A 71,856-nucleotide genomic window follows, 5' to 3' on the forward strand; every position below is an offset into this window, starting at 1 on the left:
TCATAGGCAACCCTGTATACATAGTAGTATTCATGGCTACTATGTTGATGACTCTATCTTGACCTCTGATTGGCTAGGTGGTTTCCACCATATTGTTAGAATCCATTCAGTTTTGGGATTGTTTTGGGTCTTGGCTTATGTGGAGTTTTTTTGGACTACATCAAGGATCAGGTCCCCGTCTTAAGTGAACGGAGGGTCCTGCAGTACCACATGTGAACACAGAGCGTCGGTATAGCGCCACTGTCGAGGCTTTCACAGAGGAGAGGTTTCCCTGAATGTGACACCAACGTCCATCATGAGTGCAGTGTGGGGACTTTGTCACCAGAGTAAAAGGGCCGATGGTTCTAATGTAAATGAGCCTAAACAAAGAAGCTAATAATAACAGCGATTCAGCACAACTGAAGCGGAAAGAGGCAGAATCAGAGTTACGAAGTTCACTAAATTTAGCACCACCAAACAGTGGACATGGACGGTCACAGGTGCAGCGTCTAGGGCTGCGTTTAGACAGGCAACCCAATTCTTATCTTTATGTCACTCATTTATATTTTGACTAATTACATCAGATATTTTCACATCTGATCTTTTTCAGTGCTGATCTGATCGTTCAAAGGACCAATTAGTTAAAAAAAATATAGGATTGGGCTGCCTGTCTAAACGCAGCCTATTAGGCCTAGGCCTATACTGTCGATTGTTAGCATATTTATTACCTAACAAACAGGAAATTAAGTGAAATTAAAGAAGACAGACTAGACTACACAAACACAAACAAACCACTCGGATGATGATACATTCATTCTCCAGCGGTTATTATTCATAGACTGACTACCTATCTATAAAGTGCCCGTTCATGTCTCTCCGCGCTCTGCTATTGGTCCGCTCGCGCGGTTTCCTGTGGTTCAACAGTTTTGTATCAACAGCCCCCCTACCCCAACCCCCACCCCCACAAAAACACCGTATTTATAACAGCCACCCTCGGGGACGCGCACGGGACACTGGCTTTCACTGATGCATATTCTTTTCTGGGACAATGTTCTGCGTAATTTGTGCGTTTGGTTGAGTGATTATCTGATTTCCAGTTGACTTATGATTTGAGGTGCATGTTAATACAGAAGATTGTTGTGCCGTTCTGGGTTTCGGGAAAGGGTTTATTCAGAGGGACTCTGCCCGAAGCGCGATTCTGAGGATTTATTTTATTGACGATTTTCTGAGAGAAGGTTTTGATTGTAATATACAACTGTGCACACTTGCATGTGAGAGACTATTATGTATAGTTGTCTACCATTGTAAGGAAAGGGAAGATAGTCTACTGCAACTGATTTTCGAGAGAGGAGGAGGAGGAGGAGGAGGTGGATTGTTAGATAAGAGGGATTTTTAAGAGGGCTTTTGTAAGGGGCTCAGCTAGGACATGCGAGAAGAACAAAACTATGCCCCTCACTGACTGACGAGAGCGGACACCGGATACACGCACCTGTCTGTCCACTGTCACACCGTGGCACATGGTGGTGTGTTGTTGTCTGGTTTTCTAGGAGACGTGATTTACAGCCTTTTGCAGGCTATAGTGATTTGGTTTATTTTTGTCCAACCTATAGCCTAGTACAATGGGATACAATAGGAGATACTTGGACCCAAATATATTCGTTTTTTAAATTTGTATTTATCCAGATCACTTTAATCTCAGATAAAATCTACTTTGCAAAAGAGACCTGGTCAAATAGCAGCAATAGACCTAATGTGTCATTGAGATTTAAATAATTCCTTCTTCAAAAGAGCATTGAATTGATTGAAAATGAATTTCGACCAGATTCTAACAGCTGTAGGAGGGTTTGGAAAGTACCAGAAGATTCTGTATGTGTGGATCTGTCTGCCTCAGATACTACTGGGTTTTCACATGATGGCCAGCATCTTTACCGGGGCTACACCAGGACATCGCTGCCGGGACAGCCCGAGCTCAGGCCCCGGTAATAACGTTCATAATGGTAGCCTGGCCTTGACTTCATCCGTTACTGTTCCTGCAAAGCTGAACGTCAGCATCCCGGTGGATCCACAGGTGGACGACTCCTGCGTCCTCATGGACATTCTAACAGAGAACGGGACTGTGCGCGCGCCTTGCGAGCACGGATGGGTGTACAGCCAGGAGATTTATCAAAGCACTACCATCACCGAGGTAAATAATGCCTTTCCCTTATGTTGTGTTCAGATTAATGGGGTTACTAGGAAAATGTTAGTCTCATCTGTTCACTTCCCTACTACAGCGCCATGGTCAACAGGGTACCATGGATGGAGACTAGGTGGAACCTCACCTGTGCCCTGTGCCAGGGGAAGATGTTATGAACAGTTCTCTCATCAGACCTGTTCCCTGTCTCACCACACTCACTCACACACTCTTTCTCTCCTACAGTGGGACTTGGTGTGTGACAAGGCATGGCTCAACAGTCTGGGTTCTTCTGTCTACATGTTGGGTCTGCTGGTGGGAGCAGTCATCTTTGGAGCTATGGCAGACAGGTACATAACATAACCCTCTCTACATGTTGGGTTTGCTGGAGGAAACTGTCGTCTTTGAAGCTATGACAGACAGGTATAGCTGTAGGTTCTTAATTTGAGACAGTTTACTACAGCAGGAAAAAAAATCCTACAGCAACAGGAATTTGAATTATTATGTGGATTATAATTAATTGACATTTTTGTAGGGGTTGATACATTTTTTGTGAAAATACAAACTTCAGAATCATTTTTAAACATCAAATGCACTACAAGTGTTTCTTCATTGCAGGAATGTTCTCTGGCAACAGGGTGATCAGATTAAGATCCTACATCTGTAGAATATTCAATAACCCTTGACCCCTACCACCAGACCCTAAACCAGCCATACTCCCAGAATGGGGTCAATACGGACCACAGGTCCAACTTAAAGGAACTCAGTCGGACTTTCAATTTAATGCTGTTATGAGTTGTAATAGTAAAATGCACAAGGTGCAAATTCAAAATTTGGTAATGCATGGGCGGTTTTCCTCTTGTTATGTCATTCATTGACAGACCTTAGAGAGAGCTATTTATAACCTGTCAGGAATTTACAGTTTATTAAGTACCAGTCCATGTTAGCTAGGTAGGATGTTAGCTAGGTAGGTAAGTTAGGCTAACTAAGCAGCTATCTAAATCTTGTAGTTACCATGGCCAGATTATGTGCCCATGGGGGCCTCCATGCCTGCAATTATGTGTATAATTGCAGGAACTTATCTTTAAAACTGCAAAATGTTCTCTCAACCAAAAAGAGGGGTGTGGACAGTTTGGGGTCGCATGGGTCGCGAGGTGGGGGTTTGTTACTATGCCGATAAATGACAATATCCATCCGGACCTTAGCCACCTAGGAAATTGGCTCTGACCCCTACTTAAAACCTAACCCATGGTCAATAGGTACAATACTGAATTTATAACTTCAATGTCATACATTTTGATAAATACTCACAGTCTCCCTCCCTCCCTTCCCTCTCTCCCTCTCTCTGTAGGATTGGTAGGAGGTATGCCCTGCTCCTCTCCCTAGCACTACAGACAGTGTTTGGAGTGGCTGCGGCTTTCGCTCCAAACTTCCCTGTGTATGTCCTGCTGCGATTTATTCTAGGGACTACTATCTCTGGAGTCATCATCAACGCCTTTGTACTGGGTACACACACACATGTATACCCCCCCCCCCCCCCCCCAAAAAAATGTTAACTGTAATCGATATGACCGCTATTTACACAGGACTGTAATTTACATGACACCATTCTGCCAAACATTCAATCCATTATTAGAATTTAAACAGTACCACAATGACATCACCTATATTCCTTCTTTCCAACCCCAGAACACACATTATTCCTAACCCCTGACCCCTAGCTCCATTCTCAGAAACCTAAACCCCTTAGTTCCACACCACCCCATCCACTCAAACCTTAATCTCCCCTTCCCCTTAACCTAACCCTTATTATACTTCTCCGTCCTTTCTCCTCTGCTTTCCTTCCACCCTCTCCTCCCCGGCTCCTTCCATCCCTCCTCTCCACAGGTACAGAGTGGACGTGTACCCAGCGTCGTATGTTAGCTGGTGTATTCACTGACTACTTCTTTGGCCTGGGCTACATGCTAATAGCTGGACTAGCCTACCTCATACGAGACTGGAGAAAACTACAGCTGGCTATATCTGTTCCTGGCTTTCTGTTCATCTTCTATATATGGTGAGGACACACACACACTTATGCTTGGCCGGTTGCTCTTCACTATTCATGTCTTTTTCTCTCTCCCAGAAGAAAAAAGTAATGTCCGCAACTCTGGTATTCTCCCATGGTGATTTAATCAGACGCACAATAAAGACAAAGTTTCGATCCGAGTTGGATCTTCGTCAGGTCATCATACACCGCTGTGAAACACACCTACCTAAAAACCTCTAGATGCATTAACATCTGGTCACTTGAATACATATAATACTTTAACCTCACAATAAATATTACACAGTAGACATGATGGAAAAACATAAATACATTTTGTTTCGTATCCATGTAAATATACAGTGCCTTCAGAAAGTATTTAGACCCTGTCACGTCCTGACCATAGTAAGAGGTTATTTTCTATGGTAAAGTACGTCAGGGCGTGACAGGGGGTGTTTTTCTATGTTTTGTATTTCTATGTTTAAGTTCTAGTTTTTCTATTTCTATGTTTTTTTGGGGGGGGTTGATCTCCAATTGGAGGCAGCTGGTCCTCATTGTCTCTAATTGGAGATCATATTTAAGTAGGGGTTTTTCTTCCTGGGTTTTGTGGGTTATTATCTTTTGAGTAGTGTTTGTTTCTCTCTGCGTCACGGTTTGTTGTTTTGTCGATTCAGTTATTTATGTTTTGCAAAGTTTCACAGATTTAACAAAAATGTGGAACTACAACCACGCTGCACTTTGGTCCGCTCCTTTGAACAGCCGTGACAGACCCCTTGACTTTTTCCACATTTTGTTACTTTACAGGCTTATTCTAAAATTGATTAAATAAAAAAAATCCTCAGCAATCTACACACAATGCGCCATATTGACAAAGAAAAAACAGGTTTTTCGAAATAAAAACAGAAATACCTTATTTACATAAGTATTGAGCACCTTTGCTATGAGACTCGAAATTGAGCTCAGCTGCATCCTGTTTCCATTGATCATCCTTGAGATGTTTCTACAACTTGATTGGAGTCCACCTGTTGTAAATTCAATTGATTGGACATGATTTGGAAAGGCACACACCTGTCTATATAAGGTCCCGCAGTTTGACCATGCATGTCAGAGCAAAAACCAAGCCATGCAGTCAAAGGAATTGTCCGTAGAGCTCCGAGACAGGATTGTGTCGAGGCACAGATCTGGGGAAGGGTACCGAAACATTTCTGCAGCATTGAAGGTCCCCAAAGAACACAGTGGCCTCCATCATTCTTAAATGGAAGATTTTTGGAACCACCAAGAAGGCACGACACCCCACTTGGAGTTTGCCAAAAGGCAACTAAAGATTCTCAGACCATGAGAAACAAGATTCTCTGGTCTGATGAAACCAAGATTGGCCTGAATACCAAGCGTCATGTATGGAGGAAACCTGGCACCATCCCTACGGTGAAGCATGGTGGTGGCAGCATTATGCTGTGGGGATGTTTTTCAGTGGCAGGGACTGGGAGACGAGTCAGGATCGAGGTAAAGATGAGCAGAGCAAAGAACAGAGAGAAACTTGATGAAAACCTGCTCCAGAGCACTCGGGACCTCAGACTGGTGCAAAGGTTCACCTTCCAATAGGACAATGACCCTAAGTACACAGCCAAGACAATGCAGGAGTGGCTTCGGGACAAGTCTCTGAATGTCCTTGAGTGACCCAGCCAGAGCCCGGACTTGAACCCAATCAAACATCTCTGGAGAGACCTGAAAATAGCTGTGCAGCGACGCTCCCCATCTAACCTGACAGAGCTTGAGAGGATCTGCAAATACAGGTGTGCTAAGCTTGTAGCGTAATACCCAAGAAGACTCAATGCTGTAATCGCTGCCAAAGGTGCTTCAACAAGGTACTGAGTAAGGGGTCTGAATACTTATGTAAATGTGATATTTCTGTTTTTTTAAATAAAAACCTATTTTTGCTTTGTCATTATGGGGTATTTTGTGAAGATTGATGAGGGATTTGTTTAAAAAAAAAATACATTTTAGCATAAGGCTGGAAAAAGTCGAGGGGTCTGAATACTTTCTGAAGGCACTGTAGGTGTGCAATAGATAAAAAAAAATGGGTGAGACAAATGCATCAATCATTTTGTATACAATATGATATACTCTCTCTCTACCCTCAGGGTGCTTCCTCAGTCAGCTAGGTGGTTGCTAGCCAATGACAGGAGAGAGGAGGCCATTGTTCTACTACGCAAAGCTGCTACAGTCAACGGACGTGTATTACCACCTACTATACAGGTACCACACAGACACATCTTATGTTTTTCAGTGTTTGAGCATGCAAATAAAACATTTTATGTGCGTGTATGTTTAGGTGGACAGGTGTGATATGGAAGGTAGAAGGAGTCACTCAGCTGCAGATCTCGTCAGAACACCCCAGATGAGGAAAAGAGCTCTTATCCTTTTTTATGTCTGGTAACTAAGAAGTGTGTGTGTGTGGACGTGTTTAACTATACAGTGGATATAAAAAGTCTACACACCCCTGTTAAAATGCCAGGTTTTTGTGATGTAAAAGAATGAGAGAAAGATAAATCATGTCAGAACTTTTTCTACTGTTAATGTGACCTATAATGTGAACAATTCAATTGAAAAACAAACTGAAATCTTCGAGGGGGAACATTTTTAAATAAAAACCTTACAATAACCTGGTTGCATAAGTGTGCACACCCTCTTATAACTGGGGATGTGGCTGTGTTCAGAATTAACCAATCACATTCAAACTCATGTTAAATAGAAGTCATTACACACCTGCCATCATTTAAAGTGACTCTGATTAATCACAAATAAAGTTCAGCTGTTCTAGTAGGATTTTCCTGACATTTTCTTAGTTGCATCTCAGAGCAAAAGCCATGGTCTGCAGAGAGCTTCCAAAGCATCAGAGGGATCTCATTGTTGAAAGATATCAGTCAGGAGAAGGGTACAAAAGAATTTCCAAAGCATTACATATACCATGGAACACAGTGAAGACAGTCATCATCAAGTGGAGAAAATATGGCACCACAGAAACATTACCAAGAACTGGACGTCCCTCCAAAATTTATGAAAAGACGACGAGAAAACTGGTCAGGGAGGCTTCCAAGAGGCCTACAGCAACATTAAAGGAACTGCTGTGTGCTACATGTGACAACAGTCTCCCGTATTCTTCATATGAATGGGCTATGGGGTAGGGTGGCAAGACGGAAGCCTTTTCTTACAATGAAAAACATCCAAGCCCGGCTGAAGTTTGCAAAAACAAACATCAAGTCCCCCAAAAGCACGTGGGAAAATGTGTTATGGTCTGATGAAACCAAGGTTGAACTTTTTGGCCATAATTCCAAAAGGTATGTTTGGTGCAAAAACAGTGAAGCATGGTGGTGGCAGCATCATGCTTTGGGGCTGTTTTTCTTCAGCTGGAACCGGGGCCTTAGGGTGGAGGGAATTATGAACAGTTCCAAATACCAGGCAATTTTGGCACAAAACCTTCAGGCGTCCGTTAGAAAGATGAAGAGGAAGTTCACCTTTCAGCACGACAACAACCCAAAGCACACATCCAAATCCACGAAAAGCATGGCTTCACCAGAAGAAGATTAACGTTTTGGAATGGCCCAGCCAGAGCCCAGACCTGAATCCAATTGAACATCTCTGGGGTGATCTGAAGAGGGCTGTGTACAGGAGATGTCCTCGCAATCTAACAGATTTGGAGCGCTTTTGCAAAGAAGAGTGGGCAAATATTGCCACATCAAGATGTGCCATGCTAATAGACTCCTACCCCAAAAGACTGAGTGCTGTAATAAAATCAAAAGGTGCTTCAACAAAGTATTAGTTTAAGGGTGTGCACACTTATGCAACCAGGTTATTGTGAGTTTTTAATTTTTTACCCTCAAAGATTTCAGTTTGTTTTTCAATTGAATTGTTCACGTTATAGATCACATTAAAGGTGGAAAAAGTTCTTACATGATTTATCTTTGTCTCATTATTTTACATCACAAAAACCTGGCATTTTAACAGGGGTGTGTAGACTTTTAAAATCCACTGTACATGTGGGGACCAGAAGTCCCCACAAGAATAGTAAACAAACAAAAAATTGACCAACTGTGGACATTTTGTTAGTCCCCACAAGGGCAAATGCTATTTCTAGGGGGTTTCGGGTTAAGATTAGAATTAGTGTTAGGGTTATAATTAGGTTTAGGGTTAGGAGCTAGGAGCTAGGAGCTAGGGTTAGTTTTTTGGGTTACAGGCTGACTTCACAGCTCGTGTCGCGTGCGCGGGCGTTGCAAAATACATTTTGAAATCTATACTATTCAATTATTGCACCCACACTGCTCGCGCGCGCCAACGAGCGTCTGTGTTGCCAAGGGCTAAAATAGAAGTCAGTTCTATTTCTGATGCAGATCGATCTGCAAGTCCTGCCTCTCCCATCTCCTCATTGGTTTATAGAAGCAGATACCCACGTGCCATCTCCTCATTGGTTATACCCACGTGGGTGACTGGAAGACGAATGAGGTCGGCGGCGGTAATGCACATAATTTATGAAAGTTGCCAATCGCAATATAAAATCAAGAGAAGAAAAAGCCTAGAAGAAGGAGAGTTGACTAGAAACAATTCGTTTGACCGTTTTATGTGTGGATTAATTGTCGGAGTAGAGGACCTTGTGCGTTTCAGGTAAAATAACTCAATATTTATATCCCAGGACAAATTAGCTAGCAACAGCAAGCTAGCTAAATAGGACAAATTAGTTAGCCGGTTTGGGTTACGCAGCCGGTTTGGGTTACGTGTTAGGGTTTGAGTAAGGGTATAGGTTAGGGTTAGGGAAAATAGGATTTTGAATGGGACTGAATTGTGTGTCCCCAGAAGGTTAGTTATACAAGACTGTGTGTATGTGTGTGTCTAACCATGCTCTTTCTCTCTCTAGGTTTGTGAATGTATTGGTATATTATGGACTGTCTCTAGGTGTATCTAAACTGGGCTCAGACCTCTACCTGACTCAGTTCATCTTTGGATTGGTGGAGATCCCTGCCAGGTCATTGGTCCTCCTGTTCCTCCCTTGGAGCAGACGCCTATCCCAGAGTGGCTTTCTGGCCCTGGGGGGCGTGGCCTGTCTGCTCACTCTAACTGTACCTACAGGTGTGTGTGTGTGTGTGTGTGTGTGTGTGTGTGTGTGTGTGTGTGTGTGTGTGTGTGTGTGTGTGTGTGTGTGTGTGTGTGTGTCAGTGGAGACTCCTCTGAGGAGGAAGGTTATCCTTTTTAGATAAAACTATACTAAATATAATCACGTCACCAAATAATTGATTAAAACACACTATTTTGCAAAGAAGGTCTACTGTAGCCTCAACAGCACTCTGTGGGGTAGCACCATGGTGTAGCCGGAGGACAGCTAGCTTCTGTCCTCCTCTGAGTACAATGATTTCAATACAAAACCTAAGAGGCTCATGGTTCTCACCCCCTTCCATAGACTTTCACAGTAATTATGACAACTTCCCGGAGGACTTCCTCCAACATATCAGAGCTCTTGCAGCATGAACTGATATGTTGTCCATCCAATCAAAGGATCAGAGAATTAACCTAGCATTGAAAGCTTAAGCTACAGCTACCTAGCACTGCAGTGCATAAAATGTGGTGAGTAGTTGACTCAAAGCAAGAGAAAGAAAATAGTCTAACATTTATTCATAAATGAAGGAGAAGCAAGAGAAATAGAGAGATTATCATTTTTTTCAGTTTCACTTATTTAGCTAGTAAATGCAGCTAGCTAGTTTAGCCTACCGAAACACCCTGCTCAAACAAAGGGATGCTATGTTAGTTAGCTGGCTATGACTATCCAACACAACACTGAAACTCCTAAAGTCAAGGTAAGCTTTTGGTTTTACTAATTTATTGCCACTGGGGCCCGGTGGTGTAACTGCTTACTGGCTGTACACTGTAACGTTACTGCATGATTGTAGCAGATTTACTAATGCATTAAACCATGATGTTACTTTAGCTAATAAGGTGACAACGATGTACATTTTTTACATTTTTAGTCATTTAGCAGACGCTCTTATCCAGAGCGACTTACAGTAGCAAAGGTATACATTTCATACATGTTTTTTTCTTTTTTTCCCCCCCGTACTGGTCCCCCGTGGGAATCAAACCCACAACCCTGGCGTTGCAAACACCATGCTCTACCAACTGAGCCACACAGGACCTCCGTGTGTAGGCTGTGTGTAGCGGTTTGGCTTGGAAAGGTTTTTTCAGCTGATGTGTTGTGCATTGAAGTCCACAAGCGAAGGGAAGAGGTGAAAGGAGGAGAGCGCATAACCTAGATGCGAGAAGGAATACAACATGGCTGATATGAAACTGTGTACTGTGTTTATTCGTGATCAGGGGTGTATTCATTCCACATATTCTGTTGAAAAACGTTTCTTAAACAGAAGCAAACTGAACAAAACGGGGATTAACATACCTGAATTTGTCCAATAGAAACTCTCATTTGTAACTGTTAGACTTATGATTACACCCAATATCAGCTAGATGCAGATGCGTGCAAGGTGGTATTGAATTTCACTGTCTGTCACATCAAATTAGTCTCTCAACCTGTGTGCACCTATGTTGTAAACTTTCATTCATAGGCTAGGTTGTAACAACCTCATGATGGGGATAGAGAAAATTCTAGTATCATGTAGTAGCCTAAACCTATCAATGTTACATTGAACTGTAATAGAAATAAGGCCATGCTCATGAAAAATGGTCCTCCCTGAAACGGCACTGACTGCCACTGGTGTGTGTGTGTGTGGGGGGGTTGTAACATATTGGGTCCACAAAACAGCTGTTAGTCTGTCTACAAAACACCCCGGCAGGTAGCCTAGCGGTTAAGAGCGTTGTGCTAAATGACAAAATCATGTAATAAACATTCTCTCTCTCTATCCCTCTCTCTCAGACCATCCCAACCTGATAACAGGTCTAGCCATGGTAGGAAAGTTTGGTATCACTGCTTCCTTCGCTGTTATCTATGTTTATACTGCTGAGATCTTCCCTACTGTACTACGGTAAGTGTGTGTGTGTGTGTGTGTGTGTGTGTGTGTGTGTGTGTGTGTGTGTGTGTGTGTGTGTGTGTGCGGCGCACATTAATTTGTGTGATTGCTAACTTCTATTACCAGTGTGTGTGTCTACAGGCAGACAGGGATAGGTGTGTCCAGTATGTTTGCCCGTGTAGGGGGTGTGTTAGCCCCCCTTATCAACATGCTCCATACCAGAAGCCCCTCTCTACCCATGCTCATCTTTGGCTGCGCCCCCCTGCTTGGCGCAGTTCTCGCCCTGGCACTGCCAGAGACTGCCAACAGACCACTACCGGATACCGTGGAAGACGCAGAGAACTGGGATACTAGGTACTATATATACTGACAGACAGACACACAAACACACCAGGGTTGGGGTCAATTCTGTTGTGTATTGATATTCTAGTTTTGTCCCTTTAGGGCACCTGTAACCCCCCCTACGTTAAAAACGCTTGAAATGTTCCTAAACAATGCCCACGTTAATTTCTACTCCAGTCTCATGTCCTGTCCTTATATTAGTTATATAAGTAATACAGTGTGCTATACAACAAAACTGGCGACGAGGAAGAAACGTTCTCACGTTTGTACTCATCATCTTCGGCAGAAAGTCTGAAACTGCTGACATACTACGCAAAGTTTGTGCCAAACCTAGCTAACATGTTGAAGCCACTGCATGAACTTTTGAACAAAACCAAACAGTGGAAGTGGACAGACAGATGTGAGGAGGCATTCAAGAAAGCGAAAACAGCCTTAGCTCAGTCAGAGGCCCTAACCCACTTCAACTCCAACTTGCCATTACAGTTGGCATGTGATGCATCGCCTTATGGCGTTGGTGCAGTTGTCTCACACATCATGCCATCAGGTGAAGAAAGGCCAATTGCTTTCGCATCACGGACCTTAACCTGTTTGGGATAGGGGGCAGTATTTTCACGGCCGGATAAAAAACGTACCCGATTTAAGCTGGTTATTACTCCTGCCCAGAAACTAGAATATGCATATAATTAGTGGATTTGGATAGAAAACACCCTACAGTTTCTAAAACTGTTTGAATGGTGTCTGTGAGTATAACAGAACTCATATGGCAGGCCAAAACCTGAGAAGATTCTATATGGGAAGTGCCCTGTCTGACCATTTCTTGGCCTTCTGTAGCCTCTTTATCGAAAATACAGGATCTCTGCTGTAACGTGACATTTTCTAAGGCTTTAATTGGCTCTCAGAAGGCGCCAGAACGTGGAATGATAACTCTGCAGTCTCTGGGCGAAAAACAGTAGGGGTTTTGGAGAGTGGTACCTCTGAGAACAATGACACTGGTGCGCGCGTGCATGTGACGACTCCATTTTTCTTCTTTCAGTGTTTGAACGGATACAACATCTCCCGGTTGGAATATTATCGCTATTTTACGAGAAAAATCGCATAAAAATTGATTTTATACAGCGTTTGACATGCTTCGAAGTACGGTAATGGAATATTTTGCATTTTTTTGTCACAAAACGCGCCGGCGCGTAACCTTTCGGATAGTGATTTGAACGCACGAACAAAACGCAGCTATTTGGATATAACTATGGATTATTTGGAACCAAAACAACATTGGGTGTTGAAGTAGAAGTCCTGGGAGTGCATTCTGACGAAGAACAGCAAAGGTAATCCAATTTTTCTTATAGTAAATCTAAGTTTGGTGAGTGCCAAACTTGGTGGGTGTCAAAATAGCTAGCCATGATGGCCGGGCTATCTACTCAGAATATTGCAAAATGGTGCTTTCACCGAAAAGCTATTTTAAAATCGGACACCGCGATTGCATAAAGGAGTTCTGTATCTATAATTCTTAAAATAATTGTTATGTTTTTTGTCAACGTTTATTTAGTAAATTCACCGGAAGTTTTCGGTGGGTATGCTAGTTCTGAACAAAACATGCTAATATAAAAAGCTGGTATTTGATATAAATATGAACTTGATTGAACAAAACATGCATGTATTGTATAACATAATGTCCTAGGAGTGTCATCTGATGAAGATCATCAAAGGTTAGTGCTGCATTTAGCTGTGGTTTTGGTTTTTGTGACATATATGCTTGCTTGAAAAATGGGTGTGTGATTATTTCTGGCTGGGTACTCTCCTGACATAATCTAATGTTTTGCTTTCGTTGTAAAGCCTTTTTGAAATCGGACAATGTGGTTAGATAAAGGAGAGTCTTGTCTTTAAAATGGTGTAAAATAGTCATATGTTTGAAAAATTGAAGTTTTTGCATTTTTGAGGTATTTGTAATTCGCGCCACGCTATACCATTGGATATTGGTGAGGCGTTCCGCTAGCGGAACATCTGTCCCTAACAGGTTTTAAGTAAAGCCGAGAGCAATTATGCACAGATAGAGCGTGAAGCACTCGCCATTGTGTTTGGAGTTAAGAAATTTCATCAGTTTCTGTTTGGCCGACGATTCACACTGCTGACGGACCATAGACCCCTCACCTCCATCTTTGGTCCCCACACCGGAATTCCGTCGCTTGCAGCCAGCTGCATGCAGCGATGGGCGTTATTGTTATCTGCTCACCTGTACGATATCAAGTACAGAAGGTCTGAGCAGCACTGCAATGCAGATGGCCTCTCAAGGCTTCCCTTACCTGTCGCACACACTGAGCACTCCCAGGCTGAAATCTTCTACTTCAAGGAAGTGACGAACGCCCCAGTTACATCTGTCCAAGTGAAAAAGTTCACCCACACTGATCCAGTGATGTCTGAGGTCGTGGACATTGTCACTCGTGGAAAAGGAGAGATGTCGGACAGCCTACAACCTTACCTAGTGAGGAGAAACGAGCTCACAGTTCAGTTTGGATGCTTGCTATGGGGTTTTCGAGTCATCATACCGCCGCCACTGAGAAGGCAGGTGCTTGAAGAACTCCATTCAGGGCACTGTGGCATGGTGCGAATGAAGGAGATTGCACGCAGCTACTTTTGGTGGCCAGGTCTGGACGCAGCTATCGAAGACCAGGTCAAGTCATGTTCTGCATGTCAAAAGATGAGGAACATGCCTCAGCTAGCGCCACTACACCCATGGGACTTCCCAGAGGAGCCTTGGCAGCGAGTTCACATAGACTATGCAGGCCCACTGGAGGATCGTATGTTCTTAGTTGTAGTTGACGCACACAGCAAATGGCCTGAGGTCACAGTGATGAAGAGCACCTCAGCGGAGAGTACCATCGAAGAGCTACGGTCAATCTTCAGTCGCTTCGGCTTGCCAACGCAACTCGTTAGTGATAATGGCCCCCAACTGGTGTCTGAAGAGTTCCGGTCATTCATGGAAGCAAATGGAATTCAGCACATCAAGTCAGCGCCGTATCACCCTGCAACGAACGGCCTCGCTGAAAGGTTTGTCCAAACAATGAAGCAAGCTTTAAAATCATCACAAGGGAACGGCTCCCTCAATAGGCGTCTAAACACCTTCCTGTTAACCTACAGAAACACTCCCCACGCTACAACCAAAGTGGCACCCGCGTCAGCCATGATGAAAAGACAGCGTCGCACGCGACTCGACCTCCTGAGACCTCCAAAGACGAAACAGGTTATACAGACACAACAGAGAGCACAGGTGGAGTGACGCAGCAAAGCAAAAGACAGAAGCTTCATAGCTGGAGAGAGAGTTCTTGCTCGGAACTACTGCTAAGGTCCAAAGTGGATACCAGCCACAGTGGTTGCACAAAGAGGGCCTGTGTCCTACACAGTTCACACACCGGAAAACATCATCTGGAGGAGACACGTGGATCAACTGTTGCCAGGAACCAACCTCAGAGAGGACTCATGTCAAGTGACAAACCAAGATCAGCTACTGGAGACCTACCATGACTACGAGCTATCACCTGAACATCCACAGCAGCAACCTACAAATGTGGAAAGTGCTCCAGACTCACCTGAACCAGCCAGAGTGCCTACTCAAGGGTACTGTTGCACCCCAGTCTGGGCATACACCATCACCACTCAGACTCAGAGATAATGTGACTGTAGACTCACCTGTACGTCGTCATTACCCTGCAAGAGAAAGACGACCCCCTGACAGGTTGACTATTTAGTTCAGACTAACCTCCGACATTGGGGCAGAATACACCCCAGGGTTAAGTCTGGGGACTGAGGCAGTCTACCCTCTATCCCTAGTTTAGAAAGGGTTATTCTGAAATATTATATTAAAAAAATAAAACAATAGGCAAAACAGTGAATATTTACTTTTTCCTTATGAGTCATCAAAGGTAAAGGGGGCGGAATATGTTGTGTATTGATATTCTAGTTTTGTCCCTTTAGGGCACCTGTAACCCCCCCCCCCCTTGCTTACCTACGTTAAAAACGCTTGGAATGTTCTTCCTGTGAAACGCATTAAACAATGCCCACGTTAATTTCTACTCCCGTCTCATGTCCTGTCCTTATATTAGTTGTATAAGTAATACAGTGTGCTATACAACAAATTCCATTTCAATTCCAGTCAATTCAGGAAGTACAATGAAATTTAAACTCCAATTCCAATTATGTTCCAATGCTTTTCAATGAGGAAAATGTGGAATTGGAATTTGGTTAACATTCTGAATTAACTGGAATTGACCCCAACCCTGACACACACACACACACAATCAAGTCCACAAACTGAACCCTATTGCCAACCATAACCTGTGTGTTTGTTGACTGTTTTTGTTTAAAACATTTTATGAGTTTGTTTTCTACTTCAGGTTTCCTCCAAAGAAGGGCCAAGGAGAGGACATTATCCAATCAGCAAGCAGCACAGAGGGGCAGGAACTACAGCGCCTAGCAACGGAGTCTTGACCACTCACACACATGCACACATCCCAGCAACCCACACACAAACACACATACAGTTGAAGTCGGAAGTTGACATACACCTTAGCCAAATACACTTAAACTCACTTTTTCACAATTCCTGACATTTAATCCTAGTAAAAATTCCCTGTCTTAGGTCAGTTAGGATCACCACTTTATTTTAAGAATGTGAAATGTCAGAATAATAGTAGAGAGAATTATTTATTTCAGCTTTTATTTCTTTCATCACATTCTCAGTGGGTCAGAAGTTTACATACACTGAATTAGTATTTGGTAGCATTGCCTTTAATTTGTTTAACTTGGGTCAAACGTTTCGGGTAGCCTTCCACAAGCTTCCCACAATAAGTTGGGGAATTTTGGCCCATTCCTCCTGATAGAGCTGGTGTAACTGAGTCAGGTTTGTAGGCCTCCTTGTTCACACACACTTTATCAGTTCTGCCCACAAATGTTATATGTGATTGAGGTCAGGGCTTTGTGATGGCCACTCCAATACCTTGACTTTGTGGTCCTTATGCAATTTTGCCACAACTTTGGAAGTATGCTTGGGGTCATTGTCCATTTGAAAGACCCATTTGCAACCAAGCTTTAACTTCGTGACTGATGTCTTGAGATGTTGTTTCAATATATCCACATCATTTTCCTGCCTCATTTTGTGAAGTGCACCAGTCCCTCCTGCAGAAAGCACCCCCACAACATGATGCTGCCACCCCTATGCTTCACGGTTGGGATGGTGTTCTTCGGCTTGCAAGCATCGCCCTTTTTCCTCCAAACATAACGATGGTCATTATGGCCACCAATTCTATTTTTGTTTCATCAGACCAGAGGACATTTCTCCGAAAAGTACAATCTTTGTCCCCATGTGCAGTTGCAAACCATAGTCTGGCTTTTTTATGGCAGTTTTGGCGCAGTGGCTTCTTCCTTGCTGAACGGCCATTCAGGTTATGTCGATATAGGACTCGTTTTACTGTGGATATATATAATTTTCTACCGGTTTCCTCCAGCAACTTCACAAGGTCTTTTGCTGTTGTTCTGGGATTGATTTGCACTTTTCGCACCAATGTACGTTCATCTCTAGGAGACAGAACCTGTCTCCTTCCTGAGTGGTATGACAGCTGCGTGGTCCCATGGTGTTTATACTTGCATACTATTGTTTGTACAGACGAACACAGTACATTCAGGCATTTGGAAATTACTCCCAAGGATGAACCAGACTTGTGGAGGTCTACAATGTTTTTTCTGAGGTCTTGGCTGAATTCTTTTTATTTTTCCCTTGATGTCAAGCAAAGAGGCACTGAGTTTGAAGGTAGGCCTTGAAATACATCCACAGGTACACCTCCAATTGACTCAAATGATGTCAATTAGCCTATCAGAAGCTTCTAAAGCCAGGACATCATTTTCCCAAGCTGTTTAAAGGGCACAGTCAACTCAGTGTATGTAAACTTCTGACCCACTGGAATTGTGATACAGTGAATTAGAAGTGAAATAATCTGTCTGTAAACAATTGTTGGAAAAATTACTTGTGTCATGCACAAAGTAGATGTCCTAACCGACTTGCCAAAACTATAGTTTGTTAACAAGAAATGTGTGGAGTGGTTGAAAAACGAGTTTTAATGACTTCAACCTAAGTGTATGTAAACTTCCGACTTCAACTGTAGTAGAATCCACGAGGCAACCTCTCACTTGTTACAAGATTCAAAACCACATACCATACAGAAGGTCTGTATAGAAGTACTATGCAATGCAAGTAGCAGACCAACATGTCCACATGTTTATTCCTCTTGAACATAGAGGAACTGTTTTCTCCTATACACATGCGCACATACAATAAGGGGGTCATTCATAAATCCTACAGTAAATGAATCGCCCAGGTTTTCCTATACATAAAAAACTCAACTTTTTAGCGCTCTTCATTCAAACATGTAACATTGGTTTTGGTTTTCAGAAATTTGATAACATTACTGGGGTGGTAAAAACAAATGAATAACCCCAAAACACACACAAAACGTGCCAACAACATTTTAGGTGTTTGGTGAAACATGCTCATGTGATGAGTAACCTTGTCTGAGACCTGAAGATTTGCATTAACTCCCTGAGCAAATGCCTAGGCTTTAGTTCAGTAGGCTATAGCTTTTATTGTGCACTGATGACCTGTCAACCTTCTTTCTAAAACATTTTTATTGAGAACCAATTAACTATTTTCTTGGTACTGTATATCTATGTCATTACATATCTAAATAGTATGTGGTATATCTATGCAATGTCTATCTATGCCGTTTTGGTACTTACTATCTTACTGCCTTATCTTCTTTTCCAGATAACTATTACTCGAGAATGCTAGCTTGAGAGTACATCGGAATATTGTTCATAAATGTGAACACATGCACTAGCTTTTTACAATACTCATTATGTAGCTCTTAAAAGTATATTATGGAGGTATAATTCAGAGGTTTGCAAGGGTTTGGTTGAGTGTAGTAATATGTGTTGGTGAAATGGAGTACATCTAACTGCTATAGCTTTTTTTGGCTGATGTGTATTTTGTTCTGAGGGCATCATTGACAATTGGCAAAGGTTAGATTTGATCCATAGCCATATACACTACATCACCAAAAATATGTAGACACCTGCTTGTCGAACATACATTCCAAAATCACGGGCATTAATATGGAGTTGGTCCCCCCTTTGCAGTTGCCACAAAGTTGGACGCAGAGAATCATCTAGAATGTCATTGTATGCTGTAGCGTCAAGATTTCCCTTCACTGGAACGTCCAGAGGCAATTTGTAACTCGGTGAGTTTTGCAACCGAGAACAGGATTTTTAATATATTTTTTTAAACACGCTACAGCGGTGCCATTCTGTAAGACGTGTGTGTACGGCTGAGCCGTTGTTGCTCCTAGGATGTTTCCACTTCACAATAACAGCACTTACAGTTGACCGGGGCAGCTCTAGCATAGCATAAATTTGACAAACTGACTTGTTGGAAAGGTGGCATCCTATGATGGTGCCATGTTGAAAGTCACTGAGCGCTTCAGTGAGACCATTCTACTGCCAATGTTTGTCTACGGAGATTGCATGGCCGTTTGCTCGATTTTATACACCCGTCAGCAAGGTGTGGCTAAAATAGAATCCACTAATTTGAAGGGGTGTCCACATACATGTACACACACATATATAAAAAAGTGGTGCTACTGCTAGCAGCAGCAGCAAGGCATACGTGTATTCATCATGTGTTTAGAACGACTGAGTGTGTTGGGAAGAGTAAGGTCTTATTTTTGCATGAGTTAGCAAAACACTTGAGTCACAGCATGATGCACCCATGTCATGAACAAAAAGAGCAGCAAGTACAAAAACATTCCACATTTATTGAGATGATTCCACGATTCCAGAGCACAAGTCGGTGTATAGCATGATTCAGTGGGTGTGCGCACGTTTGTGTGACAAAGTGTGTATATGACAGGGAGAGGAAGGCACTGTGCGCCGACCAGCAATAAAACACATCTAAAAACCTCACTGCCTAAACGACATTACTTCCTCCCATGCACAACACACTTCCGATATTATTCCACAATTTCAAATACCCCCTCCTATCATCATTTAAAAAGGAGTGGTAACACCTGTGCGTGCGTTTCGTGTTTCTCCCTCGCTCTATGCCAGCGTAACATATGTAGCGTCAGTGGTAACACCACAGTTGTTATCCTTCATAGACATCAGTATGTACCCGTCATTGCCCCAGTAGGTTGACCAGGAGTTCTTCACCAGCCAGTAAGGCTCCGCCTCCATGACACCATAACCCACTGCAAGCACCGCGTGGTCCAGGGAGTCAGTGGTGTTTCCTAGGAGTGAGGGAGAAGAAAGGGATCACAAGAGAGAACAAGAGCCCTGGGGAACACCTCAAACAGATTTGAAGAATAGCTGTGTATGTGTACCCTATAGCAGGCGTATTCAACTCTCACGCTACGAAGTCTGGACCCTGCTGGTTCTGGTCTACCTCATAATTAATTAATCAGTCCCTGATTAGAGGGGAACAATGAACAACCGCAGTGGAACTGGCGTCGAGGTCCAGAGTTGAGTTTGAGGGCACTATAGTATAACTCACCACATTTGGGTTCATAGTAGACCCCGTGGCTGTAGAAGACAAAGGATCTATGTCCTGCGTCAATACTGACGGCCACTGGGCCGTGTTTAAACAGCGCCACCTTCAGGGCCTCGGCATCACCTGACGTCACATTGGTGTAGCTCTGGATACGAGCTGTCAGCTGGGAAGTGTTGAAGTGGCACAGGCCGTTCTGTTAGGAGAGTAATATACTAGGTTCAAGTACAGTATATTGTGAAGACTTACATGTCCTGTTTGTCAGAGTATATGAGTTTATAAACAAGTGTGTGTAAGACGTGAAAAGCAGCAGGCAAAGCATAGAGCCCTGGGGATTACCTCTAGACAAGCTCTCCTCTCGCTCTCTGTGTTTGTGTGTGTCTCACCATGCCCATGTAGGAACCATAGGTCTCCGTAGTGGCGATGCCGCCGTGTTTCATGATCCACTCGTAGGCCCTCCACTCCTCTCCTCCGTCACATCCGTTATTACCAAAGCCCCAGCTACAATCTACCAACATCTGCTGGGACAAGACCTGGAGAGACCCTGACTACAGGGAGAAAAAAGAAGAATTGACAATTATAACTGGGTGAGAAACATTCTACTTCTCCGGGGCAATAAATAAACCTGCTAACAGAAGACTGGAAATGAAGAGTTGAAAGGGGGGACTGAGAGACCAATTACTGTTTTTTCACAGCAACTTCCACAGCTGCATCTGTGGGTTGCTAGGAGTTCACAGTGGGGAGGAATCTGATTGGCCCCCTGGGAAGTAGTATGTTTATGAACCTGCCAATGCGGCAGGACACAGCACCTCCCGGTCACTTCCTACTGAGAGGACAAGCTCATTTCCTTAGAGCTGGCAGAGGTACAAAGGAGGACCACTGTGACAAGACTAACAACCATCCCCTCAACTCACACCGCTCAACTCTCCCAAATAAGTCCCAACTTCACCTTAAATTGCCTCCTATGTAAGTTCAACAAACTCCTTGAACCACCACACACACGTGGCTCATTAAATCTCCTGAACGGCCATCAGCTACTACTGCTAATGAGTGTGTGTTGTTCAAGGGAAATGGTGAATCCTCAGCGCGACAGCCCATAATAAACCTGTCTTGAACATTTCTAGAGTTGCTAGGTAACACCAGTGAGGAAGGAACACCTGTGGATATGGATTATGGGGTGCAGGGAGACCAGAGATGGTGGTGATACATGCAAGTATATTACAGCTAGAGATCTTACAACACCTCAACCACATAATTATCAACTGACAAACTTCAAGTCATTAACATAATGTGTAAGAATATAAGATAAATATACAAAGCAGAGGACTAGAGGTCAAGAGGGAATTACCAGTCAATGGAAATAGTGTCAGTTCAACATCTGAGTATGGGGTTCCAGTCAGGGACTCATAGGTACATGTGGCAAATTCTCATTGGTACAAACTGTCTATACATTGAGCCTGGGATACTTGGTATTTGGCCAATTTTACTGCAAGAAATTCTAAATTGGTCAACCACAGGCTAGGCTTGAGGATAAACTACATCCGGTCTCTTTGTTAAGTGGAGAAACAATGAGGACATGGAAGAATAAACATCTACTTTCCAGCATAACTGATTTGTTCTTGGAATATATTTCTCTCCCTGATTTGCTTTGATGTTCTTCAATAACAGACCCCAACTGCTAACAAATGCAAATACGTGAGAGGAAAAATAGTGTTCACAAGCTACAGCTAATTGTGAACAAGTTGACATTCTATTTATTTTCATCCATTTTACCTTCTGAATAAATAGACGATATTAATTATCATCCTCCTTAGGGATGAGCAACAGCTCTGACTGTTGATATTATGGGTAGAAAATCCAATTCATTCCATCATTCACTAAGTTGTTGGGTAATTTATAACAACCTTTCAGTGCAGCCTAAGATGTTATTGAAAAAAAACAACTTGCTATGGCTTTAATTCACCTGTTCTGAAGATGGAAGGGGTGTTATAAAAATATGATTTTTGTGTAGAACACAGATCAACTGTACTTGACCATATTACCGGACAGCAATATGGTCAAGTGCAGCAAAGAAAGACCTAGCAAAACAGAGCAGCATGCCTTGCCCTTAACAGCACTAACAACATGCATGATAGTCTTTCCTGGTTGAGGTTGACGAGACATGAAATGCGTTGCTTCTAGATATGAGCCTGTGATGAAAATTCCAGATTGTCTGCACAAGGAAATAACATTCAGCTCAGACATCCATACCCAAGTCCGAAAAAAATTAACAGCAACGCACAGGATTCAGGAGAAATTACTCAAGCAAACAGCAAAATTCCCTTGAAAGAAACTGATTAAAACATGAGACACAAACAGGGTTTTCTAATTTACTGGAATTAAATTGGCCTGTGTGCATTTTACTCAAACAACTATTCCAAGCACACAGCATACAGAGCCTACTTTGAATGAGATTTCTCCTGCAGCTTCTCTGCTGGAGTAAAACATGTGCTTTTATGAGCCCCTTCATTGCACATTTCTAAAATGTAATAATGTGTTAAAAACAGTTATGGTGCATGATTTAAAAAAAATAGCTACTATTGTATCTCAACTGGTAATTGAATCAAGTGCAGGCAACCTGTCCGTCTATCAGTGTGTTTTTGTGGACCCCAGTTAGAATAGTTGCTGCAAAAGCTAATAGGGATCCAAATGAACAGCTATAACACCACTCCAACTGAAGTTATTCTAAAAATCACTGTGTGAGAGATATTACTGTCAGGAAGAGAGCGCCCTCTACTGCTCCAGTGGTGGCAAAGCTCCAACATGAACCACAGATGGCCTGGTCCTTCACCGGAGTCACAGCACCTAGAAAATACACACAATGTTGTCACACATGCATGCACACGCACATGGAAGCTGGTGGGCGGAACTATAGTACGGGCTGAGTAGTCGCTGGAACAGAATAAATGGAACGATATCAAACAAACATATGGAAACCACGTTTGACTCCATTCCATTCAGTTCATTCCAGCAATTACAATGAGCTCATCCTCCTATAGCTCCTTCCACCAGCCTTCTCTGCTCCACACACACCATAGAGCCTCCAGTCCAGCTGATCAGGGACCTGTACTCCAGTGTATAGGTGCATGGGGAACGGTAAGCCGTTGTTGGGCCTCTTCCCTCTGTTTCTGCCCCTCATAGCAGACAGCTCCGACATCGAGAGGTCAGACAGAGAGTTAACCGCCAGGGAGAACGACAGGCCAGCACGGTTCATAGAGTGGACATACCTGGGAGAGGGAGTGATGAGGGAAGAGCGAGAGGGGAATAAAGGAAGACAGAATTTGTAACCTTCAAATTATATTCACCTAAATCTCTTTCAATCACTCATTTGTTTCTCTTGTCCTCTCCTGCTTTCCCCAGCACTCACCGGAGGTTGTGAACAAATGCGTGCTCTCTCTTCTCGTGCTCCCTCTCATCACCATAATGACGCCCAAACTGCTCCTTGAAGTGGCCGAACAACCGCTGGGCGTGGCCTAACGAGGAAGTGTGAATCAGATCTTTCATCGGATTGGCCAGCAGGTGGTGCTCCACCCCCAGACCAGGAAATGAACCACAGCTCATCCCTGAAGAGAGAAAGAGAGATGTGACCTACAAGGACAAGAAAGTGATTAAGATTGTTTGCTAATTGTAACATGGCATGAGAGCCGTGTCTGTGTGTGCACATGCGAACCGTCAGGCAGGGAGAAGACTTTGGGGTCAAACTTTGAGCTGAACTCCTTGTAGTCGACCAGATATTTATCATAATGTGACCCCAGCAGGGTGTTGTAGCCCATCATCTCGTAGTGTAGGGGCGTGGTCACCTCAGCTCCTCCCATAACCCCTCCTTCAGGGCGTGTCACCCAGAGTGTGTAGGTATTCTTCTTGTGTCCAACTACTGTCACATTCTGCCAGACCTCACACAGCACACCTCCATAGTACTCCATCCTGAGGAACTACACACAAAGACCATTTATTACAAATAACTCTTCAAAACTACCTGTATTAATTGAAAAACTCAATGAACTACCACACACCATGAACCCCTGGAGGTCAGGTAGGGATCCTTGAGGTGTGACTGGCTCTTCTTTTGTTCCATTGACCTGGAAACACTTCATAATGTTTAGCTCCACCTCTGTGGTCTCAGGAGTGATCTTATAGGATGATCCCCAAGGAAGCTCCATCCCCATCTGGTACGTTGACACCTGGCCTGCGGGTCACCATGACAACACAGAAAATAAGAACTGAGGTTGACTGCGTGTTAGTGCTGGACTGTAACAAAAGTCTGCACACCCTAGAATAGAGTTAGAGATCCCTGGTCTTAGTGGCCCGCTCCTCATCTCCAGGATTTTATAGCATGATTTAAAAGAAGCTGTAGTTCACTGCTTAGTTGACAAGTTTCACTGTCTAGAAGTGCTGAGGTTTCAGTCTACTGACCTTGACTCAGAACAAAGGCCTCTCAGTTCCACACGTGATTCACTGACAGTGTGTCTCAAATGACATCCACAACAACCCTGCTGCTAACATGCACTACTTCTGATCAAAGCTGCAGCACAGGGGTCTGCTCAAAAGGATGTCATTGGAGACCAAAAAAATGTAATAAAAATCACAGGTCCTGTCCACCCAAGAACAACCCCTAGCCACTTGCTTAAATCTGCAAGGATTTTATAGACATAAGCAATATGGTGGACATTCAGCTTACCTGAGAGAACATAGAACATGGAGCCATATTGCTTGAATATTGTACAGCTGGTGTGTAAATAGTTACCGTGGTAATAGTCGATGCGGCTGGTCCTCCCCTTCAGGTCGAACCAGGCCTCAAATGGTTCCTTTATCTCAGCATAGGGCAGGTAGATCACACCTGATACACAAACGTAATTAAACTAACTAAGTCACTCTGGATAAGAGTGTCTGTTAAATTATTAAAATGTAAATGGGTAGTCTTGTAGTTACTGACAAGTCATGCAAAAGTACAGGATATATATTATTACCATACATTAAGTGACCACTCAGTTCAATAACAATAGGTCTCACTCACCTTTGACATGGTATGCCTTCCCAAAGTCTGGGACTGAAGGGAGGGCTTTTCCCTCTGTGGCTGTGGAGAAAGATCATGTCAATGCCAGAGGTGTATGAAGAGGTCATATCCCAGAGTCTACCCTTAACCCTTCTCATACTATTACTGCTAACATTACCCCGCCACTGTGACCTAAGAGAAGAAAGTGGGTTACAGATGTGGAGTGGGGTATGTGCTTGTTGCAGGACTACAAAGTAAACAACACATATGATAACAGTAGAGACCAGGCATGTGACCACCACTGGCCAAAGTCTAACGCTGGTGGTGTGGTTGGCTGGATGACCTTTGAGGACTTATCACAGACTGGGCAGACAGACTAAGATATGAGGTTTGCTTTTTTCACTCATTATTGTTGAAAAATAATAATTTGTTGCCTACTCTAGTCAGAAGTAACGCGAGTCAACAGTCGAGGCCCACACATGGTATATATTTATCCATCCTTTTATTTAACTAGGCAAGTCCGTAAATAACAAATTCTTATTTACAATGACGGGCTACCCCGGTCAACGCGACTCCCAATCACAGCCGGATGTGATAAAGCCTGGAATCGAAACAGGGATTGTAGTGACGCCTCTTGCACTGAGATGCAGTGTCTTAGACCGCTGCGCCACTCGGGATACACGAATCCAGTTTAGAGATATGTCATTTGGCATAAAATTAACACTGCCAGTTTAGTGACACACAGATACTCTTAAAAAAAAAAAAATTACAAATGTTTATCACGATGTTATACCTAAATCAGTTTGACATAGTAAACTACTTAGGTTACTAGCGTTAGCTGACTAAACTCCAGTCTGGGTTCATTCACCATGGATTGGAGTTCAGTCAGCTCCAATATAGCACTATCCTACCCGTGAGTCACAGTCAACAACATTTGTTTACCAGTGCAACATGCAGGGTCTTGTCACAGAAATTGGTATAATTTGAACCCGCTCATTCCAAGATATTTGACTGGGAGTTTTAGCAGTGCGGTAGGGTCGCACCGGTGTCACGAGATCTGTACTGGCCCGGCAACAGTTATGTTCCCAATTAGCATTTTATCCAAAACACCTAAATACAATTCAGTTCATACAGTAACACTACAAATAATTGTATAGTTGGCCTACATTTGGTTGAGTAAAGAGAGGACGCATCGAATACGCAAAACATAAACAACCAGAATCTATCAACTTTTAATAAACTGTCTTAACAAAAACATCGAGATCTTACCTAGTACGGTCCACAATAGCACAGTTACAATGTACCAGTCCCTCATAGCTTCTGGTCGTAGGTTGTTCTGTGCGTATATGAGAGCAGTCAGAAAGACGTAAACATACCGTATTTAGTTCTGCAACAGCTACTGATTTAAAATGTATCGAATTTAAGTCCATGCTGTAAATGATTGGCATCTATGTTGGCCAATCAGAGGAAAGTCCTGATAGATGCCCTCCAATCACAGGACAGGGGTGGGTGATTTGGGCAAGTCATGTGATTTCGGTCATATGAGGATTTTTGGTATTTATTGTGCATTTCTACAGATATTTTGGCATTATTCGGCATCTTTAGAGTCTGTTAGAGAGAAACGGACATAATCATGTGTATTTACTGTCAGAGCTTTTTTCGCATTTGATAACATTCCCCAGGTCTTCTATGGCTGTATTCCGCAGTGTGGCAGAATGCCATTGCCTCAAAAAACGACAAATACAATTGCGAACCAGTGACACTATGTGGATCCATGTTCTTACTGTCAGTGATTATATGTGAGATGGACACTATTTCGGAAACACAACTAAAATGGTGCGTAATTGAGTCCGATAAATGAGTAGTGTACTCTGTCCACGAGATTACAAAATTGTAGTTTAATCTAGGTATTGATATTTAATTGATCATGTACAATACCATTATTACACAGAAACATTCATAAAGGTTGATTCGTACAGTAAATTGAACTTCACAACAGAGAACCAGAACTGCGTCATAATATATTAGTCAAATACCTGAGTTGGGCTTGAAGTCTAAACGGTGGAGGTGTCAGAATACCCACAAAACCCAAACAGGGAATTGGTTTCAATGGTATTTCCACCATTCATTTTTCCCATAGGGGATTTGAGACACACTTAAAATAAGGGCTGTGTTTCGTGTAGGCTTACCGTGGCATGATGTTTTGATAACCATGTAAATCTCTCCTGGCCAAATTGACTTGTCAATATATTCTACTCAGATACGAAAATGCATATTAGCATAAAAGTAAACATCATGCAAGACTACAAATCCCTACAAGCTCCTGCATTTTATCCCTAGCTGACACCTTTGCTAACAGGTATTGTGCCATTAAAAACTTGCACGAGACAGTTCACAGAATATGTCAATTTAAAGAAATGTAGCCAATTTATTCATTACTACATTTAGCTAACATTTGATAGTTAATCCAGAGATTCTTATCATTGCCTGATTCCGCAGTCTCGTCCAGATCATCATGGCATTTGTAGTGCTTTGTGATAGCCACATTAGCATTTCATTTTTGGGGGGGTAAATTCAAGAAAATATATTGATAAAAGTCACCTTGTCCTAAAGAGATTTAGATGGTTATCAAAACGTTACGCCAGGTTAAATCTACACAAAACACAGCCCTTATTTTAAGTGTTTCTAAAATCCCCTATGGGAAAAAATAAATGGTGGAAAAACGATTGGAACCATTTCCTTGTTAGACAGCTAGGTTATCGCTATTATGACTTATACTGTGGAATAGTCCAAAAAGTACCAACTCCAAGCTAAATTAAGTGCGCCTCAAATACTCTAAATTGTTTACTTGACATATGTATGACACAAGTCTTTAGATTACACATTTTATACAGCAGTTTTAACAGAACATGATTAAGAGTTAATGTCTTTGTTAACTAACACACTGTCATATGCATTTCCTCTCCCTAGTTTCTTCTTTCTAGTTCCTTATTATTGTGCAATGCAATCGTTTGGGCATTTATAAACCACAAGCTAGGCTTGAGGAAGTATAGCTGACCCTATCCTAATTTAAAACAATAGCTCTACACTGCCCTAACTGAAATGTATTTGATTGATCTGGGTCTGTAAAACTAGCCCTACAGGTAGGCTAAAACTATACCCATACGTATCCTACTGTAGGCAACAAAACCCAACACATACTACCAGCAGCACTACCTTTTATATGTACAGATTCTGGTGGGAAGTGTAGTGTGTGTGTGTTATTCTGGGCGGTCAGCCAGGTTAGTTCTGATAGGTAGTGTAGTATCCATCCACTGGTTGGGGTTCAGGATCATGGAGTTCCACACAGATGCTTCTTCCTCTGTTGAATCCATCCAACACACTGCCCCTCCGTAGCTCAGACCTGTAACACACACCTTATTACAATGTCATCTGTGCATACACAGTGTGTATCTATCTGTGTGTATCTCACCTGTCCCACGGCTGAGTCGGACCCCTCCTAGCAGGTGTGTTTTTAACCCTTCACGGTGCCAGACGGTCAGCTCGGCACAGGCCTCTCTCAGGTCAGCAGGCTGGAACCCGTCATACACCATGGTGTGGTTGTAGGTCGGACTGACCGACCGCTTAACCACGCGTGTCTTCTGACCGCTCGACCGGCTGGTGTCCGGCAGCACGTAACTTGGATTAAAGTCAAAGTAGGGTTAAAGAACAGTTATTATACACGTTCCACTATACTGTAAACACAGTCTTATCCCACTAACTCTAGACCCCCGTTCCACAAATCCAGACCTTAAGAACAGCCACACTGCGGGTTTTCTTCCTAGTCCTGACCTCTGAGCTCTAACCCACCTCTTGATGAAGGAGTCGACGGCACCCCCTTTGGTGGAGAGAAGACCCTGCGCTTCCCGCAGCCAGATGTGTAGCTCCCCTGTTAGAGGTAGACCTCCACCTACACAGAATACATTCAGAGTAAGTTCAGACAGAGAGAAGGAGAGAAAGTGAAAGAAAGTGCTGGGTGTGTGTGATGAGCGTAGTGAGCTCAGTTTACCCTCGGACCCTGCTGGGATGAACTTGATAGAGAGCAGGATGTTTCCTCGACTACAGATAGACTCTGGACTACACTGGACCTGAGAGAGAGAGAACAGACAAAGAGGAGAGCGGGAGATTGAAGAGAAGAGAGATTAGGTTAGAAGGGTTACATAAGAGTTCATTGAAATTCTCCGCACCTTCTCTTCTCCTGGCCAGTTAAGACCACATACAATGTAAGACTTACTGCATGGTGTGGTATGTGTGTATACCAGCTCTTACCCGTGGCTGTAGCTGGTACCAGTCAGAGCGTGTGTGTTTCCAGTCCCAGTGAGCCAGCTCAAGCTCCACCTCTCCTAGGAACAGGTTTCTGCCCAGGGGGGCAGCGTGCCACACAGACAGGTTCAGAGTCCTGCCACGCACCTCTGACACACTCATCTTATACTGAAACAAACACAATTATACTGAGACACAAGTGATTCATATATTCACATGTATCAGACAGGACAAGACAGAAGACAGACCGGCAAGTAGACAGAGAGAGGTAACAAACAAGACAGATGCTGAGGAAAAGGAGTCGAGAAAGAGAGTGTGTGTGCTCTCACTTTCAGTGTCTGGTCAAAGACTGGGTTGAGAGTCTTTTTCTTCACTGATGTTTTCTTCTTACTGTGAGATGACTTATCAGGCAGGAGATATGCCTTCACATACCTACAAAACACACACCCACACACACACACTTCTTAACACAAAACAAGTGCTTCTCAAAAGGATAGTTTTACATTTACATTTACGTCATTTAGCAGACGCTCTTATCACCTTATGGTATCCAGTGGAACAACCACTTTACAATAGTACATCTATATCCTTTTTTTTGGGGGGGGGGGGGGGGGGGGTTAGAAGGATTAGTATATCCTATCCTAGGTATTCCTTAAAGAGGTGGGGTTTCAGGTGTCTACGGAAGGTGGTGATTGACTCCGTTGTCCTGGCGTCGTGAGGGAGCTTGTTCCACCATTGGGGTGCCAGAGCAGCGAACAGTTTTGACTGGGCTGAGCGGGAACTGTGCTTCCACAGAGGTAGGGGGGCCAGCATCCTTGAAACAGCAACCCTCCTTTACTTACGGGTCGGAGTGGTTTTTGCGTGCAGCGGCCAGGTCTTCACAGCGACACACTCTGATCTGTAGCTCCTCCATCTGAGTGTCATAGTCCAATGAGAACAGGACACGCCCTTTCACCTCCACTGCTCCGAACTCCCCCGAACTGAACAGACTCATCATACTGCCACTCAACTACACACACACACACACACACACGTTTTGTATGTTAGTACAGTTCAAGTTTGATGTTTATATACAGTTAGGTTGGAGTCTTTAAAACTCGTTTTTCAACCACTCCACAAATTTCTTGTTAACAAACTATAGTTTTGGCAAGTCGGTTAGGACATCTACTTTGTGCATGACGCAAGTAATTTGTCCAACAATTGTTTACAGACAGATTATTTCACTGTATCACAATTCCAGTGGGTCAGAGGTTTACATACACTGAGTTGACTGTGCCTTTAAACAGCTTGGGAAATTCAAAAAAATGATGTCATGGCTTTAGAAGCTTCTGATAGGCTAATTGACATCATTTGAGTAAATTGGAGGTGTACCTGTGGATATATTTCAAGGCCTACCTTCAAACTCAATGTCTCTCTGCTTGACATCATGGCAAAATCAAAAGAAATCAGCCCAGACCTCCACAAGTCTGGTTCATTCTTGGGAGCAATTTACAAATGCCTGAAGGTACCGCGTTCATCTGTACAAACAATAGTACGCAAGTATAAACACCATGGGACCATGCAGCCGTCATACCGCTCAGGAAGGAGACACGTTCTGTCTCCTAGAGATGAACGTACTTTGGTGCGAAAGGTGCAAATCAATCCCAGAACAACAGCAAAGGACCTTGTGAAGATGCTGGAGGAAACCGGTACCAAAGTATCTATATCCATAGTAAAACAAGTCCTATATCGACATAACCTGAAAGGCTGCTCAGCAAGGAAGAAGCCACTGCTCCAAAACTGCCATAAAGTCAGACTACGGTTTGCAACTGCACATGGGGACAAAGATTGTACTTTTTGGAGAAATGTCCTCTGGTCTGATGAAACAAAAATAGAACTGTTTGGTCATAATGACCATCGTTATGTTTGGAGGAAAAAGGGGGAGACTTGCAAGCCAAAGAAAACCATCCGAACCGTGAAGTATGGGAGTGGCAGCATCATGTTGTGGGGGTGCTTTGCTGCAGGAGGGACTGGTGCACTTCATAAAATAGATGGCATCATGAGTGCAGGAAAATGATGTTGCTTCAATATATTCACATCTCAAGACATCAGTCAGGATGTTAAAGCTTGGTCGCAAATGGGTCTTCCAAATGGACAATGACCCCAAGCATACTTCCAAAGTTGTGGCAAAATGGCTTAAGGACAACAAAGCCAAGGTATTGGACCAGTATAAGGGGTTATTGGTTATTGTAGGTATGTCAGGACGTGGCAAGGGGTATTTGTTTTATAGGGTTCGGGGTGTGTGTGTATGTAGAGGGGTGTTGGATTTATGTGTTCCGGGGTTTTTGGTTTATGTTCTTGTTTTGTATTCTAGGGTTTCTATGCTGTGTATTTTTTTGTTGGCCTGGTGTGGCTCTCAATCAGGAACAGCTGTACATCGTTGTTTCAGATTGAGAGTCATACTTAGGGAGCTTATTTTTCCACCTGTCCCTTTGTGGGTAGTTGTTTTTTGCATTGCTGTTTTGGATAGCCTGCGAAACTGTTGTACTGTCGTTTCTTTGTTTATTGTTTTATTTGTGTTCACATAAATAAAATAATGATGAGCACGCAACCCGCTGCGCCTTGGTCTAATCCCTTCGACTACCGTGACAGGAGTGGCCATCACAACGCCCTGACCTCAAATCCCATAGAAAATTTGTGGGCAGAATTGAAAAAGCGTGTGTGAGCAAGGAGACCTAGAAACCTGACTCAGTTACACCAGCTCTGTCAGGAGGAATGGGCCAAAATTCACCCAACTTATTGTGGGAAGCTTGTGGAAGGCTACCCGAAACGTTTGACCCAAGTTAAACAATTTAAAGGCAATGCTACCAAATACTAATTGAGTGTATGTAAACTTCTGACCCACTGGGAATGTGATGAAATAAATAAAAGCTGAAATAAATCACTCTCTACTATTATTCTGACATTTCACATTCTTAAAATAAAGTGGTGATCCTAACTGACCAAAGACAGGGAATTTTTACGAGGATTAAATGTCAGGAATTGTGAAAAACTGAGTTTAAATGTATTTGGCTAAAGTGTATGTAAACTTCTACTTCAACTGTATGTGTGTGGCTCACTGTGTAGTTAGACTGTAGACTGCTGACTGAGCTCCCAGGCCTTAGAGGTGTCGGATCAGCATCTGTCACACCACTGGACACCGAGTTTGTGTCCTCTGAGTCCTACACACACACACACACACACACACACACACACACACACACACACACACACACACAGCATGTTTCTAGAACAGAAAGAGGCAATAGTAGGATAAAACGTTATCCCAAACAAGGAGTGAGTGTCTGTAGACTGTACCTGCAGTGTTCCCTCCCCTGTCTCCTCTCTGTGTACATTTCTCCTGCTGTAATACTCTGGGAGGTGCAGACACAAACACATTAATCAGACAGAATGAGAGGGAGAGTGCGGTGGAGGAGGGCGAGAGAAATGAACGGGGAAGAGAGAGACAGGGAGGAATGTGTACCTGAAGATGAGATGCTGTTGCTGTCCTGGAGACTCTGGAAGGAAAGAGAGAGGAGAGAGATTACCTCTCCACAACTAGACAGACAATCCTGCTCCTACACACACACACACACACACACACACACACACACACGACTAACCTGTGTGTTTGGGCTCCTGGTTCTGGGCCTGGGTGTAGGTGTGAGATGATTTTGACTCCTGTAACTGAAATTTTAAAACTAAAACAACATACATTAAAACTGTACATACAAGTACTTCTTCAACCATACATACACTTCTTTAAGCATTAAATGTATTTTTGTTTCAATGTCCACACTCAGTTCTACATGTGAATCATATCAGATTTGCACATTCACACTGATGTAGCCTCTCAAATAGCACACAGATGCAATGCTCCTGTTTCTTAAATGTTGGATGGTTGTCATGGTAATGGATGTGGTATGACTCAGAACTGAAAAGATTAGATTCTACGTGCTTTTTTCTGTTTACACATTGGGGAAAAGATCAGATACTGTATGAATCACATATTTCAATACATCAGAATTGATGTGTAAAAACACATAAACACACAAACATACAGTTGAAGTCGGAAGTTTACATACACCTTAGCCAAATACATTTAAACTCAGTTTTTCAAAATTCCTGACATTTAATCCTAGTAAAAATTCCCTGTTTTAGGTCAGTTAGGATCACCACTTTATTTTAAGAATGTGAAATGTCAGAATAATAGTAGAGAGAATGATTTATTTCAGCTTTTATTTCTTTCATCACATTCCCAGTGTCTCAGAAGTTTACATACACTCAATTACTATTTGGTAGCATTGCCTTTAATTTGTTTAACTTGGGTCAAACGTTTCGGGTAGCCTTCCACAAGCGTCCCACAATAAATTGGGTGAATTTTGGCCCATTCCTCCTGACAGAGCTGGCATAACTGAGTCAGGTTTGTAGGCCTCCTTGGTCGCAAACGCTTTTTCAGTTCTGCCCACAAACTTTCTATGGGATTGAGGTCAGGGCTTTGTGATGGCCACTCCAATACCTTGACTTTGTGGTCCTTAAGCCATTTTGCCACAACTTTGGAAGTATGCTTGGTGTCATTGTCAATTTAGAAGACCCATTTGCGACCAAGCTTTAACATCCTGACTGATGTCTTGAGATGTTGTTTCAATATATTCACATACATTTCCTGCCTCATGATGCCATCTATTTTGTGAAGTGCACCAGTCCTTCCTGCAGCAAAGAATAGAATGACCTTCTTGATCCTAATCAGTCAGGTTTCAAGACTGGGCATTCAACTGAGACTGCTCTTCTCTGTGTCACGGAGGCTCTCCGCACTGCTAAAGCTAACTCTCTCTCCTCTGCTCTCATCCTTCTAGACCTATCTGCTGCCTTTGATACCGTGAACCATCAGATCCTCCTCTCCACCCTCTCCGAGCTGGGCACCTCCGGCACCGCGCACGCTTGGATTGCGTCCTACCTGACAGGTCGCTCCTACCAGGTGGCGTGGCGAGAATCTGTCTCCGCACCACGTGCTCTCACCACTGGTGTCCCCCAGGGCTCTGTTCTTGGCCCACTCCTATTCTCGCTATACACCAAGTCACTTGGCTCTGTCATATCCTCACATGGTCTCTCATATCATTGCTATGCAGATGACACACAATTAATCTTCTCCTTTCCCCCTTCTGACAACCAGGTGGCGAATCGCATCTCTGCATGTCTGGCAGACATATCAGTGTGGATGACGGATCACCACCTCAAGCTGAACCTCGGCAAGACGGAGCTGCTCTTCCTCCCGGGGAAGGACTGCCCGTTCCATGATCTCGCCATCACGGTTGACAACTCCCTTGTGTCCTCCACCCAGAGTGCTAAGAGCCTTGGCGTGACCCTGGACAACACCCTGTCGTTCTCCACCAACATCAAGGCGGTGACCCGATCCTGTAGGTTCATGCTCTACAACATTCGCAGAGTACGACCCTGCCTCACACAGGAAGCGGCGCAGGTCCTAATCCAGGCACTTGTCATCTCCCGTCTGGATTATTGCAACTCGCTGTTGGCTGGGCTCCCTGCCTGTGCCATTAAACCCCTACAACTCATCCAGAACGCCGCAGCCCGTCTGGTGTTCAACCTTCCCAAGTTCTCTCACGTCACCCCGCTCCTCCGCTCTCTCCACTGGCTTCCAGTCAAAGCTCGCATCCGCTACAAGACCATGGTGCTTGCCTACGGAGCTGTGAGGGGAACGGCACCTCCGTACCTTCAGGCTCTGATCAGGCCCTACACCCAAACAAGGGCACTCCGTTCATCCACCTCTGGCCTGCTCGCCTCCCTACCTCTGAGGAAGCACAGTTCCCGCTCAGCCCAGTCAAAACTGTTCGCTGCTCTGGCACCCCAATGGTGGAACAAGCTCCCTCACGACGCCAGGACAGCGGAGTCAATCACCACCTTCCGGAGACACCTGAAACCCCACCTCTTCAAGGAATACCTGGGATAGGATAAAGTAATCCTTCTAACCCCCCCTTAAAAGATTTAGATGCACTATTGTAAAGTGGTTGTTCCACTGGATATTATAGGTGAATGCACCAATTTGTAAGTCGCTCTGGATAAGAGCGTCTGCTAAATGACTAAAATGTAAAATGTAAATGCAAAGCACCCCCACAACATGATGCTGCCACTCCCGTGTTTCACGGTTGGGATGTTCTTTGGCTTGCAAGCCTCCCCGTTTTTCCTCCAAACATAACAATGTTCATTATGGCCAAACAGTTCTATTTTTGTTTCATCAGACCAGAGGACATTTCTCCAAAAAGTACGATCTTTGTCCCCATGTGTTGTTGCAAACCGTAGTCTGACTTTTTTATGGCGGTTTTGGAGCAGTGGCTTCTTCCTTGGTGAGTGGCCATTCAGGTTATGTCGATATATAAGACTCGTTTTACTGTGGCTATAGATAATTTTGTACCTGTTTCCTACAGCATCTTCACAAGGTCCTTTGCTGTTGTTCTGGGATTGATTTGCACTTTTCACACCAAAGTATGTTCATCTCTAGGAGACAGAACACATCTCCTTCCTGAGCGGTATGACGGGTGCGTGGTCCCATGGTGTTTATACTTGCGTACTATTGTTTGTACAGATGAACGTGGTACCTTCAGGTGTTTGGAAATTGCTCCCAAGGATGAACCAGACTTGTGGAGGTCTATAATGTTTTTTCTGAGGTCTTGGCTGATTTCTTTTGATTTTCCCATGATGTCAAGTAAAGAGGCACTGAGTTTGAAGGTAAACCTTGAAATACATCCACAGGTACACCTCCAATTGATTCAAATGATGTCAATTAGCCCATAAGAAGCTTCTAATGCCATGACATCATTTTCTGGAATTTTCCAAACTGTTGAAAGGCACAGTCAACTTAGTGCATGTAAACTTCTGATCCACTGGAATTGTGATACAATTAAGTGAAATATTCTGTCTTTAAACAATTGTTGGAAAAATTACTTGCATCATGCACAAAGTAGATGTCCTAACCGACTTGCCAAAACTATAGTTTGTTAACAAGAAATTTGTGGAGTGGTTGAAAAACGAGTTTTAATGACTCCAACCTAAGTGTACAGTGAGGAAAAAAGTATTTGATCCCCTGCTGATTTTGTACGTTTGCCCACTGACAAAGTAATGATCAGTCTATAATTTTAATGGTAGGTTTATTTGAACAGTGAGACAGAATAACAACAAAAAAGTCCAGAAAAACGCATGTCAAAAATGTTATAAATTAATTTGCATTTTAATGAGGGAAAAAAGTATTTGACCCCCTCTCAATCAGAAAGATTTCTGGCTCCCAGGTGTCTTTTATACAGGTAACGAGCTGAGATTAGGAGCACACTCTTAAAGGGAGTGCTCCTGATCTCAGCTTGTTACCTGTATAAAAGACACCTGTCCACAGAAGCAATCAATCAGATTCCAAACTCTCCACCATGGCCAAGACCAAAGAGCTCTCCAAGGATGTCAGGGACAAGATTGTAGACCTACACAAGGCTACAAGACCATCGCCAAGCAGCTTGGAGAGAAGGTGACAACAGTTGGTGCGATTATTCGCAAATGGAAGAAACACAAAAGAACTGTCAATCTCCCTCGGCCTGGGGCTCCATGCAAGATCTCACCTCGTGGAGTTGCAATGATCATGAGAACGGTGAGGAATCAGACCAGAACTACACGGGAGGATCTTGTCAATGATCTCAAGGCAGCTGGGACCATAGTCACCAAGAAAACAATTGGTAACACACTACACCGTGAAGGACTGAAATCCTGCAGCACCCCCAAGGTCCCCTTGCTCAAGAATACATATACATGCCCGTCTGAAGTTTGCCAATGAACATCTGGATGATTCAGAGGACAACTGGGTGAAAGTGTTGTGGTCAGATGAGACCAAAATGGACCTCTTTGGCATCAACTCAACTCGCCGTGTTTGGAGGAGGAGGAATGCTGCCTATGACCCCAAGAACACCATCCCAACCGTCAAACATGGAGGTGGAAACATTATGCTTTGGGGGTGTTTTTCTGCTAAGGTGACAGGACAACTTCACCGCATCAAAGGGACGATGGACGGGGCCATGTACCGTCAAATCTTGGGTGAGAACCTCCTTCCCTCAGCCAGGGCATTGAAAATGGGTCGTGGATGGGTATTCCACCATGACAATGACCCAAAACACACGGCCAAGGCAACAAAGGAGTGGCTCAAGAAGAAGCACATTAAAGTCCTGGAGTGGCCTAGCCAGTCTCCAAACCTTAATCCCATAGAAAATCTGTGGAGGGAACTGAAGGTTCGAGTTGCCAAACGTCAGCCTCGAAACCTTAATGACTTGGAGAAGATCTGCAGAGAGGAGTGGGACAAAATCCCTCCTGAGAAGTGTGCAAACCTGGTGGCCAACTACAAGAAACATCTGACCTCTGTGATTTCCAACAAGGGTTTTGCCACCAAGACACTAAGTCATGTTTTGCAGAGGGGTCAAATACTTATTTCCCTCATTAAAATGCCAATCAATTTATAACATTTTTGACATGCGTTTTTCTGGATTTTTGTTGTTGTTATTCTGTCTCTCACTGTTCAAATAAACCTACCATTACAATTATAGACTGATCATTGCTTTGTCAGTGGGCAAACGTATAAAATCAGCAGGGGATCAAATACTTTTTTCCCCTCACTGCATGTAAACTTCAACTGTACATATAACAGCACAATCCAACCCCTTTTTATTATAAATGCCTTTACCTCCGCTTGTCATTCTCGTCTTTCTTGTCATTTATCTGAGAAGTTGGGTCTTTGTTGTTCGTGGGAGGAGCATCTTCTGTCTGCCCGTTAAACACCCCACTCAGAGGCAAATCTGTCAATCAATAAATTAATCAATCTATACCAGATGTCCTGCTTCTTGGTTATTATTGGTGTGTGTGTGTGTAGTCTGACCTGTTCTTGGCTTCCTGCGTCGTATAGAGGCCTGTACGATGTCAACGCTGTTCTTCGCGTCTCGGTGGCGTTTGCTTCTCTCCTCATTAAACCACGCCCCCGACAGTGACCTCAAACGCACTGGGTCTGCCTCTTTCTGCTGCAGGGCCCTGAAGGTTAAACATCATGTTCACTATATTTAAGCAATAAGGCCCAAGGGGGTGTGGTATATGGCCAATATACCACGGCTAAGGGCTGTTCTTAAGCCCGACGCAACGTGGAGTGCCTGGATAAATCCTTTAGCCGTGGTTATTGCTATTATAAACTGGTTACCAACATAATTAGAGCAGTAAAAATAATTGTTTTCTCATACCCGTGGTATATGGTCTGAAACACCACAGTTGTCAGCCAAACAGCATTCAGGGCTCGAACCACCCAGTTTATTATAATATCATTTATAATACCGCTTATTAATGAGGGTTACTTGCAATGACAGATTCGGTTGTTTTCACAACCAAACTTAGTTGAATGCACTGACTGAGTCAGCTTAGAGAAATGGGTCTGATAAATGACTAAAATGTCAAATAAAACAATGTTTAGTTATATGAATCAAGTGCTGGGTAAAAAAAAAGCTTGCACCCACACTGGCCCTCTGTGGATAACATTAACAGCCCCTGGGTTTGACAGACCTCTATATTTGGAAAAACGTCACTCAATCAATCAGTCAACTTGATGCCCATAAGGGACCTAAAGGGTTAAATAATAATCACCTCTCACCTTAAACGACCTTCATCACGGGAACGCAGCTCAGAGTCCCTTAGCAACACTTCCAAGATGGAAGACTGCTCTGCCTCTGACAGGTGACTCAGGTCCAACAACTCCCCTTCTCCCTCCATCACCCTGAGAGCGAGAGAACATTGTAAAGTACAGTACTACTAGTATGACAGAATGCCTGACAGGGATCGGTTTACTACGTTTATCAGTTGGCACTTCCTCCTAAAATGAGGCTATTGTAGAATCTCTATAGTGTGTTTGTACTGTATGGTCTGACAGCATGTAAACTGGTCTCACCTGGGCGATTAGTGCATGCGCTCAGAGCTTCCGTGTGTTTTTTTATTTTTTATTTTGCAATCAGGATACAAAGCGCAACATCCGCGGCGCGCGAGCTTTCCACAGTACAACACTTCCCCAACAGCCCGTTTTAACTTGTTAGTAAAAAGTATGTTAGGCACCTGTGACCTCGGTACACACCTTCTAAAAGCAAACATGCAGAATACACATAAAACAAACACTGCGAGAGAAGGCTACCTGTCCCAACTTGCTCTGAAACTGGTAAAAAGTTTGAAAAACAGGCTGGGGAAAAAATACAAATAACCGTTTATACTTACATCAATGATGTCCAGTGTTGGTGGATATTTTTTCTCCAGGAGAAGTTTTGGTGTCTGAAAAGTCCAAGCGGTGTGGTGGAACTTGGCGAGGTTGACGCGACACGGTAGACTGCTGAATAAACGCGAACACGCCTTCTCTTTCAGGCAGGATGCAAAACACGAACTGGAGCTAAAAAAAGAAATAGCATCAGATAAACCTGTAGGCTATTAGAGTGTTATACGAAGTTTACAACATATTTATATAATGGGATGTTGTAGACACGTAGCCTATACATATGCTTACGCGCATCTTGCTCTTTATTTACGCGAAATCGGCGTAGGCGTAATAATAATCAATAATCGGATCCGACAGGAGCAGTTTGTGTGAGCCGGTTAATTTGCTAAGTTTCATTTGCATAAGAAAAACACAACGTCTCAACTGTGGTGGTCACAACAGCCCAGAACTCTATTCATAATGTTTGAATAAACATAGTAAACGTTTCATTCGTTGCGGAAAGGAGAGGGGAATTGAAGAGGGTGGTAGAGACAAAGCTGATGTGGCTTGCTGTGTGTATATTTTTTGGTACATCATGATAAGTGTTATCAGACAGTATCGTGATGTGTTTGATAAAAAGGTGTGTGTGAAAGAGAAAGAGAGAAATAGTTGTTTTTGATAGAGGTTAGAACATTTCCTTCAGGGATATCTGGCCATATGGCTAGGTGGGGTACTTTACAGTAGCTGCCCAACCTTTTAAACACACATAGGTAAGCCTACACAGTCTCAAACACACAGAGAAATCCATACACTTACACAGTCTCACACAAACACAGCTACACCAGTACAGAACAGTGTGTACTGACAGTCTGTGTGGTTCAGAGAGAGTGTGTTTCAGAATGAGAGGGAGAGAGACTGTGTGTGTGTGTGTGTGTGTGTGTGTGTGTGTGTGTGTGTGTGTGTGTGTGTGTGTGTGTGTGTGTGTGACTCCAGCACTAAGCCTTTTGTCCGTGTGTGTATTTGTATGTGTGATTTTGAGAGAGAGAGAGAGAGAGAGAGTCCAGCATTCAGTCCTTTGTCAGTAGAACTGGAGGACAGCCAGTTTGTTTGTAGGATTTCAGTTCACTGAGTTGGGAGGTTTTAGAACCAATCAGTCCAGAAATTACATTCTGTCTGAACAACCCAAAACAGCCCCAACCAGCCATCTAATCAACCAACCAGCCAATCAGCCAGCCAGCCAACCAACCACCCACTGATCAACCAACCAGTCAACCAACCAATAGCACCAGGACTGGGTCATGTTCAGGGGGCACTAAATGGGATAAAGTGTTTTGAAATGGAATGAAACAGGGAGGTACCAACTGGACTTTCTTTTGTCCAACTGAACCTGGCAACTGTTCCCCGATCCAGGCTCTGTTCCCTCTACTATCCTCATGTTGAGGCACCCAGACACACCCAGCTCTGCTAGCCTAATGTTGAGGAACCCAGACACACCCAGCTCAATGTCACTTCATATCCGTATCATCACATCTAAACACACACACACACACTCCTTTTTAACTCACTCTCTCCCTCTGTATTTCTCTCTCACACACACACACACTCACATAAACACCTATTATTTTGCATGATCTTTATTTTCATAAACAACACAACAACAGAACAGATCCCAGATCCCTCCCTCCTGAACGCAGTTCAAGCCAAACCAGTTCAACAACACAAATGAACGAACATGTTTAAACACAATTGAAAAACAATACACATTTACATAACTACAACCCTCTAAGACACTACTATTTGCCAACTGTAAATTCAGAAGGCATTTAGGCCAACTGACAGGAAACAGGGAATACAAACACACACATGGGCACACACACACACACACAAATAGGAGTTACACAACATAATGGACGGTCAGTCAAACAAACAAAATGACCGACAGGTGCACATCTGGGACACACAAACAAGTATAACACACACACTGGAGTATGGCAGATTGACGTCATACACAGCATAGTGACAGCATGGTGAGTCACAGCTCCCCCTCATCCCTCCCTCCTTCATCTTTCACTGTCCTCCTCTTCTCTCTCTCCTCTCCTCTAGGCTGGCTGCTCTCTGTGGAGGGAGAGAGAGAGATTATTGTTCAGCCTATTATATTACTTCAGCTCTCTAGATGTCACTGTGGAGCAAACACACACACACACACACTCTCTCTCTCTCAATTTTTGAATTTCAATTTAAGGGCTTTATTGGTATGGGGAAAATATGTTAACATTGCCAAAGCAAGTGAAGTAGATAATAAACAAAAGTGAAATGAACAATACAAATTAACAGTAAACATTACATTGCCATTTCAAATCAAATCAAATTTTATTTGTCACATACACATGATTAGCAGGTGTTAATGCAAGTGTAGCGAAATGCTTGTGCTTCTAGTTCCGACCATGCAGTAATATCTAACAAGTAATCTAACAATTTCACAATAACTACCTTATACACACAAGTGTAAAGGAATGAATAAGAATATGTACATAAAAATATATGGATGAGCGATGGCCGAACGGCATAGGCAAGATGCAGTAGATGGTATAGAGTACAGTATATACATATGAGATGAGTAATGTAGGGTATGTAAACATTATATAAAGTGGCTAGTGATACATTTATTACATCCAATTTTGTATTATTAAAGTGGCTAGAGATTTGATTCAGTATGTTGGCAGCAGCCACTCAGTGTTAGTGATGGCTGTTTAACAGTCTGATGGCCTTGAGATAGAAGCTGTTTTTCAGTCTCTCGGTCCCAGCTTTGATGCACCTGTACTGACCTCGCCTTCTGGAAGATAACGGGGTGAACAGGCAGTGGCTCGGGTGGTTGTTGTCCTTGATGATCTTTTTGGCCTTTATGTGACATCGGGTGGTGTAGGTGTCCTGGAGAGCAGGTAGTTTGCCCCCGGTGATGCGTTGTGCAGAACACTACCGTCTGGAGAGCCTTACGGTTGTGGGCGGAGAAGTTGTCGTACCAGGCGGTGATACAGCCCGACAGGATGCTCTCGAATGTGCATCTGTAAAAGTTTGTGAGTGTTTTTGGTGACAAGCCGAATTTCTTCAGCCTCCTGAGGTTGAAGAGGCGCTGCTGCACCTTCTTCACCACACTGTCTGTGTGGGTGGACCATTTCAGTTTGTCCATGATGTGCACGCAGAGGAACTTAAAACTTTCCACCTTCTCCACTACTGTCCCGTCGATGATAGGGGGCTGCTCCCTCTGCTGTTTCCTGGAGTCCGCGATCATCTCCTTTGTTTTGTTGACATTGAGTGTGAGGTTATTTTCCTAACACCACACTCCGAGGGCCCTCAACTCCTCCGTATAGGCCGTCTCGTCGTTGTTGGTAATCAAGTCTACCACTGTAGTGTCGTCTGCAAACTTGATGATTGAGTTGGAGGCGTGCATGGCCACGCAGTCATGGGTGAACAGGGAGTATAGGAGAGGGCTGAGAACGCACCCTTGTGGGGCCCCAGTGTTGAGGATCAGCGGGGTGGAGATGTTGTTTCCTACCCTCACCACCTGGGGGCGGCCCGTCAGGAAGACCAGGACCCAGTTGCACAGGGCGGGGTCGAGACCCAGGGTCTCGAGCTTAATGATGAGGTTGGAGGGTACTATGGTGTTAAATGCTGAGCTGTAGTCAATGAACAGCATTCTTACATAGGTATTCCTCTTGTCCTGATTGGTTAGGACATTGTGTAGTGTGATTGTGATTGCGTCGTCTGTGGACCTATTGGGGCGGTAAGCAAATTGGAGTGGGTCTAGGGTATCAGGTAGGGTGGAGGTGATATGGTCGTTGACTAGTCTCTCAAAGCACTTCATGATGATGGAAGTGAGTGCTACGGGGCAATAGTCATTTAGCTCAGTTACCCTATCTTTCTTGGGAACAGGAACAATGGTGTCCCTTTTGAAGCATGTGGGGACAGCAGACTGGGTTAAGGATTGATTGAATATGTCCATAAACACACCAGCCAGCTGGTCTGCGCATGCTCTGGACGCGGCTAGTGATGCCGTCTGGGCCGGCAGCCTTGCGAGGGTTAACACGTTTAAATGTTTTACGTTGGCTGCAGTAAAGGAGAGCCCACAGGTTTTGGTAGCGGGCCGTATCAGTGGCACTGTATTGTCCTCAAAGCGAGCAAAGAAGTTGTTTAGTTTGGGAGCAAGACATCGTGGTCCACGACGGGCTGGTTTTCTTTTTGTGGTCCGTGATTGACTGTAGACCCTGCCACATACCTCTCGTGTCTGAGCCGTTGAATTGCGACTCTACTTTGTCTCTTTACTGACGCTTAGCTTGTTTGATTGCCTTGCGGAGGGAATAGCTACACTGTTTGTATTCGGTCATGTTTCTGGTCGCCTTGCCCTGAACAAAAGCCGTGGTTCGCGCATTCAGTTTTGTGCAAATGCTGCCATCAATCCACGTTTTCTGGTTGGGGAAGGTTTTAATAGTCGCTGTGGGTACAACATCACCGATGCACTTGCTATTAAACTCGCTCACCGAATCAGCGTATTCATCAATGTTATTGTTCGACGCTATGCGGAACATATCCCAGTCCACGTGATCGAAGCAATCTTGAAGCGTGGAATCCGATTGGTCGGATCAGCGTTGAACAGACCTGAGCACGGGCGTTTCCTGTTTTAGCTTCTGTCTATAGGCTGGGAGCAACAAAATGGAGTCGTGGTCAGATTTTCTGAAAGGAGGGCGGGGGAGGGCTTTGTATGTGTCGTGGAAGTTAAAATAACAATGATCCAGGGTTTTGCCAGCCCGGGTCGCGCATTCGATATGCTGATAAAATTTAGGGAGCCTTTCCTTGTGGCAACAGGTCACAAATATTGCTGCTGTGATGGCACACTGTGGTATTTCACCCAGTAGATATGGGTGTTTTCGAATTCTTTGTGGATCTGTGTAATCTGAGGGAAATATGTGTCTCTAATATGGTCATACATTTGGCGGGAGGGTAGGAAGTGCAGCTCCGTTTCCACTTCATTTTGTGGGCAGTGTGCACATAGCCTGTCTTCTCCTGAGAGCCAGGTCTGCCTACGGCGGTGTCATGACTGTCCTGTGAGGATCTGAATGGGTCAGATCTGCTTTCTAATGGATAACTTCAACCATACCCTCTCTCACCCACAGAGGGGGTCAGGAGGAAACTGGTGGGGGGTTGACAGCTCAGAGAACATCCCTCTCCAAATTCACACAGGAATGTACCTTTGTTTCACAGACATTTTCCCGCCAAAACTCTAACATGTTCTAAAGCGAATACTGGAACAATATTTCTAACATAGAAAGTGGGGAATGGACAGAGGCGATCCAAAGACCACTAATGTCATTTGGTTGTTATTTTGTGATGTCATTAAAAATGTCATAAAGGAAATACTGTAACTTGAAAGTAGACACTATATGTGTGAAGTTTCCATCCTCTACGTTGTGTATGAAATAGGAACAATTATAAAGTGTTTTTGTTTAGAGAGGGATGTGATCTTCAAAACTATAAGAGGAAATTGTTTCTATAACTTTGTACAAGTAAGTAATCATCGCCCCCTTGAGTGAGGTCAGAGAGCGTGTCAGCCTCACAAACCACCCCTTTTGAACAAACTGTATAAAATGATGGGTTAAGAATTAACATATCAGACCAGAAAGACGTTGCGCTGCAGCTCACATCCAAAGTGGTTCGAACTCTGAAACCTCAACACGAGGTAGAGACGATGAAGTCATCTCCCAGACAATCACTGGTATGGCTGATTAGCTGTCCTAAGGTAAATATCTTGAAAAGCTAATTTAAGTGGGACCATTCTACTACTCTCTTCAAACCACCATAGTACGCTACTCTCATCACCCCACTGAGAGCCATCGACACGGCTGGCTAGCCTATCTTCAAATAATCATCTTCCAAAGCAAGTGGAAGTAGAGTGAGCTCTGTAGCTCTGTTCAGGACTACACGACGGGTCGCCAGATACCGGACGACAGCAGAGGAGAACAACAGTAGAAGAGATGGGTGGGGACCCCTTTTGGACAATCAGAGCTTTACAAGCGTGTCACAAAAAGGTCCAACACCTTTTCCAAGAAGGCCTGGTTCCATCAGAAATACACAGTGAAAGAAGGCACTACCACGTAAATACATTCATGATTTCTTACTCCGAACAGGCGGCAGTTTGTGTGCAAAGTAAATGATTACTTTGAGAGTAGTTTCTAAAATGTACCAAAATTAAGTGTCTTTATCTCTCACCCTCTCCATGTCTTTTGTAACAAGCCAGCATATTGTGTCAGTCCGCTAGGGATTTGTTTCTAATGTATTAAGTGTGTATGTTCATATTTTAGTTAGCTAGTAAATAAATAATTAAACCAATTTGTGTAGTATTGAATCATAAGTAAGGCCAGGTATTTGCAGATGCAAGGAGGATACAAAGTTATGATTAATAAGTTGACTGTTTATGGATGTGATAGGTAAAGACCTTAAAAGTTTAATTCGGGAGTTTAATTTGGTGCCACAAATCCTAATGAGTTAATAGTTACATGATTAATTTAAATTGGGTAACAATTAAACATAGTTAGTTGATTAGATAAATAACAGTCATCAGATTAATGAAAGTAAAGTCATGACAGCAGCCTTTCTCAATAGCAAGGCTTTGCTCACTGAATCTATACATAGTCAAAGCTTTCCTTAAGTTTGGGTCAGTCACAGTGGTCAGGTATTTTGCCACTCTGTACTCTCTGTTTAGGGCCAAATAGCATTCTAGTTTGCTGTGTTTTTTTGTTAATTCTTTCCAATGTGTCTCATTATTTGGTTGGGTCTAATTGTGCTGCTGTCCTGGGGCTCTGTGGGATCTGTTTGTGAACAGAGCTCCAGGACCAGCTTCTTCTCCAGGTTTATCTCTCTGTAGGTGATGGCTTTGTTATGGAAGGTTTGGGAATCGCTTCCTTTTAGGTGGTTGTAGAATTTAACGGCTCTTTTCTGGATTTTGATAATTAGCGGGTATTGGCCTAATTCTGCTCTGCATGCATTATTTGGTGTTTTACGTTGTACACAGATTATATTTTTGCAGAATTCTGCATGCAGAGACTCAATTTGGTGTTTGTCCCATTTTGTGAATTCCTGATTGGTGAGCGGACTCCAGACCTCGCAACCATGAAGGGCAATGGGTTCTATAAGTGATTAAAGTATTTTTAGCCAGATCATAATTGGTATGTCGAATTCTATATGTCAGGTGTGCTCCCTCTCCGGCCCCTAGGTCACCAGGCTGCTCGTTATGGTGCAAACTTGTCACCATTGTTACGCGCACCTGGACTCCATCACTTCCCTGATTACCTTCCCTATATATGTCACTCCCTTTGGTTCCTTCCCAAGGAGTTATTGTTTCTGTTTCATGTCTGTGCGTTGTTCGTGTTTCTTATTTTGTATTATGTTGGGTTTATTTATTAAAACACTCACTCCCTGAAATTGCTTCCCGACTCTCAGAGCACAACGTTACAAAATAATGCCTCACCTTAGGGAAGCATCAGGGAGTGGTTTTTTTCCGGCGGGAATGACGTCGGGTCCGGGAACCACTACAGGCTCTCATGCCTCAGACAGATCGCCAGGCTCCCCTGCTTCCACTGGCTCGTCAGGCTCTCATGCTTCAGCCGAATCGCCAGGCTCCCCTGCCTCAGCCGGTCTGTCAGGTTCCCTCGCATCAGCAGGGGTGACCGGTCCGCTCCTGATCCCCGGGATCATCCCTTTGGTTGGCGTCCTGCGGCTGGAGCCGAATGCGCCGGGGAGGGGCTACCGTCACGTATGTGCTCTCTCCGGCGCTCTAGGTTGCCATGCTCCCGCTTCTCAGCCGGACTGACAGGTTTCCCGCGCCTCAGCAGAGGTGACCGGTCCGCTCCTGATCCCCGGGATCGTAATTTTGGTCGGAGTCCGACAGCTGGAGCCGCTCATAGAGAAGGGTGTATGTGTGCTCCCTCTCCGGCCTCTAGGTCACCAGCCTGCTCGTTATGGCGCACACTTGTCACCATCGTTACGCGCACCTGTGCATCATCAGACTCATCTGGACTCCATCACTTCCCTGATTACCTTCCCTATATATGTCACTCCCTTTGGTTCTTTCCCCAGGCGTTATTGTTTCTGTTTCATGTCTGTGCGTTGTTCGTGTTTCTTATTTTGTATTATGTTGTGTTTATTAAAACACTCATTCCCTGAACTTGCTTCTCAGCTCTCAGCGCACAATGTTACATTATTAACTAAGAAGGACATTGTGACCTCTGGTTGACAACCAGAGACTTACATCAAACCACTTCCCATAGATGGATGGAGTGGTGATGACAGAGAAAGACATCTACATGTAAATATATATTGCATTTCTGTGGTTGTTAGTGTGCTAAGTATTCTGGTTACGGTGAGCACAGTTTCTGTATGATAAGTTGACTCTTTTTCCCTCCCTTTCCATTGCGTAACCAAACGGTCATGCTTTTGTTAGTCAACTAGGGACCTGTTTTCATTGTATTAGGTATGTAATCAATAACCTATGCTGTGTGTGTTTAGGTATTTGGTGTGATGATTTAGTTAGTTAATAAATAATTAAGCCAATTTGTGTATCGCTGATTCATCACTTAGGTTAGAGTTCGTGCAGATATCCAAGGATTATGCGACATTCAGAATGAGACTGATGAAGTAATAATTGACTATTATTGATGTAAGAGAGATTTAGATCATCTTTAGAGTTTAATTCAGGAGATAGTAACTGTTCCCGTGGTGCCCCAAATTCCGAATGAGTTAATTGTTACATGATTAATTTAATTGAGTAATAAGTAAACGTAGTAGGTAATTATTCGATAAATAGCAGTCATCACATTAATGATATTCACGTCACATTTTTTTCCCAACACCACTTTCCATGAATTTGTATAGCAGACCCTCATGCTAAGAACCTTGGCGTGACACTGGACAACACCCTGTCGTTCTCCACTAACATCAAGGCGGTGACCCGATCCTGTAGGTTCATGCTCTACAACATTCGCAGTGTACGACCCTGCCTCACACAGGAAGCGGCGCAGGTCCTAATCCAGGCACTTGTCATCTCCCGTCTGGATTACTGCAACTCGCTGTTGGCTGGGCTCCCTGCCTGTGCCATTAAACCCCTACAACTCATCCAGAACGCCGCAGCCCGTCTGGTGTTCAACCTTCCCAAGTTCTCTCACGTCACCCCGCTCCTCCGCTCTCTCCACTGGCTTCCAGTTGAAGCTCGCATCCGCTACAAGACCATGGTGCTTGCCTACGGAGCTGTGAGGGGAACGGCACCTCCGTACCTTCAGGCTCTGATCAGGCCCTACACCCAAACAAGGGCACTGCGTTCATCCACCTCTGGCCTGCTCGCCTCCCTACCTCTGAGGAAGCACAGTTCCCGCTCAGCCCAGTCAAAACTGTTCGCTGCTCTGGCACCCCAATGGTGGAACAAGCTCCCTCACGACGCCAGGACAGCGGAGTCAATCACCACCTTCCGGAGACACCTGAAACCCCAACTCTTCAAGGAATACCTAGGATAGCATAAAGTAATCCTTCTAACCCCCCCCCCCCCCCCCTAAAGGATTTAGATGCACTATTGTAAAGTGGTTGTTCCACTGGATATCATAAGGTGAATGTACCAATTTGTAAGTCGCTCTGGATAAGAGCGTCTGCTAAATGACTTAAATGTAATGTAAATGTAGTCAAAAGTTTTTTTGAAATCAACAAAGCATGAGAAGACTTTGTCTTTGTTTGTTTGTCAATTAGGGTGTGCAGGGTGAATACGTGGTCTGTCATATGGTAATTTGGTAAAAAGCCAATTTGACATTTGCTCAGTGCATTGTTTTCACTGAGGAAAGGTACGAGTCTGCTGTTATTGATAATGCAGAGGATTTTCCCAAGGATGCTGTTGACGCATATCCCATGGTAGTTATTGGGGTCAAATTTGTCTCCACTTTTGTGGATTGGGGTGATCAGTCCTTGGTTCCAAATGTTAGGGAAGATGCCAGAGCTGAGGATGATGTTAAAGAGTTTAAGTATAGCCAATTGGAGTTTGATGTCTGTATATTTGATCATTTCATTGAGGATACCATCAACACCACAGGTCTTTTTGGGTTGGAGGGTTTGTATCATGTCCTGTAGTTCATTCAATGTAATTGGAGAATCCAGTGTGTTCTGGTAGTCTTTAATAATTGATTCTATGATTTGTATTTGATCATGTATATGTTTTTGCTGTTTATTCTTTGTTATAGGGCCAAAAATATTGTAGAAGAGGTTTACCCATACATCTCAGTTTTGGGTAGATAACTCTTCATGTTGTTGTTTGTTTAGTGTTTTCCAATTTTCCAGAGGTGGTTAGATTCTATGGATTCTTCAATTACATTGAGCTGATTTCTGACGTGCTGTTCCTTCTTTTTCTGTAGGGTATTTCTGTATTGTTTGTGTGATTCCCCATAGTGAAGGCGTAGACTCAGGTTTTCTGGGTCTCTATGTTTTTGCTTGGATAGGTTTTTCAATTTCTTTCTTAGGTTTTTGCATTCTTCATCAAACCATTTGTCATTGTTGTTAATTTTCTTCGGTTTTCTGTTTGACATTTTTAGATTTGATAGTGAAGCTGAGGTCAAATGTACTTTTTAGGTTTTCTACTGTCAAGTTTACACCTTCAGTATTACAGTGGAATGTTTTGTCCAGGAAGTTGTCTAAAAGGGAATGAATTTGTTGTTGCCTAATTGGTTCTTTCGCTCCCTCGCTCTCTCTCTCTCTCACACACACACACACACACACACACACACACACACACACACACCACACACACACACACACACACACACACACACACACACACACACACACACACACACACACACACACACACACACACACACACACACACACACACACACACACACACACACACACACACACACACACACACACACACACACACACACACACACACACACACCCTTCCCCTCTCACTCACATGGGGTCGTAGGTGGTATCTTTCTTGAGGAAGCGCATGGCGAAGAATCCCCCAGCCTGGACACACAGCACCAGGATGATGCCTCCTATGAAACTGGACAGGTCAAAGCTGGCCTGGGAGAACTCTGATGGCTCTGGAGGAGACCCATCTGACAGGGGGAGATATATGGGGAGGGAGGGGGGAGAAGGAGAGATATGGGAAGAGAGAGGGGGAGAGGGATGAGTAATAATAGAGAGATCAATAAGGGATGGATGAAGTGATGGAATGTAGAGTTTAAACTCACCTGAGTCCCCTTCACCTTCTTCCGCTATCTCTATGACTAAAAACACATAAGGAAATGTAATCAATGTTATTGTTACTTAGCAAATAGTTTTTACTCACGTGTGTGTGTGTGTGTGTGTGTGTGTGTGTGTGTGTGTGTGTGTGTGTGTGTGTGTGTGTGTGTGTGTGTGTGTGTGTGTGTGTGTGTGTGTGTGTGTGTGTGTGTGTGTGTGTGTGTGTGTGTGTGTGTGTGTGTGTGTGTGTGTGTGTGTGTGTAGTGTGTTACTCACCTGTGCACATGGCTGGGTCGTTTGTCACATTGCAGTTCTGAGAATCATCCTGATCGGATACACACCCAGTATCATTACCTAGGAGAGAGAGGAGGGTGTGTGTGTGTGTGTGTGTGTGTAGCTCAGATCCTGACACACTGAATCATTTAATCATCTGGTAAAGACCTGGAGGGTTGTCTTACCTACAGCAAGGGATCCAATTTCTATTAAATGTGTGTGTGTGTGTGTGTGTGTGTGTGTGTGTGTGTGTGTGTGTGTGTGTGTGTGTGTGTGTGTGTGTGTGTCTCACTGTTCCCGCAGACCCTCCAGACACAGCCAGTCAGGTTTAGGGTGGAGTCTCCGACACACAGGTCACATGACTCAGCCTGGGAGCAGTCTATCGAAGGCAACAGTTGTCAATCAATCAGCCAGGGCAGAATAACACACATAAACACACTCAGGGCGGACCTCTGCTATCCTCATAACAGGAATCAATGAGTCATTCAAGATAAATTGAACTTTAGTCACAAAATATTTAGACGCAAAAAAAATTCTCATCCAACAAACACAACCAATAGTAGATGGGGAGAGGAACACAGAAAAAGACAAAATGTAAAAAAAATGCTAAAAATGCATTTAAAACCTTAGGCATTGACCTAAATCCCAGGCATTGAGCTAAATCCTAGGCATTGAGCTAAACCCTAGGCATTGAGCTAAACCCTAAGCACTGAGCTAAACCCAAGGGATTGAGCTAAACCCTAGGCATTGAGCTAAACCCTAGGCATTGAGCTAAACTCTAGTCAGTGAGCTAAACCCTAGGCATTGAGCTAAACCCTAGGTATTGGGCTAAACCCTAGGCATTGAGCTATACCCTAGGCATTGAGCTATACCCTAGACATTGAGCTAAATTCATTGAGCTATACCCTAGGCATTGAGCTAAACCCTAATCATTGAGCTAAACCTGTAGGTATTGAGCTAAATCCCAGGCATTGAGCTAAACCCTAGGTATTGAGCTAAACCCTAGGTATTGGGCTTAACCCTAGGTATTGAGCTAAATCCCAGGGATTGAGCTAAACCCTAGGCATTGAGCTAAACCCTAGGTATTGGGCTTAACCCTAGGTATTGAGCTGAACCCTTGGCATTGAGCTGAATCCCTAGACATTGAGCTGAACCCTAGACATCGAGCTAAACCCTAGGCATCGAGCTAAACCCTAGGAATCGAGCTAAACCCTAGGCTTTGAGATCAACCCTGGGCATTGGGTTAAACCCTAGGCATTGGACTAAACCCTAGGCATTGGACTAAACCCTAGGCATTGAGCTAAACCCTAGGCATTGAGCTAAACCCTAGGCATTGAGCTAAACCCAAGGCATTGAGATAAACCCAAAGCATTGAGCTAAACTCTAGGCATTGAGCTAAACACAAAGCATTGAGTTAAACCCTAGGCATTGAGCTAAACCCTAGGGATTGAGCAAAACCCTAGGCATTGAGCTAAACTCATTGAGCTAAACCCTAGGTATTGGGCTAAACCTTATATATTGAGCTAAACCCTAGGCATTGAGCTAAGCCCTAGACATTGAGCTAAACCCTAAGAATTGAGCTAAAACCTAGGGGTTGAGCAAAACCCTAGGTATTGAGTTAAACCCTAGGCAATGAGCTAAACCCTAGGCATTGAGCTAAACTCTTGGCATTGAGCTAAACCCTAGGAATCGAGCTAATCCCTAATCATTGAGCTAAACTCTAGGCATTGAGCTAAATCCCAGGAGTTGAGCTAAACCCTAGGCATTGAGCTAAACACTAGGTATTCAGCTAAACCCCAGGAATTGAGCTAAACCCTACGCATTGAGCTAAACACAAGGCATTGAGCTAAAACCTAGGCATTGATCTAAACCCTAGGGATTGAGCAAAACCCTAGGCATTGAGCTATACCCTAGGCATTGAGCTATACCCTAGGCATTGAGCTATACCCTAGACATTGAGCTAAACTCATTGAGCTAAACCCTACCTATTGAGCTAAAACCTACGTATTGAGCTAAAACCTAGGTCTTGAGCTAAACCCTAGGCATTGAGCTAAACCCTAATCATTGAGCTAAGCCTGTAGGCTTTGAGCTAAACCCTAGGTTCTGAGCTAAACCCTAGGTTTTAAGCTAAAACATAGGCATCGGGCTAAACCCTAGGCATTGAGCTAAACCCGTAGGCTTTGAGCTAAACCCTAATCATTGAGCTAAGCCTGTAGGCTTTGAGCTAAACCCTAGGTTCTGAGCTAAACCCTAGGTTTTAAGCTAAAACATAGGCATTGGGCTAAACCCTAGGCATTGAGCTAAACCCTAATCATTGAGCTAAGCCTGTAGGCTTTGAGCTAAACCCTAGGTTCTGAGCTAAACCCTAGGTTTTAAGCTAAAACATAGGCATTGAGCTAAACCCTACCTATTGAGCTAAAACCTACGTATTGAGCTAAAACCTAGGTGTTGAGCAAAACCCTAGGCATTGAGCTAAACCCTAATCATTGAGCTAAGCCTGTAGGCTTTGAGCTAAACCCTAGGTTCTGAGCTAAACCCTAGGTTTTAAGCTAAAACATAGGCATTGGGCTAAACCCTAGGCATTGAGCTAAACCCTAGGCATTGAGCTAAACCCTAGGCTTTGAGCTAAACCCTAATCATTGAGCTAAGCCTGTAGGCTTTGAGCTAAACCCTAGGTTCTGAGCTAAACCCTAGGTTTTAAGCTAAAACATAGGCATTGGGCTAAACCCTAGGCATTGAGCTAAACCCTAATCATTGAGCTAAGCCTGTAGGCTTTGAGCTAAACCCTAGGTTCTGAGCTAAACCCTAGGTTTTAAGCTAAAACATAGGCATTGGGCTAAACCCTAGCATTGAGCTAAACCCTAGGCTTTGAGCTAAACCCAACTCATTGAGCTAAACTCATTGAGCTAAACTCATTGAGCTAAACTCTAGATATTGAGCTAAATCCTAGGTATTGAGCTAAACCCTAGGCATTGAGCTAAACCCTGTGGTTTGAGCTAAACCCTAGGCATTGAGCTAAAACCTAGGTGTTGAGCTAAAACCTCATCATTGATCTAAACCTGTAGGCTTTGGGCTAAACCCTAGGCATTGAGCTAAACCCTAATCATTGAGCTAAACCCTAGGCATTGAGCTAAAGCCTAGGTATTGGGCTAAACCCTAGGTATTGGGATAAACCCTAGGCATTGAGCAAAACCCTAGGCATTGAGCAAAACCCTAGGCATTGAGCTAAACTCATTGAGCTAAACCCTACCTATTGAGCTAAACCCTAGATATTGAGCTGAACCCTTTGCATTAAGCTAAACCCCAGGCATTGAGCTAAACCCCAAGTATCGACATAAACCCTAGGCATTGAGCTAAACCCTAGGCATTGAGCTAAACCCTAGGCATTAAGCTAAATTCATTGAGCTAAACCCCAGGTATTCAGCTAAACACTATGCATTGAGCTAAACCTTAAGCATTGAGCAAAACCCTAGGCATTGGGCTAAACCCTAGGCATTGAGCTAAACCCTATGGCTTGAGCTAAACTTCAGGCATTGATCTAAACCCTAGGCATTGATCTAAACCCTGGGCATTGATCTAAACCCTAGGCATTGATCTAAACCCTAGGCATTGAGCTAAACCCTATGCATTGAGCTAAACCCTATGCATTGAGCTAAACCCTGGGCATTGAGCAAAACTCATTGAGCTAAACCCTAGGCATTGAGGTAAACTCATTGAGCTAGACCCTAGGTATTGAGCTAAACCCTAGGTATTGAGCTAAACCCTCTGCATTGAGTGTAACCCTAGCCGTTGAGCTAAACCCTAGGCATTGAGCTAAACCCTAGGCATTGAGCTAAGCTCAATGAGATAAACCCTAGGCATTGAGCTAAACTCATTTAGCTAAACCCTAGGCATTGAGCTAAACTCTTTGAGCTAAACCCTAGGCATTTAGGTGGTCCTGAGCATTGTTTGGAAAAACTAACAATGTTTAATTTGCTTACACATATCATGTCATTTTAAATGAGATGTCATGAAGAATAGGAGACAAGGGAAGGAGTCGAGGGAAGGAGGAAACAATACTATAAATGGAAGTGGGGCCAAGAAGAACAGAGGGGCCAAAGTTGAGAGTCAGGAAGTTCAAAGGGTGACAGACCACACACACAAACATGCTCACATACATACCAACCTGAAGAGTCCGACTGACAATGAGAGGTGCTCACCACTGAAAGGACCAGCAACGCTGCACCGAGGGCCTTTAGCTCTAACCCTCGCATCCTGACCACTACAAACCAGTTCAGACTAGTACAGACCAGCAAAAACCAGTACAAACAGGTAGAGACCACAGACTAGTCAGAGAAAAACAAAAAATAGCTTCAGTTCCTCAGGTGGCTTCAAGATGTCAACAGGGATCATAAGGTTCTAAAAGGTTCCAGAAGGTTCCAGAATGTTTCAGAACATTCCAAATGTAAGATTAAGTACTTTTTAGTTGGTTGTAGATTGCTTCCCTTGCAGAAGCCTCAAACTCAACAAAAAACAAATGGGGTTCTAGCTTTAGAAAAGATGAAATGAAGAGAAGAGGAGTTATCTGCATTTGGGAGAGAGAGAGACAGGAACCGGTGTAACTCAACCCTAGTCTACTTGGTTACCTAGCCATCCCCCTCCCCTTCTCCACCACCCTGAAACCCACACCACTGAGACAGATTGACACCTTTTTACCTCATAGCCCCAGGACACACACACATACAAAAGCATGCTCGCAAGCACGCACACACACAGGCATGTGCGCCCACACACGCTGATTATCATTCCGACACAGATATTACAGGTACTGTATAGACACTGTCACACAAGGTCATGTGTATTTTGTCAAATGCGTATTTATGTGGTGTATATATACAATGTGTTGTTAATTCCTGTCTATACATTGTTTTTCTAACTGTATAATTAACATATTGATTGACACACGCACATTGCAATGAATAATGCTTTAAGTCAATAAACACTTGTCACCTTCACCTCATACAAGCCCATGCCTTCTCCATTACATACACTCCTCCCTCCCTCCCACACACACAACCCAACCTCCTCTCCTCCTCTCCCTTCTCCTCCTCTCCATCCTCTCCCTCCTCCCACACACACAACCCAACCTCCTCTCCTCCTCTCCCTTCTCCTCTCCATCCTCTCCCTCCTCCCACACACACAACCCAACCTCCTCTCCTCCTCTCCCTTCTCCTCCTCTCCATCCTCTCCCTCCTCCCACACACACAACCCAACCTCCTCTCCTCCTCTCCCTTCTCCTCCTCTCCATCCTCTCACTCCTCCCACACACACAACCCAACCTCCTCTCCTCCTCTCCCTTCTCCTCCTCTCCATCCTCTCACTCCTCTCACACATTGATTTGTGCTGGAGCGTCAGAGGTGTGTATGTGTGTGTGTGTGTGTAGGGGGAGAGGCAGTATGTGTGCCTGTTAGATAACCGAGGAATTTCCGCAGTCACATGAGCACGAGCTTGAGCTTCCCGTTAACAGCTCATAAATCCCACCTGAGAGCAGTCAGACGGTAAGGAACAGATCTAACTGCCTGTCTCCTCTCTATCTAGCCCATCTAGGTGTTAAAAGGTCGTGTAGAAGAAAAAGAAACGCACACCTATTTAGGCGAGGTGCTGGCTAGCGGAGTAGAAAACTTGAAAATAAGGGAGAGCCGCACACTCTAGGAGCTCAGATGCAAAAATGTAATATCCAACGTTTCGACAGCCAAGCTGTCTTCATCAGGGTATGATCACAAACACTGAGAGATGACTCGTTTATATAGTGTCAAAAGACACACAGGTGTCTGTAATCATGGCCAAGTGTGGCCTAATATCATTGGTTAATTCTCAAATATAAAAATGACATACAAAGAACACCATACAAAAAAAACAAATGGATAGCATACGATCATAAATTCCTTTTAGACTACACAAGCTTACAAACAATTACAGTGGCAAAGTCACAATAATCACAAGAATGGCTTAAGATCAAAGTCTATGTTGAGACCGAAGGGAGCAAGGGTCTTTAAGTTAAAGATCCAGGCAGCCTCTCGTTTTAACAATAAATTATCAAGGTCACCCCCTCTCCTAGGGAGGGTGACATGTTCGATGCCAATATAACGCAGAGAAGAAATCGAGTGGTTTGGAAGCAAACCACTCGATTTGGCAGTACATCCAACCGGCCTCACAACCGCAGACAACGTGTAACCACACCAGCCCAGGACCTCCACATCCGGCTTCTTCACCAGCGGGGTCGTCTGAGACCAGCCACCCAGACAGCTGATGAAACTGTGGGTTTGCATAACTAAATAATTTCTGCACAAACTGTCAGAAACCATCTCAGAGAAGTTCATCTGCATGCTCGTCGTCCTCACCAAGGTCTTGACCTGACTGCAGTTCGGCATCGTAACCGACTTCAGTGGGCAAATGCTCACCTTCGATGGCCACTGGCCCGCTGGAGAAGTGTGCTCTTCACGGATGAACCCCGTTTTCAACTGTGCGAGCCATTTGCTGATGTCCACGTTGTGAACAGAGTGCCCCATGGTGGTGGTGGGGTTATGGTAAGGGCAGGCATAAGCTACGGAAAACGAACACAATTGCATTTTATCGATGGCAATTTGAATGCACAGTGATACCTTGAAGAGATCCTGAGACCCATTGTCGTGCCTGTCATCTGCTGCCATCACCTCATGTTTCAGCATGATAATGCACGGACCCATGTCGCAAGGATCTGTACACAATTCCTGGAAGCTGAAAATGTCCCAGGTCTTCCATGGCCTGCATACTCACCAGACATGTCACCCATTGCATGTTTGGGATGCTCTGAATCGACATGTACGACAGCATGTTCAAGTTCCCGACAATATCCAGCAACTTCGAGCAGCCTTTGAAGAGGAGTCGGACAAAATTCCACAGGCCACAATCAACAGCCTGATCAACTGTATTTGAAGGAGTGTCGCACTGCAAGGCTGGTTTTCTGATCCAGGCTTCTACCTTTTTTTTAAGGTATCTGTGACCAACAGATGCATATCTATTCACAGTGATGTGAAATCCATTGATTAGGGCCTAATGAATATATTTGAATTGACTGATTTCGTTATATGAACTGTAACTCAATAAAATCTTTGAAATGATTGCATGTTGCCTTTATATTTTTGTTCAGTGTCATATAATCGGCTGAAATATATCTCCCTCTTCTCCCTCTCTGTTTTTCCCTCTAATGTGTAAATGACGTAATGTTATACATTTCTCCCAAAGAGAACCGGAAATCAGTTTCCTTACATGGTTCTATGTCAACGACAAAATGAGGGTCCCCTCTCTGCGCAGTGCCGTGGCCCGTGCGTAATCACGTAGACACATTGCAGCAACCACTGCAGCCAACCCACGCTGTTTTGTATTACCGGGGAAACCGAGAATCTCAGTTGCCAGATAAATCATCAATGACCGGGTTTCCCAGACATATCTATCAATCATCTTTCATCTGATAGCCTACATCATTAACCAATCAACATTAATCAGCTGTTCATGTTTCAAAATAGATAGTAAGCCTATACATGTTCAATTTCGTGCCTTTCAAAACACCCAAGGACATGTAGGCCTAGAGAGAGAGATATATAGCCTACGCAGTTTTTCTCAAAACGAGACCTTGGGACTATAAGGTTCTATATGCGCAAAGCATAGTTCTGAGATATTGAGCATCAAAGTTTTCACATCCCTGAATTAAAAACTGTTTTGTAGTGTTATGTTTTTTCTTAAAGGTACCTAAAGTGCAGAGTATCAAAATCTTGTAACATTTGTAATCCGTTTTTTTTAGGGGGGTGCAATCTCAGATAGATCGTGGCTCCAAAATGTCAGTCTGGGTTCAGCTATAAGGTTCAGCTATAAGGTTCCAGCTGACTCTTCTGAATTAGACATTAAGACATTAAGACAACTGTAGCTATTTGAATACATAAATGATAGAATAACACTATTTTACCAAGATAGAGTCAGAGCACATTAAGAAATGTATTCTGATCATCAGACGAATTACTGTCGTCACTGAACAACCACGTGACAACATCAACTTTCTAGTTTTTCATTCTTTCACTTAAAAGGTATTTTTTCAAGCATCTATCTTCACAGATATATGAAGAACCATTTAAAGATCAATTAAATATGACTATACATTTAAACAAAAAAAGTCAGATAGAACCTTATAGTCCCAAGGTCACGAAATGATCATGTATGATTCATCCGAGACAAAGGGTGCTTAGCCAGTGACTCACCTTAGGACACTGCATGCAGCCTATTCATGCACTTAGATCCTATTTTGCTCTTGCTTATTGAATGACGTACACGTTTCAACTGTTAACTTGTCTAATTCTGCAGAGACAACTACACATATGACCTCAAATGTTTTCATATAGTCTTATTCAATACCGCCAAAAAATAAATGACAACAATCGATTATGCAAGCAAATTCTAGCATACAACTACGTTTCAGAACCTTGGACAGCTCCTCTATGTGCGAGCCCCCCTACGCTGCTAGCCCCCCTACGCCCTTTTCTCGCTCTCAAACATTTACACTTAACACGCATCTCTACTGCGGTGTGTGTGTGTGTGTGCGTGCGTGGATGCGAGTGTTTCGGAAACCCCTGTCCGACATTTTTAAGGAAAAGTTGCGCGCGAGGCAAGCCGCAGTGGGAGGGGCGGGAAGCTGCCGCATTTTTCTGAATGAAATTACTCTACAGGAGCCCCCCATCCCACCCCACACTCCCGTCTCTCCGAGCGCCTCATTGGCTAAAGCCTGCCACCACTGACGTCAGTCAAACCTTCCCTAGTGAAGGAACATGCGCGCAGGAGATCCATCCAGTCATTCCGGTGTTCCACCACCGGAGAAACGGAGACAATCTAATCGCAAGGAGGATATGTTATTACTCTGATGGGGACAGACAAGCCTTACTGAGATATTACCGACCATCGATATACCACGAGACAAGCTGGACACAGACAGCATCACGGCATCACAGTCTCCTGGATTCTCTGTCAACAGAGCTGATTTGAAAGAATCGTGATCAAGGTCTTGTTAGAAGGTAAGATCTTCTGTAGTGTCTGTCTGTATGTCAGTCTGTGTGTGGGGGCGGTGTATGTCATGTGTATGTAAACCTCAATTTATATCAGAGATAAAGCATGAGGACATGGTTTTCCAAGCTAGTGGGCATCTGTTACACAACACTCCACATGGCACTATAGAAGAGTGGAGAGGAGACACCAGAAGGGCTGCATTCCAATTCTGTCTTCTCCACCTTCTCCCTGGAGTGTGTACTCGTTCACTCCCTCTTGTATATTTAAAAGCATTGGCTAGACATACATATAGGCTAGACAGGGCTTCTTCATCATATATCTCTTACATTGCTTGAGGGGAGTGAACAAGTGCACACTTCAGAGAGAGAAGGGTAGACATCAGGCAATTAAATGGAATGGTCCCATAGTAATGTGAGGAGCATGCAATGTCTCTCCTTTGAGATGAACCAGTATCACTGTGGTTCAAGTGCACTACCTCCTGTGCCATAAATGCCCAGACCTTTTGGCAGATGCCGAAGTGTCCTAAGACCCAAGAGAGGAAGCCACTGTAGACTATTGAGATGCAGGAGATGTGAAGTGGAAGCCACTGTAGAATATCGAAATGCAGGACAGGAGACGAGGAAAGGAAGCCACTGTAGACTATTAAGATGCATGATAGAAGATGAGGAAAGGAAGCCACTGTAGACTATTGAGATGCAGGAGAGGAGACGAGGAAGCTAATGTAAACTATTGAGATGCAGGAGAAGAGACGAGGAGAGGAAGCTACTGTAAACTATTGAAATGCAGGAGAAGAGACGAGAAGAGGAAGCTAATGTAAACTATTGAAATGCAGGAGAAGAGACGAGAAGAGGAAGCTAATGTAAACTATTGAAATGCAGGAGAAGAGACGAGGAGAGGAAGCTACATTAGACTATTGAGATGCAGGAGAGGAGAGGAGAGGAGACGAGGAGAGGAAGCTACAATAGACTATTGAGATGCAGTTGAAGAGACGAGGAGAAAAAGCTACTGTAGACTAGATGCAGCCCCAGTGCAGGGTGTCTGTCTGCTGCTGTTATGTAACAATAACAAACCACATGCAGGAACAGAGGGAGAGGGAGACTTGCTACTATTAGTTCCGTGACATTGTTAATTAACATCTCTGTCTTCTCTCTCTCTGTCTCTCTGTCTCTCTCTCTCTGTCTCTCTCTCTCTCTCTCTCTCTCTCTCTCTCTCTCTCTCTCTCTCGTCTCTCTGTCTCTCTCTCTCTGTCTCTCTGTCTCTCTCTCTCTCTCTCTCTCTCTCTCTCTCTCTCTCTCTCTCTCTCTCTCTCTCTCTCTCTCTCTCAGGTGTCGTGTGTGTGACCCATGATGACCCAGAATGACTCGGACATCTGGTTCGAGGAGTCTTCAGGTTCAGGGATGACTTCGCCCCTTTCCCAGCTGGACCAATCAGATCCCACAACCATTCCTGAGGCCTCTCCTCTCAGCCTATGGGGAGTGGCACTGTGCGTCTCCGGAACCCTCATTGTGTCCGAGAACACCATTGTAGTGGTGGCCATCTTGGCCACGCCTTCTCTCCGTGCTCCTGTCTTCCTGCTCCTCGCCAGCCTGGCATTGGCCGACCTGCTGGCGGGCGTGGCCGTGATCCTCCACTTCCTCTTCCTGTTCTGTGTGGAGCCCACGGATTGGTCAGATCTGATGACGTCAGGGCTTCTGGCGACGTCACTGACCGCCTCCCTCCTCAGCCTGATGGGCGTGGCCCTGGACCGTTACCTGTCGCTAAGCCACGCCCTCACCTACGGCTCCCGCCACTCGCGTCGATGCGCCGCTGGTCTGCTGGCACTCGTCTGGCTGGGGTCATGTTTGATCGGCTCGGGCCCGATGCTGGGGTGGCACTGCCTCAATGACATCACATCCTGTTCCGTGGCGCGACCCCTGACCCGGACGTACCTGTCGTTGCTTTGTGGCGGCTTCCTGCTGGTCGTTATGGTAACACTGCAGCTATACACCGGGATCTGCCGCGTCGCTAGGCGGCACGCCCACGCCATCGCCACGCAGAGGCATTTCCTGCCTGACGACCAATCGTACAACAGCAAGCACGGGGGCCGGGGGAAGGGCCTCTCTCGGCTGTTGTTAGTCCTCGGAGTGTTCGTCAGCTGCTGGACGCCCTTCGCCCTTTACGGTTTGCTGGGCGATGCATCTAGCTCGCCCCTGTATACGTACGCTACATTAGTGCCGGCGGCGGGGAACTCTCTGCTCAACCCTCTGCTGTATAGCCTGAGGAACAGAGACATACGCAAGGTGCTGCTGCACGCCTGCTGTCCTCACAGACACACACACAACACACACAGGCCTGTTGACGTGTAGGATGGAGACACACACAGACACACACATACTGTCCCATATAACTGTAATGCATACAAATAGCACATCATCATCATCACTTGCACTTCAGATAAGAAGCAATCAGATTGTACTGTTCCAGAAGGCAGCCATCTTGGAGTCAGCTGGAATAAGCTCTGTCATTGGCTGTGAGACCTGATGTACTGTATCATCTCAACATGTGCCTCATCCTCAACTAACATGAAGACAATCCACTCTGATGCAATCACCCTCGCTGCAACTATCGTAATTCATCTGGGTCCTTGGTGGGACTATGCTATGCTGCTGTCGGTGATTCAAAGGTCAAATGCAGAGTAACTTGAAGGACTCTTAAACTCTTATCAAGGGTTTGCACTAATACTGTAAAAGGCACCTCAACTATCTCTGAAAAGGTTTGAGCTTGCCAATGTTTTCTAAAATAAAATGTATGAATGTTGTCTTTTTCTACTTCCTAAATAAAAACGACATTATTTTGTACTAAAAGTGAAGTGTAGTCTCCTTCTTTCTACGCGCACGCACGCACGCACGCACGCACACACACACACACACACACACACACACACACACACACACACACACACACACACACACACACACACACACACACACACACACACACACACACACACACACACACACACACACACACACACACACACACACACACACACACACACACACACAAACACACACACAAACACACACAGAACACAGACTTACTTGACTTAAGCCTGTTGACAATTGTCCTGCATCTCGGTTTGGAGCAAGTTTTCCCAGGTCACACCAGTTGAGGCCGCTCTCAGTCATTTCTGCCTGGACTTTCTGGGTTTCTGGGTCGCCCTCTGTTTCTTTTTCCCTGTGGGTTCCATTTCAACCACTGGGACAGACGTCAATTAAACATCTATTCCACGTTGGTTCGATGTCATTTAATTGAAATGACGTGGACATAACGTTGGTTCAACCAATGTGTGCCCAGTGGGCAGGGACTGGCGAGTGATGATGGTGGTCGGTTTCTGAAGGGTGTCCAATCCAGCTCCACTCATCTTTTTATTTTTCAGGAGGATCTTGAACATGGTGGATGACTGACAACCTGAAAAATGTGGACCTGTGGGAGAAGCCATTGACCTACACAAACATTTTAAATATTTTATATGAATCAACAAATCACATTACAGTTGAGAAGGATTCAAACATTTCATAGGTCACGGATATACAACACAAGAGGTTGGTGGCACTTTAACTGGGGGAAGACGGGCTCGTGGTAATGGCTGGAGCAGAATAAGTACAATGGTATCAAATACATCAAACACATGGTTTCCACATGGTTTCCACATGGTTTCCATGTGTTTGATACCATTCCATTCGCCGTTCCAGCCATTATTATGAGCCGTCCTCCCCTCAGCAGCCTCCACTGATATTCAGTATGGACACATGGATACAGAAATAAACTTCTTCTCCATACAGTAAGGCTACCCATGACAGCTGACACAGAGCAGTACCTCGCTGGCTGCTTTGCCTTTGTCCTATGCAGGCCTACAATATGAAGCCCACGCACTGTCAGCCTATGTACATGGCCATGACTGTCAAATATCAGCACTACAAGTTTGCACTGATAACCTGGTATTTCAGCAACTTGTCAGCTGAGGCCTGCTCCACTTACGGGTGAAAATAGCAACCCACTTCCAATATGAGGACTTCCCTCCGGCCTCCCTCACAACAACACCATCTGAACCCCTCCCTCTGGCCTCCCTCACAACAACACTATCTGAACCCCTCCCTCTGGCCTCCCTCCAGCATCTCCCTCCAGCACCTCCCTCACAACAACACTATCTGAACCCCTCCCTCTGGCCTCCCTCCAGCACCTCCCTCCGGCCTCCCTCACAACAACACCATCTGAACCCCTCCCTCTGGCCTCCCTCCAGTACCTCCCTCACAACAATGCCATCTGAACCCCTCCCTCTGGCCTCCCTCACAACAACACCATCTGAAATGCTCCCTCTGGCCTCCCTCCAGCACCTCCCTCCGGCCTCCCTCACAACAACACCATCTGAAATGCTCCCTCTGGCCTCCCTCCAGCACCTCCCTCCGGCCTCCCTCACAACAACACTATCTGAACCCCTCCCTCTGGCCTCCCTCCAGCACCTCCCTCACAACAACACTATCTGAACCCCTCCCTCTGGCCTCCCTCCAGCACCTCCCTCCGGCCTCCCTCACAACAACACTATCTGAACCCCTCCCTCTGGCCTCCCTCCAGCACCTCCCTCCGGCCTCCCTCACAACAACACCATCTGAACCCCTCCCTCTGGCCTCCCTCCAGCACCTCCCTCACAACAACACTATCTGAACCCCTCCCTCTGGCCTCCCTCCGGCCTCCCTCACAACAACACTATCTGAACCCCTCCCTCTGGCCTCCCTCCAGCACCTCCCTCCAGCACCTCCCTCACAACAACACTATCTGAACCCCTCCCTCTGGCCTCCCTCTAGCACCTCCCTCCGGCCTCCCTCACAACAACACTATCTGAACCCCTCCCTCTGGCCTCCCTCCAGCACCTCCCTCACAACAACACTATCTGAACCCCTCCCTCTGGCCTCCCTCTAGCACCTCCCTCCAGCACCTCCCTCACAACAACACTATCTGAACCCCTCCCTCTGGCCTCCCTCTAGCACCTCCCTCACAACAACACTATCTGAACCCCTCCCTCTGGCCTCCCTCCAGCACCTCCCTCACAACAACACTATCTGAACCCCTCCCTCTGGCCTCCCTCTAGCACCTCCCTCCGGCCTCCCTCACAACAACACTATCTGAACCCCTCCCTCTGGCCTCCCTCCAGCACCTCCCTCACAACAACACTATCTGAACCCCTCCCTCTGGCCTCCCTCTAGCACCTCCCTCCAGCACCTCCCTCACAACAACACTATCTGAACCCCTCCCTCTGGCCTCCCTCCAGCACCTCCCTCACAACAACACTATCTGAACCCCTCCCTCTGGCCTCCCTCTAGCACCTCCCTCCAGCACCTCCCTCACAACAACACTAGATGAACCCCTCCCTCTGGCCTCCCTCTAGCACCTCCCTCCAGCACCTCCCTCACAACAACACTATCTGAACCCCTCCCTCTGGCCTCCCTCTAGCACCTCCCTCACAACAACACCATCTGAACCCCTCCCTCTGGCCTCCCTCCAGCACCTCCCTCACAACAATGCCATCTGAACCCCTCCCTCTGGCCTCCCTCACAACAACACCATCTGAAATGCTCCCTCTGGCCTCCCTCCAGCACCTCCCTCCGGCCTCCCTCACAACAACACCATCTGAAATGCTCCCTCTGGCCTCCCTCCAGCACCTCCCTCCGGCCTCCCTCACAACAACACTATCTGAACCCCTCCCTCTGGCCTCCCTCCAGCACCTCCCTCACAACAACACTATCTGAACCCCTCCCTCTGGCCTCCCTCCAGCACCTCCCTCCGGCCTCCCTCACAACAACACTATCTGAACCCCTCCCTCTGGCCTCCCTCCAGCACCTCCCTCTGGCCTCCCTCACAACAACACCATCTGAACCCCTCCCTCTGGCCTCCCTCCAGCACCTCCCTCCGGCCTCCCTCACAACAACACCATCTGAACCCCTCCCTCTGGCCTCCCTCCAGCACCTCCCTCACAACAACACTATCTGAACCCCTCCCTCTGGCCTCCCTCCGGCCTCCCTCACAACAACACTATCTGAACCCCTCCCTCTGGCCTCCCTCTAGCACCTCCCTCCGGCCTCCCTCACAACAACACTATCTGAACCCCTCCCTCTGGCCTCCCTCCAGCACCTCCCTCACAACAACACTATCTGAACCCCTCCCTCTGGCCTCCCTCTAGCACCTCCCTCCAGCACCTCCCTCACAACAACACTATCTGAACCCCTCCCTCTGGCCTCCCTCTAGCACCTCCCTCACAACAACACTATCTGAACCCCTCCCTCTGGCCTCCCTCCAGCACCTCCCTCACAACAACACTATCTGAACCCCTCCCTCTGGCCTCCCTCTAGCATCTCCCTCCGGCCTCCCTCACAACAACACTATCTGAACCCCTCCCTCTGGCCTCCCTCCAGCACCTCCCTCACAACAACACTATCTGAACCCCTCCCTCTGGCCTCCCTCTAGCACCTCCCTCCAGCACCTCCCTCACAACAACACTATCTGAACCCCTCCCTCTGGCCTCCCTCCAGCACCTCCCTCACAACAACACTATCTGAACCCCTCCCTCTGGCCTCCCTCTAGCACCTCCCTCCAGCACCTCCCTCACAACAACACTATCTGAACCCCTCCCTCTGGCCTCCCTCTAGCACCTCCCTCCAGCACCTCCCTCACAACAACACTATCTGAACCCCTCCCTCTGGCCTCCCTCTAGCACCTCCCTCACAACAACACCATCTGAACCCCTCCCTCTGGCCTCCCTCCAGCACCTCCCTCACAACAATGCCATCTGAACCCCTCCCTCTGGCCTCCCTCACAACAACACCATCTGAAATGCTCCCTCTGGCCTCCCTCCAGCACCTCCCTCCGGCCTCCCTCACAACAACACCATCTGAAATGCTCCCTCTGGCCTCCCTCCAGCACCTCCCTCCGGCCTCCCTCACAACAACACTATCTGAACCCCTCCCTCTGGCCTCCCTCCAGCACCTCCCTCACAACAACACTATCTGAACCCCTCCCTCTGGCCTCCCTCCAGCACCTCCCTCCGGCCTCCCTCACAACAACACTATCTGAACCCCTCCCTCTGGCCTCCCTCCAGCACCTCCCTCTGGCCTCCCTCACAACAACACCATCTGAACCCCTCCCTCTGGCCTCCCTCCAGCACCTCCCTCCGGCCTCCCTCACAACAACACCATCTGAACCCCTCCCTCTGGCCTCCCTCCAGCACCTCCCTCACAACAACACTATCTGAACCCCTCCCTCTGGCCTCCCTCCGGCCTCCCTCACAACAACACTATCTGAACCCCTCCCTCTGGCCTCCCTCCAGCACCTCCCTCCAGCACCTCCCTCACAACAACACTATCTGAACCCCTCCCTCTGGCCTCCCTCTAGCACCTCCCTCCGGCCTCCCTCACAACAACACTATCTGAACCCCTCCCTCTGGCCTCCCTCCAGCACCTCCCTCACAACAACACTATCTGAACCCCTCCCTCTGGCCTCCCTCTAGCACCTCCCTCACAACAACACTATCTGAACCCCTCCCTCTGGCCTCCCTCTAGCACCTCCCTCCAGCACCTCCCTCACAACAACACTATCTGAACCCCTCCCTCTGGCCTCCCTCTAGCACCTCCCTCCAGCACCTCCCTCACAACAACACTATCTGAACCCCTCCCTCTGGCCTCCCTCCGGCCTCCCTCACAACAACACTATCTGAACCCCTCCCTCTGGCCTCCCTCCGGCCTCCCTCACAACAACACTATCTGAACCCCTCCCTCTGGCCTCCCTCCAGCACCTCCCTCCGGCCTCCCCAACAGCAACATCTGACATATTTGGTATACAAGAAAACATCATCAACATGCATGAATATGCACTGATGGTGTTACTGCCTGTCTCACCTCATTAGCTATCAGGTTGACGACGCGGTCATGTCTAGCGATGTATAAGTCCTTGTATGAACAGCAACCATTAACAATATGTGAAACAGACTCCATTACATTTGACTCATGTAAGATAGAAAATGGATCATGGTTTGCAGGGTACCAGAGTGCTAGGTTGTATTTTGTTGGTAGAACCTGAAGCCTTAACAGTGGTGTGAGTGTCCTCGCCAATAGCAGCATTCTGGTACATGGGATGGTAGCTGGCGAGTTGGAGAGAACAAGTTGAAGGGCTTGCCCATGAGTATTCAATCAGGCTTGTTATGATTGACATTTCCCCTCTGCCTGTGGTCATGAAGCTAAAGACTGTGATTGAAGTGGCTTTAGCAAAGATTCAACATCTGTTTGCCAAAGTGCATATCCCACAGAAGCCAATGGGCGAACTCTACCGGTTCACGCTGAGTTCATAGACCAAAAAAAGTATCCAGAAACTGAAGAGAAAGCGAGACACCCCACTTTCTGGTTCAATGAAAGTCAATGAACTAAGTAGACCAGACCCAGCTGGGGTCATAATGTTAGAGCACGAATATAAAATGCTAATATCTTCAGCTGTGAGTGATGGGGGAAAAAACGGCCTTGGTGACAATAATTAGAATAATTTTACTTCTCTGTGGGAATCGTCTCTACGGGAATTGTCTTTCTCGGCTGTGATTCAGTTAAACTGTAGTACCGAAGCAATACTGTAGGTGCAGTCAAAAGCGTGCTTCCAGACTGGAACCTTGGCCGTCATGCAGCAACGCTGCTCAATGACCAAAGGATTTTCTTTGGCGGGAAAACAGATCGAGCACCAAGAGTTATGCTAATTATCTAGATTTACGTGGGAGGTGTGAATTGCATGCCATTACCACTGCTATGTGACAGGCAGCCTAGGATCCACATACACTTCACTACATTACAACGGTTTGATTTGTTTGATCTGAGCAATTTTTCTTAGCTAGCTACATAGCCGTCTTTGTATCAAAGATAATTGTGTAGTTTTGAGTAATTAGAGTAATTATCGAGGTTAGCTATCTTCGTCCTCCTAACGTAGTCTACACTGCTAGCTAGCTAGTCAACACTGCTAGCTAGCCAACCAGCCAACTTCTACCGACTAGCAGCACTGTAGAAACTATTACATTACAACGGAACGACTTGATTAGTGTAGTGTTAGCGTTAGTTAGCCAGCTACATAGTTGTCTTTGCTGTCCTTGTATCTAAGATAATTGTGTACTTTAGAGTAATAATTGAGGCTAGCTAGCCAGCCGCGACGCGACGCCAGACTTAGTCAACACACCTAGTCATCATTAACCCACTGCTAGCTAGCCAAACGTTACCGACTAGCAGCGCTGTAGATACTAATACTTTACAACGGAACGATTTGACTAGTGCAGTGTTAGCTAGCTAGCTACATAGTTGTCTTTGTCATAGCTTGATAATTGTGTAGTTTAGTAATTATCGAGGTTAGCTAGCCAGCTATTTCCGTCCCCCGCGACGCCATTTTTTCCAAACCCAGCCAACTATTACCGACGAGCAGCATTGTAGAAACTAAATACATTACAAAGGAACATCTTGATTAGTGTTATGTTAGCTAGCTACAAAGTTGCTTTTGTATCATGACAAGGTGTAGTACTGAAACTATCGAGGTTACCTAGCCAGCTACACGTTCAAAGTCAATAACGCAGCCACTGCTAGCTAGCCTACTCCACCATCCAGCAGTACTGTATCATTTTCGTCATTTTAGTCAATAAGATTTTTGCAACGTAAGCTTAACTTTCTGAACATTCGAGACGTGTAGTCCACTTGTCATTCCAATCTCCTTTGCATTAGCGTAGCCTCTTCTGTAGCTTGTCAACTATGTGTCTGTCTATCCCTGTTCTCTCCCCTCTGCACAGGCCATACAAACGCTCCACACCGCGTGGCCACTGCCACTCTAACCTGGTGGTCCCAGCGCGCACAACCCACGTGGAGTTCCAGGTCTCCGGCAGCCTCTGGAACTGCCGGTCTGCGGCCAACAAGGCTGAGTTAATCTCAGCCTATGCTACCCTCCAGTCCCTAGACTTCCTGGCACTGACGGAAACATGGATTACCACAGATAACACTGCTACTCCTACTGCTCTCTCCTCGTCTGCCCACGTGTTCTCGCATACCCCTAGAGCATCGAGCCAGCGGGGTGGTGGCACTGGAATCCTCATCTCTCCCAAGTGGACATTCTCTCTTTCGCCCCTGACCCATCTGTCTATCTCCTCATTTGAATTCCATGCTGTCACAGTTACCAGCCCTTTCAAGCTTAACATCCTTATCATTTATCGCCCTCCAGGTTCCCTTGGAGAGTTCATCAATGAGCTTGACGCCTTGATAAGTTCCTTTCCTGAGGATGGCTCACCTCTCACAGTTCTGGGTGACTTTAACCTCCCCACGTCTACCTTTGACTCATTCCTCTCTGCCTCCTTCTTTCCACTCCTCTCCTCTTTTGACCTCACCCTCTCACCTTCCCCCCCTACTCACAAGGCAGGCAATACACTTGACCTCATCTTTACTAGATGCTGTTCTTCCACTAATCTCATTGCAACTCCCCTCCAAGTCTCCGACCACTACCTTGCATCTTTTTCCCTCTCGCTCTCATCCAACACTTCTCACTCTGCCCCTACTCGGATGGTATTGCGCCGTCCCAACCTTCGCTCTCTCTCTCCCGCTACTCTCTCCTCTTCCATCCTATCATCTCTTCCCTCTGCTCAAACCTTCTCCAACCTATCTCCTGATTCTGCCTCCTCAACCCTCCTCTCCTCCCTCTCTGCATCCTTTGATTTTCTCTGTCCCCTATCCTCCAGGCCGGCTCGGTCCTCCCCTCCTGCTCCGTGGCTCGACGACTCACTGCGAGCTCACAGAACAGGGCTCCGGGCAGCCGAGCGGAAATGGAGGAAAACTCGCCTCCCTGCGGACCTGGCATCCTTTCACTCCCTCCTCTCTACATTTTCCTCTGCTGTCTCTGCTGCTAAAGCCACTTTCTACCACTCTAAATTCCAAGCATCTGCCTCTAACCCTAGGAAGCTCTTTGCTACCTTCTCCTCCCTCCTGAATCCCCCCCCCCCCCTCCTCCCTCTCTGCGGATGACTTTGTCAACCATTTTGAAAAGAAGGTTGACGACACCGCTGGTCCTGCTCACACTGCCCTACCCTGTGCTTTGACCTCATTCTCCCCTCTCTCTCCAGATGAAATCTCGCGTCTTGTGACGGCCGGCCGCCCAACAACCTGCCCACTTGACCCTATCCCCTCCTCTCTTCTCCAGACCATTTCCAGAGACCTTCTCCCCGACCTCACCTCGCTCATCAACTCATCCTTGACCGCTGGCTACGTCCCTTCCGTCTTCAAGAGAGCGAGAGTTGCACCCCTTCTGAAAAAACCTACACTCGATCCCTCCGATGTCAACAACTACAGACCAGTATCCCTTCTTTCTTTTCTCTCCAAAACTCTTGAACGTGCCGTCCTTGGCCAGCGCTCTTGCTATCTCTCTCAGAATGACCTTCTTGATCCTAATCAGTCAGGTTTCAAGACTGGGCATTCAACTGAGACTGCTCT

At 45.2% G+C, this 71,856-nt stretch overlaps 4 protein-coding genes across 5 annotated transcripts; 2 read left to right on the plus strand and 2 right to left on the minus strand.

Annotated features, from left to right (window-relative positions):
* Positions 1–1,041: 1,041 nt before the first annotated feature.
* Positions 1,042–17,039, plus strand: si:dkey-166k12.1 (solute carrier family 22 member 6). The gene is made up of 7 exons (XM_082970138.1): positions 1,042–2,164; positions 2,399–2,502; positions 3,504–3,658; positions 9,126–9,299; positions 11,044–11,197; positions 11,324–11,536; positions 15,910–17,039. The coding sequence occupies exons 1-7, from the start codon at positions 1,787–1,789 to the stop codon at positions 16,001–16,003; spliced, it is 1,272 nt and encodes a 423-aa protein (XP_082826264.1). The 5' UTR covers positions 1,042–1,786; the 3' UTR covers positions 16,004–17,039.
* A 2,318-nt stretch (positions 17,040–19,357) lies between these two features.
* Positions 19,358–26,578, minus strand: zgc:110239 (C1 family peptidase). Its single transcript, XM_014178179.3, has 11 exons — positions 26,407–26,578; positions 25,159–25,218; positions 24,889–24,981; positions 24,158–24,330; positions 23,815–24,076; positions 23,512–23,707; positions 23,178–23,371; positions 22,858–22,949; positions 20,492–20,653; positions 20,112–20,301; positions 19,358–19,848 (listed from the first exon to the last, which is right to left on the minus strand). The coding sequence occupies exons 1-11, from the start codon at positions 26,450–26,452 to the stop codon at positions 19,661–19,663; spliced, it is 1,656 nt and encodes a 551-aa protein (XP_014033654.1). The 5' UTR covers positions 26,453–26,578; the 3' UTR covers positions 19,358–19,660.
* A 438-nt stretch (positions 26,579–27,016) lies between these two features.
* On the minus strand, positions 27,017–39,896 carry sytl1 (synaptotagmin-like 1). 2 transcript variants are annotated; one of them, XM_014178181.3, is made up of 15 exons: positions 39,745–39,896; positions 39,134–39,256; positions 38,378–38,526; positions 38,186–38,297; positions 33,081–33,138; positions 32,942–32,975; positions 32,776–32,831; positions 32,538–32,639; positions 30,282–30,448; positions 29,769–29,871; positions 29,446–29,607; positions 29,186–29,264; positions 28,987–29,086; positions 28,610–28,815; positions 27,017–28,540 (listed from the first exon to the last, which is right to left on the minus strand). In XM_014178181.3, coding segments are annotated over exons 1-15 (1,596 nt in total). In that variant the 5' UTR covers positions 39,747–39,896; the 3' UTR covers positions 27,017–28,397. The 2 variants fall into 2 exon arrangements, with proteins under 2 accessions (XP_014033656.2, XP_014033655.2); XM_014178180.3 differs by having other exon boundaries at positions 33,081–33,144.
* Positions 39,897–60,153: 20,257 nt separating this feature from the next.
* On the plus strand, positions 60,154–62,810 carry gpr3 (G protein-coupled receptor 3). The gene is made up of 2 exons (XM_014178009.3): positions 60,154–60,342; positions 61,660–62,810. Exon 2 carries the CDS (start codon positions 61,678–61,680, stop codon positions 62,677–62,679), a length of 1,002 nt encoding a protein of 333 aa, XP_014033484.1. The 5' UTR covers positions 60,154–60,342; positions 61,660–61,677; the 3' UTR covers positions 62,680–62,810.
* Positions 62,811–71,856: the final 9,046 nt, after the last annotated feature.

This window comes from Salmo salar, chromosome 27 (genome assembly GCF_965601325.2).
Source record: "Salmo salar chromosome 27, fSalSal1, whole genome shotgun sequence".
In the NCBI taxonomy this organism is placed as follows: Eukaryota; Metazoa; Chordata; class Actinopteri; order Salmoniformes; family Salmonidae; genus Salmo; species Salmo salar.

Coding starts and splice junctions, on each gene's coding strand:
- gpr3 (XM_014178009.3), top strand. CDS start 61,678: ATGATGACCCAGAATGACTCGGACATCTGGTTCGAGGAGTCTTCAGGT.
- zgc:110239 (XM_014178179.3), bottom strand. CDS start 26,452: ATGAGGGACTGGTACATTGTAACTGTGCTATTGTGGACCGTACTAG. Junction 23,372..23,511: donor GCATTTGTTCACAACCTCCG/GTGAGTGCTGGG, acceptor TCCCTCTCCCAG/GTATGTCCACTCTATGAACC. Junction 22,950..23,177: donor GCTGGACTGGAGGCTCTATG/GTGTGTGTGGAG, acceptor TGTATTTTCTAG/GTGCTGTGACTCCGGTGAAG.
- si:dkey-166k12.1 (XM_082970138.1), top strand. CDS start 1,787: ATGAATTTCGACCAGATTCTAACAGCTGTAGGAGGGTTTGGAAAGTAC. Junction 2,503..3,503: donor TTTGGAGCTATGGCAGACAG/GTACATAACATA, acceptor CTCTCTCTGTAG/GATTGGTAGGAGGTATGCCC. Junction 9,300..11,043: donor CACTCTAACTGTACCTACAG/GTGTGTGTGTGT, acceptor GTGCTAAATGAC/AAAATCATGTAATAAACATT.
- sytl1 (XM_014178180.3), bottom strand. Junction 38,298..38,377: donor ACGCAGGAAGCCAAGAACAG/GTCAGACTACAC, acceptor ATTGATTGACAG/ATTTGCCTCTGAGTGGGGTG. Junction 29,608..29,768: donor TCTTTGACCAGACACTGAAA/GTGAGAGCACAC, acceptor TGTTTGTTTCAG/TATAAGATGAGTGTGTCAGA.